The 70,901-nt window shown below is 38.0% G+C and overlaps 6 protein-coding genes, 2 long non-coding RNA genes and 1 other non-coding gene across 12 annotated transcripts; 4 read left to right on the forward strand and 5 right to left on the reverse strand.

Annotated features, from left to right (window-relative positions):
• The first annotated feature begins 3,655 nt into the window (after positions 1-3,655).
• On the forward strand, positions 3,656-3,763 carry LOC131309059 (small nucleolar RNA snoR100). Its single transcript, XR_009194733.1, has one exon. It is a non-coding gene; the product is annotated as a small nucleolar RNA snoR100 (small nucleolar RNA).
• Positions 3,764-9,088: 5,325 nt separating this feature from the next.
• On the reverse strand, positions 9,089-15,700 carry LOC131307441 (uncharacterized). 3 transcript variants are annotated; one of them, XR_009194132.1, is made up of 5 exons: positions 15,428-15,700; positions 13,746-13,875; positions 11,487-11,859; positions 10,518-10,588; positions 9,095-9,941 (listed from the first exon to the last, which is right to left on the reverse strand). It is a non-coding gene; the product is annotated as an uncharacterized LOC131307441 (long non-coding RNA). The 3 variants fall into 3 exon arrangements; XR_009194133.1 differs by having other exon boundaries at positions 9,089-10,588; positions 11,487-11,850; XR_009194131.1 differs by having other exon boundaries at positions 9,089-10,588.
• A 4,357-nt stretch (positions 15,701-20,057) lies between these two features.
• LOC131307442 (uncharacterized) lies at positions 20,058-24,298 on the reverse strand. The gene is made up of 3 exons (XM_058333938.1): positions 24,139-24,298; positions 21,820-21,896; positions 20,058-20,849 (listed from the first exon to the last, which is right to left on the reverse strand). The coding sequence occupies exons 2-3, from the start codon at positions 21,889-21,891 to the stop codon at positions 20,277-20,279; spliced, it is 645 nt and encodes a 214-aa protein (XP_058189921.1). The 5' UTR covers positions 21,892-21,896; positions 24,139-24,298; the 3' UTR covers positions 20,058-20,276.
• A 12,027-nt stretch (positions 24,299-36,325) lies between these two features.
• On the forward strand, positions 36,326-39,143 carry LOC131307443 (beta-amyrin 6-beta-monooxygenase-like). Its single transcript, XM_058333939.1, has 3 exons — positions 36,326-37,310; positions 38,375-38,562; positions 38,729-39,143. Exons 1-3 carry the CDS (start codon positions 36,362-36,364, stop codon positions 39,026-39,028), a joined length of 1,437 nt encoding a protein of 478 aa, XP_058189922.1. The 5' UTR covers positions 36,326-36,361; the 3' UTR covers positions 39,029-39,143.
• A 1,929-nt stretch (positions 39,144-41,072) lies between these two features.
• Positions 41,073-41,715, forward strand: LOC131307445 (dirigent protein 11). Its single transcript, XM_058333941.1, has one exon. The coding sequence runs from the start codon at positions 41,165-41,167 to the stop codon at positions 41,684-41,686; it is 522 nt and encodes a 173-aa protein (XP_058189924.1). The 5' UTR covers positions 41,073-41,164; the 3' UTR covers positions 41,687-41,715.
• Positions 41,716-42,242: 527 nt separating this feature from the next.
• LOC131307444 (dihydrolipoyllysine-residue acetyltransferase component 5 of pyruvate dehydrogenase complex, chloroplastic) lies at positions 42,243-47,362 on the reverse strand. The gene is made up of 6 exons (XM_058333940.1): positions 46,384-47,362; positions 45,235-45,426; positions 45,046-45,133; positions 43,028-43,098; positions 42,844-42,927; positions 42,243-42,710 (listed from the first exon to the last, which is right to left on the reverse strand). The coding sequence occupies exons 1-6, from the start codon at positions 47,212-47,214 to the stop codon at positions 42,606-42,608; spliced, it is 1,371 nt and encodes a 456-aa protein (XP_058189923.1). The 5' UTR covers positions 47,215-47,362; the 3' UTR covers positions 42,243-42,605.
• A 3,468-nt stretch (positions 47,363-50,830) lies between these two features.
• Positions 50,831-59,446, forward strand: LOC131307447 (uncharacterized). Of its 2 annotated transcripts, none has more exons than XR_009194134.1 (3): positions 50,831-50,953; positions 54,354-54,435; positions 59,186-59,446. It is a non-coding gene; the product is annotated as an uncharacterized LOC131307447 (long non-coding RNA). The 2 variants fall into 2 exon arrangements; XR_009194135.1 differs by lacking the exon at positions 50,831-50,953 and adding an exon at positions 52,178-52,587.
• Positions 53,239-58,274, reverse strand: LOC131307446 (sucrose transport protein SUC8-like). The gene is made up of 5 exons (XM_058333942.1): positions 57,096-58,274; positions 56,509-56,767; positions 55,316-55,379; positions 55,183-55,226; positions 53,239-54,493 (listed from the first exon to the last, which is right to left on the reverse strand). Exons 1-5 carry the CDS (start codon positions 58,121-58,123, stop codon positions 54,365-54,367), a joined length of 1,524 nt encoding a protein of 507 aa, XP_058189925.1. The 5' UTR covers positions 58,124-58,274; the 3' UTR covers positions 53,239-54,364.
• Positions 59,447-62,744: 3,298 nt separating the features above from the next.
• LOC131307449 (putative sucrose transport protein SUC6) lies at positions 62,745-65,222 on the reverse strand. The gene is made up of 4 exons (XM_058333943.1): positions 63,768-65,222; positions 63,597-63,660; positions 63,473-63,516; positions 62,745-63,139 (listed from the first exon to the last, which is right to left on the reverse strand). Exons 1-4 carry the CDS (start codon positions 64,980-64,982, stop codon positions 63,005-63,007), a joined length of 1,458 nt encoding a protein of 485 aa, XP_058189926.1. The 5' UTR covers positions 64,983-65,222; the 3' UTR covers positions 62,745-63,004.
• Positions 65,223-70,901: the final 5,679 nt, after the last annotated feature.

Below are 70,901 nucleotides of genomic sequence, written 5' to 3' on the forward strand. Positions count from 1 at the left end.
ATTTTGGGTCATGATTAATTACTTTAAAGAATGGCTTTCTAATAACTCGATGCCCAACCCAATGTATTATTGCAGCGTCCACTTATGAAGGGCCCAATTAAAACCAGGGCTTAGGAATTGATAGCACACAGGTGGGAGTTTAATATCATACCAAAGGTTAGGCAAGGCCCCCATAGTTTTCATGTGACTTAAAGGGGCTAATGTGTATCAAGCGCGACAGCGCTTAGAACCCGTTTTGGGCTTTAAAAAAAGTGATATGAACCGTTCAATTTATTTGTCTCATCAACTTTATTGTGTACATAAAAATACATTGATCGGATATTTGTTGTCAAATAATACAAACATGTTAATTTGTCTTCAAATTTGTCATAAATAAACTATTCGAATCGCTTTTTTGGACTCAAGACAGAGCCCATATAGGGGGACAATAGGCCGAATCCGATGACTTCCAGTTTGCTAACTCTAAAGCTTTCCTTAAAAACTTAACGTTTTGGTTTCTAGCTATATATACATATGTATCAAACAGAGAGAGATCCAATAGTACCTGTGGGAGCCAGGTATGGTCAGCCTTCAAATACTTCTTCCAAAGAGTAAAAATGTGGTTCCCTATAACTCGAGCTTTACACCGACACATTTAGGAGGAGGATTTTCGGGGTTGCGATCCGTTTGAGGATTAGGAGCAGTATCGGGTGGTGATTCAGGCATGGGATCCGACCCTACGCAAACTGATCTACGAACACCAGCTTGTAAAAGTAACTCCCGAATTTTCATGGTTTTTAGGTCTCTGTTAGTACAGTGCTCTACAACATCCAAAGCTGTAGAACCGTTCTGGTTCTTGACATTGGCTTTGTCTTTAACACTCTTTATTCCCAACAAGTACACTATGGTCTGCACATCTAAAGCACCATTAATATAGGAAATAATTCCACAATATTAAGAACAAAATTTAAAAGTAATGTATTAAAGCTTGAGAAAATTCTTACTAGCTTTTCATTCCCAATTTTTTTGTAACACTTGGTATACGGGTCAATGTCGATTGGTAAAAAAGTCAAACACAAGCATTTATAGCACTTGGGGAGAAGTCAAATCCTAGACCAAAAGCTTCTTCAGATTTTTTATTGTCATGTGATTACCACTACGTCAAGTCTGCGAGTTCAGCTTCTCTCTTTCCTTCTTTTTTTTTTTTTCAATAAGAAATGTTGCTATAGGGTAATTAAAGGGATGAAAATGCAGCTACACGCTATAGGGTAATTAAAAAACATTTAACTTGATACTTAAAATACTTGATGGTCATGACGAGATTTAAAATACCAAGTGGACCCAAGAAGAACACACAGACGGACAAATTGAACAGTTAAGTCATTCAACAGTGCTACGTGTACATACTTTTGTGCACATATCATGCACATACATTTTTGTGGGGCCCATATCGAGGTCCCACAAAATGATTCGAACCGCTCATCTTTTTTAAAATATTTTTTGGAGGATTTCTGTAAAAAATCAGCTCCAACGGATATCGGTAAGAGCTTTCTCAGAAATCGTAGAGCAAAACAGAATGATTCGCCCTACAATTTTTGGGAAAGTCCTTACCGATATCCGTTGGAGTTGATTTTTTACGGAAACCCTCCAAAAAATATTTTTTAAAAAATGAACGGTTTGGATCATTTTGTAGAACCCTGATATAGGTCCCACAAAAATGTATGTGCATGATATATGCACAAAAATCTGTGTGGGAATCATTACTGTAAGTCATTCTAGTTAGTCATATCAGATGAAAACACAATAACTTACATTTATTTGTTTGAGGGCTGCAGCAAGATTGCCATCATCATCTCCGGCGATTAGGAGAGACTCCATCTGGTTGTTCTGCAAATATTCCACCAACGTCTTTAAAGCCTCTAGCCTGTTATACTTGACACACAAGTGCAGAACAGTCTCCCCGCTATCTTGTTTTTCATGAATTGACTCTGGTTTGACCCGAAGCAGTTCTTGTATGACCTCGACTCACCTTTTTATTGCTGCCAAGTGAAGAGAGATTCTACCTTTTGGTGTGTATATATATTTAGAAGATTCTCCGTAAACTTAATTTTATACTTTTTCTAATTAATGTTCAATTACGAGAGTTCTTTTTTGGGCAAGAGGTAATATGGTAGTTGATCAATAAGTTAAATTACCTTGCACCTCCAGAACCTTGAGTACCAGTCCTGGTCTTAATGATAGCAACTCGATGACCTATTTGTTGTTACTAATAGTTTGTTGTCTACTATTAAAACCCAAACACCTCCATAACTTTGAATATGAGACGAGTGATATGTGTCATACAATTATTTTAGAATCTGGCTTCTTTGCAGTCCAAGTTTGGACCGCAGACGTGCGGTTCAAGTAATCACAACCGTCGGATAGTGTTTTTAATGGTCAAGATTTGTTTTCAATCTTTTACCGGTAAAAATCTTTTATTACAAGTAAAAGATTCAATAAATCTGAACCATTGATTGTCAATATGAACGGTTCAGATTGAACCGCATATCCTTCTCTGCAGTCAACTGCAGATAAGCCAAATCCTTAATTTATGTACTTTTGTCTTGTTTTTGTGGACAGTTCTTTTTCCACTAGGGGACTCGAACGCTTGGAGAGATTTTTTAGTGCTAAGCGGGTATATCTCGCGTGGTACCTGTTCGGCGCATCTGAGCCATTCAATAGACTTTTGGACGGCTCGGATTGAAACCCTCTCTCTCCTATCACCCCAACACTTTTTCTCTCATTTTCTCTCTCCAAATTTGAGCAGTTCGAAAACAAAATGGACGGCTCGGATGCGCGAGCGGACACCACGTGATACCCGCTCGGCACTGAAAAATTTTCCCGAACACTAGAGGAGATCAGTTGACATAAACATCAGGTTAACTAGATTTTGGAGTTGCTATTGTCCGCTAGAATCTTCAAGTGGGAAGGAAAGAAGACTTAGTTTTGTTCGAAACAATAGATCTATGAACAACTATATATAAAAACAAAAAGATACTACCATCCTGATCACGAGCAATGCAGACATCGGTGTTCACCCGTAACAGCTCTCGTACGATCTCAACGTGGCCCTCAGCAGAAGCTAAGTGAAGGGGCAAACACTGTAGCGAGTCTAACTCAGTGGCAAGTTTTGGTTTCCGACTCAGAAGGGCTTTCGTGAAGTCCAAATAACCGCACGATACTGCTACGTGCAAGGGGGTGTCATTGAAGAAGCACTCGCTCGCTCGAGAGTGAGTTGATCATTCTCAATCAATGCTTCTAATGCTTGGACACTCCCACTCAGAGACAGGCTTCATAGAGCCTTCTCCCCGCCTCTTCTCTCTCGTTCATATCGAGCTTTTCTTTTAGTAAGCAAGGAGAATTTTACTAAATCCCTCAAAGAATGATGCAAAAGGAGTGAGGGAAAAAACAGCATATATGGAAACCGAAACGGAATACAAGACCTTCTTATAGGCAAAGCCTACCCAAAGCAATCAGAGCAATCATTGATAGAACAAAAATTCTAAGGCCTGTTGTCCACCGCTAAGGCTTCTTAGTTGTCGAAAATAATTGGATTCCAGGAAAAGCAAAATGAGGTGAAGTAAAGGAAACTGAAATTTATTTTTTTGTATGTGTGCATACCGATGTTCTGAACTATCAATGAAGGAAGTATAGTAATGTGCACATAAATTGATTTGGGTCTCTAGACCTGCCCTCTTTGATGTCATTTGGCTTTGATTTGGAGGCATGATTTTATAACAAAACGTCATTGTAGCTCCTTAATTCTTGGAGGTTTATGGGGGCCACTGTTTTAGTGGTATTCTGAGAGCAGCCAATTTGTGCATATATTGCCAAAGGTTAGGTCTGTCTCCAATCATCCCCCGCCAATATCTCTAATGATTGGGGACTAGATGGATTATGTTATGTTGTTGCTGTTGTTGTATGTGTTCTCTTGACAAGAACTCTTGCAGGAAAATAAAAATTCCTTCATTTTGGCAAGACCGGTTTTGCAAAAAAGTATTTTCTAGTGGAAAAATTGAAACTATGATTCTTACAACTTTCCTGATAGGCAAACACACAAAAAGTTACATAAAACTTAATTTTTCCGTACTTTCCGATCCTTTTCGTGCAACTAAACAAAACCTAAAGGGAGAGATTACTTTTGGTTCATTATTGGGATATATCAGTCCAAAAATATACTGTATGATGTTACAAAAGCGTTCGTACCAGACGATCAGTCTTTTTTTTTTTACTAGTAACTTGCAAAAAAAGAAGGTTCAGTCCAGTTTTATTACTGTCCAGTCCGGTTCAGTTAGAGCATGTCGAGTATATTATCTACGCAAAAAATTAGCATGATCAAATATCAATAGGTACATGAACGAAATATATTTGTATCTACAAGGAAAAAAAAGAAAGAAAGGCAATTATGAGTTTCAATTTATTTTTTGTCATTGCATTTTTCTTGTACAAATCTGTTTGTGTGGAGGACATACTAGACGAGCTCTACAAAATTACGGTTCCGATTATTGTTGTGGGTCCGAGAGAAACCCACAACGGCCCAAAACTAGACTGGATATTAAAAAATTGGACCGGACCTTCTTCCCAAAAAAATAGACTTTCGGGGTACGAGACGAAGTTATCGGTACGAAAAATGTACAGCGGCTTTCGACCCCACTTTTTGGTCCAAAAACTTTATCTCGTGCTCCGAAAGTCTTTTTTTTTTTTGGGAAGAAAGTCTAGTCCAGTTTTTTAATATCCAGTCCAATATTGAACCATTGTGGACTTCTCTCAGGCTTACAATAATTATCGAAACCGTTTATTTTGTAAAACTCGTCGAGTTTGTTATCCACGCAAATAGATTTGTACAAGAAAAATGCGATGACAAAAAATAAATTGAAACTCATAATTGGCCATTTTTTCTTGTACAAATATATTTCGTTCATCTACCTATCGATATTTGATCATGCTAATTTTTTGCATGGATAATATACTCAACGAGTTTTACATAACGAACAATTTTGATCGTTGTTGTTGACCCGAAAGGGGCCTACAACGGTCCAAAACTGAATAGGACTGGACATTAATAAAACTGAATTGGACCTTCTTCTTCTTTTTGCAAGTTAAAAAAGAAGACTGGTCGTCTCATCGTCTGGTACGAACGCTTTTGTGTGACAGTATTTTCAAACTATTGTATATTTTCAGTACATGTGAACAGTGACTAAAATGTACGGATGGAGAAAATTTTCGGTGCCGGATGGATATCAAGTGTTGCCCGCTCGGTGCATCTGGACCATCCATTTTGATTTTGGACGGCTCTAATTTAGAGAGAAGAAAAAGGAGAGAGAGCGGTGGAATGAGAGAAGAGAGAATGTTTCAATCTGAACCGTCCGACACACTTTTGAATGACTAGGACGGGCTGCTCAAACACCTCGTGTGCACGACCATGTTGGTACCCAAAAATTTCTCGTACATATGAGCCCATCGTCCGATCAAAAAAATAAAAAAAGATGAGCCCATCGCAATTGCATACGGCATTCCCACCCCACGCTGTCGTCATTCCTATGACGACCCCGGAACCCCTAGGTCATCAATAATGGGGAAACGGCATTTTTCAGTAGAAAAGGGGCAAACAATTGCGACTTCATGGGACACTTATCTCGAATTACCCTCCGCATGGCAAGGGAAAGAGTAATTGCACATACACGGCATCAAGAATTTCATGGACACAAATACCCCTTTAAGCCCTAAGATTTCCCTTCCAAGTACAATCTCTCTCTAGCTCTCCGCCCAATATTGACATGTGTACGGGGTTTTTTTCAACGGTTTTGCTATTGCCAGCCCACTAGATTGACAATAAAAACACTAGAAGACAAGAAAAATACGTATTTTTGTGTACTTTTTATACTCTTTAACATACATTCACACACTCACTATCGTCAGCCTATTGGGCTGATTTTAGAATTTTTCTTTTTTTCAATTGGATGACGCAAAAGTGAGTTTAATTTGAAAAAGTAGAAAATTTATCAATCAACACGATCAGAATGTGGAAGCAAAAAGTGAACAAAGATGTTACATATTGTGTTTGGATGCGAAGCCCATCAAAGGTGACGAATTGGACATCGGCTTCGTGGAATTCGCTGGAGCTTGGGCTAAAGTTTGCCGTTACACCATCGGATATACTATCACTTCATCGGGAGACATGATGTGGTCGCGGTCGAGAGAGAAGGAAAGGGTGGATTCAGTCTATAGCGGGGTTTTATTCAGTTCCACTTCTTCGATCATTCGATGATAATTGATAAGGATTCCATGTCTTTATAGTTACTCCATCTTTTATCATTACTTGGTGATTCCCAAAAACTAGGTCATGAGTTAGGAATTACTTGCCCCCTTTTCCTCTGAACATCTATTTCCCCTTTCGAAATCAACATCAGCTTGTGTGGCTTTCTCCCAGAAAGAAAAAGTTTGTGTGCCTTTTCATTCGAGGAATGTTACGTACGCAAAATTATGTGCATCGAACAACTTTAGACGCATTTATATTCGGAGTTTTTTTTGTTGACAAACAAAATCATCCCAAATATATTATAGATAGTAAATAAACAATACAATCAACCGATTACAAACCAGACAAACAGTCTCAAACAGTAACCAAATCACAACATAATCCAACAAAAAAAAAAAATTAACAAAGACCCAACAAAACCAAACAAGGCCAAACGAAATACCTCCCCAAATTCCCAAAGAACACAAAAGTGTCCTCAACGCCGATCACACGAGCAACGATACTTGGAAAACAAGGATAAGGAACAAGAGTAATAGATAAATCAATGTAAAACTCGACGTTGTGGGATACGGTAAGTGTGAAGGTCATCACAGTTGTCTTCAATAACTATTTTTCATAGACCTCAGATCGGTGTCGCCAAAAAGCCATAATTGTATTCAGAGTTGTGTATGTAATTTTTTTTTTTTTTTTTGTCAATCGATAGGATGGGCTAGGGAAAGGGAAAGGGATGTTGCAATTCGCAACGACAAGACTCAAACCCAAACATTTGATAATAGTATGTACATGTCCATGCCTAAAGGCACAACGCAGAGTGATGATAAAATTCTCCGGAGCACTTTATCGCTTAGGTTCAAATTCTCTGTTTGTGAGGTTGAATGCAATTCCCATTTCTTTGATGGCGAGACAGAGATCCAAGCTGATATCCATCTACAGGAATAGTTGTGGTTGCTAAATACGGAGTACACCACTAGCCCACTCCCCCTCATGTTATGATATTAGTGGAGGTTTCAAGAAAACATATCTGACACGTTGAACTTGGCTTTTGGCAAATAACGACGGGCATTAGTCATGCACACCCATTAAGAAAAATACGTTCAAGAAAGGAAAGAAACATAATGAAACAGGCAGTAATAGACAAAACCCCAGCTGCGGCATCAAACATCCAAGTAGTAACCTCCATTTTTGGGTCATTACCTACCACCTAACTTAAGAATCCAAAGAAAGCTAGAAATATCTTATTCCATAAATTGCCTTATTATCAAATATCAAAAGACAACACGATACATATCCCCACAAAAAAAAAAAGTATCAAAAAGCTGGTCAATCCAGCATCATCATGGTCATTCAACAAAACAACAGCAACACCATCTGTTGGTTCGAACAGTCTTCCAACTTCGTAATTAAAACCTTTCGCACTGCATCTAAGGAAAACTCAACTAGAACAACTACATCATAACAGATAATGAAAAGCTCATGGTACCCAGAGCATAACAAGTTATATAGCTAGATGAAATCACCCACCCGATACAAATACTCCTAAATCGCAGGGGGAAAGCATATTGGTGTGGCCAAAAATCACATCTTCATGAAGAACAAGAACAACAAACAGATCAACAAAAACACAAAAAGAGCAAGGGGAGAAGAGGCAAAAACAAGAGCTCGTAGCATTAGCAAGCAAAGAGTTGTCCCCACGGCACACATCCATCCCCAACTACTCTACTCCAGAAATTTCCCTGTTTTGCACCTATAGCAGCAAGAGAGGATGCATTTTTAAAATCCCAGCAGGCTGCCTTTTGCAAACCAAACTACACATTATGTGGCGACAAAGATAATAGAGCAATGCACAAAAGGTACCCTAAAAGAAATACTGTTTGGCCTTTACACACTGCCCACAGAAGCGAAATGCCACAACTCATAAAAATACTAACAATAAATTTGTGACCTCCACAACTCATAAAAATCCCAGGCGGTATTCTGTAGACTCCACGATCCTATATTTGCACCTCAACGTAATCCTAAAACACTAGGAAGCCTATTCATCTCGTACTACTTGTAAATCATGTGGTAAAGTAGCTACATATACATGAGTTTCAGGTAAAGTGAAGGCAAGTCCAGTGCCTAACAAATTTGTACTTGTAAATCGCAAACACTAGTTTAACAAACAATGCATGAACATGCAGCTCAACTAAAACACAAAGAACAAAAAAACATGTGGGCCAGCAGATCAAAAATAGGCACAAGAAGAGAAGAGGAGACTGTGGATTTACAGGCGGATCAACTATAGAGGAAGGCAATCTAGGAGGGAAACCATATGGTGAAAGCAATAATGGTGATGCTTGACCGATTTGGTTGTGATATGGGTGTTTTTATGAAAGGCAATCTTGTGTTCAAATTAAGACGTACTTTCAGCTTTATTATGTCTATAGTGGCTTTTTTTTAATGCATTTTGGATGCAAACTTAATTTTAAGTAAAACGCGGATCCAAACCAAAACCAAACCATTATTTGATGTTGATTCCTAGGGTTTCACAGATTAGTTTAGTTTCGAAAATTTTGAAACCATAGATAGTGGTTCAAACCCAAATTTACCTTCAAACCGGATCAATTCGGTCCGTGAACACCACTTTAATTGGGCCAACTCCCAACTTCGTTTTGCTGAGCAAAAAAAAATTCTCTCAACTTCATTCTTAATATATTTTATTTTCAAGAATAACGTGTAATGGTCAATATTTTCTAGTTTTCTAAAGATAAACTAGTAAACAAGACATTTAAAATGCAATGTAGAGATAAATAAAGTACATAGACCCTTAGTGAGCGATCTTGGGGAGATGAATCGATCAAGTAAAATACAAGTACCTGAGAAACTTCGTCACATTACAAAGGCCGGTTTGTCTCAAGTGTCTCAGCAAATTAAAATTTGGAACTTAGGAGGGATACAAGTTGCCTAAACAATTCATGAAGCTGACCTGTTTATTATACAGAGATATGAAACTGCTTGCGAACAACGGCCGTGAAAATAAAACACAACTCGCACGACCCAAATATCACAAATTCCACAAGAAGTTTATGCTATCTATTCAAAAATTGAGTTCGTAAGTAGGATTAACACCACATTGTAAGAAGTATCAGTTGTATAGAGAAGCAATAGCTCACATTCATGAAAAAGTTCATATCAATTTAACACCACGGAAAGAGAATCACAATATATACCAAGATGAGCTGCACACTAAGAAGGGCACAAATAAATCATAGTCATAGTCTCATAGATAGCACCACTGGGGTTTCATTTCTCAACTAAAACCAAGAGCCTGAGTACTTAACCAAAACTGAGTAGTCCACGATATCTACTTCAACCAAAACCACAAGTCTAGTTAACTAAAAACGAGTCACGAGGCCCTTTAAACAAGTGTATACCCACCATAAAGCATTTGAACAGAAGCTAAAGTCAGATACCACAAGTCATTGACAAGGCAAATCTTAAAGTTAGACTACCACAAGTCATTGACAAGGCAAATCTTGGACAACACACGTTCAATATCACATTCCAGATTCCAGCAAGCCTACAACTTATGATGAACTTAACAGAAAGCAGAACCAAAACTCAAACAATCATCAGAGTCAAGTTTCTCTAACCCACAATGCATTCAAGGTTCTTCAAACAAATCCTAGAGCACACCAAGAAAACAAGCAAAATTAAAGGTTGATCAACAGTGGTTGCAACCTGCATGAAGGGAACACAGAGACAGACAAGGACCAACTGACCATTTTCTGAAAAGAAACCAATGAGATATCTTTTTCAGAAAGTCAAAACTTTACTACACGAAATTAAAGGGAAAAAATAGCATCAAATAAAGATATTTTCTGAACAAATCAGGAGACGCTAAACAAGAACTGTGGAGTATATCCCAAAAAACAACCAAACCATGAAAAAGGGAGAACCAACCGAAACCTTTCAAATTGGTTGGTATGATTTGGTGGTTTACTTTGCTTAGTTATTTTCCCATCCCTTCTGAAACACGATGTAACTAGACTATCTATTCGAGCAATGTAGACCTAGAATTCTAGCAAGTTCAATATTTCAAACTCTTATTATTTAAAATTAGCAATAACACATGTACAGATTGTAAATCAGCTAAACATTGCCACATCATACACCAATACATCCAAACTACCAGCAATACCACATCCAGTATAAAATGACTCTATATGCCATAACAAAAACTAGAATCCACTAAGCTTACCATTCAAAGATCTTTCTTGAAATACATCATCACAGCAAGGCATACTACCAAATTATTGTCCGCAATATTACCTGTTAAAGCATCATCTTCTCTTGAATATGCAATAGTGCAAAAAATACCAGTGTTCTAAAAATCGCATTTAATCGCCGATTAATGGGCGATTAATAGGTTTTATGGCCTCTCCGATCAGATTAATGCTTGGGCGTTTGAATTAGGCGGTCTAGAGATTAATCGGGATTTGGCGGCGATTAATCGCCCATTAATCGGCGATTAATCGGTTAATCGGCGATTAATTGCCCATTAATTGGTGATTAATTGGTTAATCGGCGATTAAACGGTGATTAATCGGTTAATCGATTAAACGGCGATTTTGAGTGTGAGTCCGATGGAGACGAAGTTATGGATGGATATGGAGAAGAAGAGGAGTAATTGACTAATAATTTCGTACCTGGTTTCATTTGGTTTGAACGTTGCACTTTGTAATTGACTGGTAATTTCGTACTTGGTTTCATTTGGTTTGAACTATGAACATTGAACTTCACATTATGGATTGACTAGTTATTTCGTAGAACCTAGTTTCTATGTCTCTATATTTGAATTGTAGAGAACTGTTAACATTTAGAAGTGTTAACATTGAGTATCCAATAGCCAAAGAGAACTAGGAAATTTTTTGGGAGAGAAGATATATCACAGCAACTAGGAAATCTGTGATTATTAATGGTAGGGAGGTTGCAGAATATTTAAAAAAAAAAAAAACCCGACTAATTGCTAAAAGGCGATTAATGGCCAATTAATAGGTCTCGAAGCTTGAAGGTGGTCGGCCGCCCGCCTAGCGCCGAGCGCTTTTTAGAACATTGGAAAATACGAATGCAAATAAAGTAAAAAAAAACTCATAACTTCAAAGTTTTTTTTTTTTTTTGAAAATGTCATAACTTCAAAGTTTAACCAATAAACAAGAACGCAATTTACCTTAAGAAAAAGAACGCAATTAACCCAAAATCAGCTTCTCTTTCTCTAATCTTCGTGGCTACAAGGTAGAACGACTTGAGATGAATTTGAAAAAAGCCTCCGAAAGCAATCTCATCGTGCTGAGAAGTCGACACCATCGTCCAATCACTACCTAAAAGAAATTGTTACTAACTAGAAAAATACACATACGCAATCCAAAGAAACTCAAATGATTGAGAAACTTGCCTTTTCGGAATAATGTTCCAAATTATTTTCGTGATACTTGAAAATCCTGAATCCTTTTTTCTTGTCTTATTATCTTGATAACCAGTCCTCATCGCTCCAAATCCAGCTTCACGTAACTTAGACTGTGAGTCCCTTATATCTACATGAGCTTCAGTAAGAGAACAGAGATACATATACATCACTATTCGTTTAAAAAAAATCCCACAGCTTGAAATTAGTTTTATATTTTCTTCTACATTGTAGAAAACAACATTTTCATATGTAAAGCAGGCCATATCCCTACAAAAAAAATACAAGAACAATAAATCTAATAGAAATAACAAACAAAAATATTATAAAAGAAATGGACAAAAAAATTATTTTAGCTTAAAGCTTTTTAGAATAGCTCTAAGTTAAATCACAAAATCGATGAGTAAGAAACATATTGTTGGCTGAGCTCATAGTTTCAGTTTTCTCAAACAGGATTCCTAAATAGAACAATGTCGTTCTTCAATCCCTCTTCCAACTCGAAGTTTGTTAAATTGTCTTGGCATAGGGTCAGCATTATTACCTTAACTACATCACCGTTACTTAATATATGAATACCTTCTTCAAGATGGCCATGGTATTGATTTCTAGTAAACATCATCATCTTCAAACAATACTCAACTTGCCTACTAAAAAACATCAAATATTAATTAGTTCAAAATGGACAAATAAAGGGGATCCTAACAAAAAAAAAAATACACATGTGAGAACTTTAAGGCCTTCATCCGACAAACCTACTATTGTAGTCTCATTTAAACTCATCTCCAATTGCTTAAAACTCTGCTTGTTTAACCATTCTTGGAAAGCATGTTGTTGCACTCATTTAGTTACACTACCAAGCTGCCCATATCAGGTTTTATGTTAATGGAATGAGTTCTTAAAACAGTAGGATGATCATAAGATCGTTATGCGTAAGAATAGCCACGGCTTCCTTGTTGTTTGTCTCTTCCTTCTCGGTGACTTGAAAATTCCCCATGCCATGACCTTCATTGTCGGGAAAATTTGAGAAGTTAGTGAATGCTTTGTTGTTTTCCATCCGGATGGAAGATTTTGTGTAGAAGGAAGCAACAAAACATTGACCAACTTCTCCAATTTCAATTTTCCTGATAATGAAGGTCATGACATGGGAAATTTTCCAGTCATCAAGAAGGACAAGACAAACAAGGAGGAAGTCGCGGCTATGTTTATGCATAACAATCTTATGATCATCCTACCATTTTAAGAACCCATTCCATTAAAACAAAAAAAAACTAGATATGAGCGGCTTGTTAGTATAACTGAACGAGTAACACCACATACTTTCCAAGAATGGTTAAAGAAGTCAGTTTTTAAGCAATAGGAGATGAGCTTAAATGATGAGACTAGTATAGTATATTTGTCAAATGAAGTCTGTCTAGTTCTCAAGTATGTATTATTTTTGTTAAGATTTCCCCCCTTATTTGACTATTTTGTACTAATCAATATTTGGTGTTTGTTTGTAAGCAAGTGAGGGATTGTTTGAAGACAATGATGTTCACTAGAAATCAATACCATGACCATCTTAAAGAAGGCATTCGAATATCAAGTAACGGCGATGTAGTGAAGGTGATGACGCTGACCCCTACTCCAAGGCAATTTAACAAACTTTGAGTTTGAAAAGGGATTGAAGAACGATATTGGTCTAATTTGTTAAAAAAATTGTTACTGTGAGACCATTTAATAATTCACGGCCAACAATTTTGCTTCTTTTCTATCGACTTTGTAATATAGCTCAAAGTCTATCCGGAAAAGCTCTAAGGTAAAATGTTTTTTTTTTTTTGTCCTTTTCTTTTCCAATACTTTTGCCTGTTTTTTTTTTTTTTTTGGTTATTTCTATTAGATTTATTATTCTAGTATTTTTTGCAGGGATATGGCGTACTTTATATATGGAAATGCTACATTCTACAATAATGAAGAGAAGATAAAAGCCGATTTTCATACTGTGGGATTTTTTTTAAACAAATATTGATGGATATGAATCTCTATTACTTTTTACGGGAGCTCATGTAGATACAAGGGACTGGTAGAATATTCTTCCATAGTTAGGGCAGTCAAACAAACTCTCGTACGAGCTCCTACTGGTCATTCATCCAACTGTAAACTAGAGCCACTTTTGATTCTGCAATATTGATTTAAGTTGTGAAGCAAAATATAGATAAAAGATGTGGATAGAAGGTGGAGAGAAAGAGATAAAAAGAATATCAATGACACAGAATTCAAATAAGCAGAGAATTCATTCACTTGACATAGATTTAATGTTTAATGGTACTTCATCACAAAACCATGTTCAAAATAGGACAAATATCTAGTGTTCAAATGACACAAATTGGAGTGGTATACATGTCACTCCCCTATCCGACATGTAGAACTGTTTAAAATTCCTCATTTTACATCCCCCTTCTGTTTCATAATCCCATCTATCAGGGCTTTCCCCATCTGCCAACATATGGCTTTTAAACTATTTTGGATGGCCTTAACCCTCTTACCTCATCACCCCTTGCTGGGCATTCAGTCGAACACCTAGTGGGCGCTATCTTCTAAAGTTTTCCCACTCTCTAAAAGCCCAACTATCCAGACAGTAAGAAATCAAACCCCTTTATGGTTTTATAGAACCCCACACAAAGTTAACGAAATAAAAAGAACAAGAAAGCCCTAATTTAGAAAGCAATCAAAAAGCCCTAATATACATGCGTATATATATACAGAGAGAGAGAGAGAGAGAGTGAGTCTGAGTGTCCATTAAACCAAATCACACAATAATTAAACCGAAACAAAAAGCCCTAATATGAGGAAAGGGTATGTGTGTATTCGTATCAAGAAAGGCTTTGGAACCCGAAATTGACTTCAATAGCATTCAAAATTATACATAGACAAAGTGGAGACTATCTGTTTCTCCTCAACTACCGCCTTACTGTTAGAGCATCTCCTACCCACTCTCCATAACTCCAAATTTTTCTCCATCCCTCCATTTTGGAGGAAAACATCACTCCTACCCACCTTTCATATTTTCCTCCATTTTGGAGGATTGAGTTTCATCCTCCATATATAGAGTACAGAAAAAAGTTTTAGAGATTCCTCCAAAACTATTTTTTGAATATAAAATGCAAAAAGTACTAAATTTTGAGTGAGTAGGAATAATGATGGGAGGAATAGTGAGGAAGTATTTCACATAAAATGTGAATGTAGAGATATAGAGGGTTGTGATTGGAGTTTATATGGATAATAAAATCCTCTATGTTCACCATTTGATTAAACAATATTAATTTAATCCTCTAAAATGGAGAAATAGAGAATGTTTGATTGGAGATGCTCTTATAACGAGCGATTTTCGAGACAAACTTGACGTTCAATGAGAATTAAATACAAACAGATCGTCCAAAAAAAATCTAGTACTAAGTAAGTTACACACATACAGGGAGTGAAAAGAGTGTGAGAGAGAAAGACCTCGGGTCCTCGAGGGTTGGGTTAGTTCGGTGACGGAAACCACACACTTGTGTGTGGGTGTAAATGGGTGTGATTCTAGACTTATTGTTTCCAACAAATCTTTTGTCTGTGTGAGAGAGAGAGGGATATGGGGACCTGGCCGGAGCAGTTAAGCTTAGCCGGAGCTTTGCTGTTTGTAAGCTTTGTTCAATCGTTATGATTTTGGCCGGAGCTCTGTTGTTCAATACCTGGAGTTGCCAAGTTGCAGAGAAAAGGGTCTGATCTGGTCGGACAGAAGAACTCGGTGTGTTTGTTCGAACAGAAATCTCTCTCTTCGCCCTTAACGAGCGTTCTTCCTTGATATCTAAAAAACAACAGATTAGAAGATGTGTTTCGCCATTGAGGATACTCTTGAGTTTTTACTCAAATTTGGGGAGGGGGGAAGGGGTAAGGGCCAGAGATGCTAGGGGGGAGAGAGAGAGAGGGGAAGAACGTGATTCATTTAACGACCACTCTTATCTACAAAACAATACCTGCAAGAAATTGGATTGGTAGAGATGCTCTCTCTAGTCTTTAGGACCTGTTTCTTATTTCTTGACCTAGTTTCCACCAAGCCAGATGTACCCGATTCAGTGATGACACTTACGGTACTATCCCATTTTGTTGGCTTAGGGCCTGACGCTTAGTTTGCTTCTAACTTAGCACTGATCTATTGTTATTGTCTGATTTGCTTTCTTATGCTGACACCTTCGTATGCCGATCGTAAAGTCTAATTTTCTTGCACTAGCATTCCGATGCAACAACGAAGGAAAAGGATTTCTATTACTCAAGAGATGGCATGAGCTTGTTCGGGAGCTAATGTCGGTGAATCAGGGATGGAAGTTTCAATCGTCAAGCAGGAGAAGGTTTGTTTGCTAAATAGCAAATTCTGCTGTTCACCATTACCCTTCCCGGTGGCGAACAGAGCTGGTGGTAGCCCTCGTCCCTTAAGTATTTATTTCATGCTTTACGAGACAGGTTATTCTCTCACGCATCAAGTTTAATTCAAAAAATAAGTATTTGTTTGACAAATATGTATTTATTTTGATCAGTGGAACACATGTGAGAAGCCAGTCCATTTACAATCCAATATTGCTATAGGGACTGACTCACGAATTTTTCTATGGCACGCAAAAGTGGTTTTAGTGTATGGTACACCAAAGTGGTTTTAGTGTACTATGTCTGATTTGAGCCATTGAAATAAGCTTCATGGCAAAATTAGACCATTGGATTTGTAAGGATGAAAACCTGGTACAAAAAAGCAAAGAAGTTTCACAAAAAACCAAGCGTTGTTTTGCTGTGTTTTACTTACCATTCACGATGAACATACCAACCAGTTTGTTTGAGAGTTTTTGACACAACACGTGGCATAACACCCCTTTGGATGGTGAGAAAGAACATACTGAAGGACAAAAAGGAAGCTAGTAAAAAGCTGACACCCTTTTGGATGGTGAGAAAGAACAAGAAAAGAAAAGGTAATCTTTTCTCTCCAAATCTCACTATTTTTTGTAAGATGGGGAGAAAAAAGAGCATCAAAACTTTTTTTTTTTTTGTTGTAATTTCTTCTTCATTTCTCTTCAAAATGTTCAATCCAAATGAGTAATTCCTTAAGAAACCACAACCATTTCCTTTCTTTTCTCATGAAATCACTCCATCCGAATGAGGTGATCCCACGAAACCCACAAAATCTGAAAACCCCAGTTTCTTCTTACAAAACCGAGAGAGAGAGAGAGAGAACAAACCGGTGGAGTGATCCCAGCGATGAGTGGTGCGTCGAGCAAAGGAGAGATGCCGGAAGAGGGGAGAACAACGTAGCTCTCTGGAGAAACAAGAAAAAGCCACCGAAGATGGATTGTGCCGGCAACTCTGCACACCAGTGGAGGCGAGGGAAAAACAGAGGTAGAGATGGGGGAGAGAGGGGGGTAACGAGAACAGAGGAGAAGGTCTGCTTCTTTTGGAGGAGCAGATAGCGTGGACTGTTGAGGATTGAAACATAAGGAACCGACTAAGAGCATCTACATCAGATTCGGCAAAACCCACATTGTAGCCATTGAAGCTAAGCAAAACAAAAAATGGAAGCTTCTCTCTCTCTTCGATGGAGATGAATCTCTGATGCTGTGGACGTTGCACAACCACCGACTTCTCTTCTCTTCTCTCTACCATCCGCCATCAGAAGAAAAACACTGGGGAGGAAACCAGGTACAATGAGGATTTATGGGAAATAAAAGGTGGATTGAAGGGGTGGTTTGTGGTCCGAAAGGATCTGGGCTGTTGAAAATAAATGGTGGATTGTAGTAGATGATGAGTCGGCGGTGTTGAAGTGTGTGTGAGTGTTGATTTTTGCACAAGGCTCGTCTTGCAGTCATACGGACAAATGGAAGTTTAACTCTTTAAGAAGCACTTCATGCAGCTTCATGGAGGTTGGTTGATTTATGTAGTCCCTTTTTAAACACAGAAGAAGAAAACGTTCATTTGGATGAAAATCTAGCATATTCCTCTAGTGTGTAGGAAATTTATGGTTTCCATTGGTGGCAATCCAATCACCTCAATTTAAGATGAAAAACAATTCCCCATTGGTATTAAATGGTTATCCATTAAGCGGGAAAAATCCTATGTTAACAAAAAAAACTCAGAAAGATTAGACTTCATCTCTTGCAAGAACGGACTAACAGGGTTAGCTACCCAGCTAACCTTCATAATTAAATCGTCGGATGAAATTTTTAATGGTCCGAATTTATTTGATATATATACTTACCGGTAAGAGTATTCAACTACTCTGAACCATAAAATGTTAGTATGAACGGTCCAGATTGGACTGCACACGTTTTTTTGCAGTCAATAGCAGAGAAGCCGGATCCTTGATTTTTTTTTTAAAAACCGTGTGTGAGTATTGATTCAAATACGGAGTAATATTTTATAAGAGTAGAGATGATAAATAGAGAGGATTGGTATAGGGTTGAGAGAGATTTGAGATGTATGTGTGTACTTTTTACATTTTTAATACACATTCATACCCTTATTACTAGCGTTGTATACGTTCGATGCACGAGACAAACAAATTACATTGGTATTTTTTTTCCGTTCCCGTGTATCGAACGGGTACACCTCTAGTTGATAGAATTTATAAGAAAAAAAGAATGTAATTTTTTTTGTCTCGTACATCGAACGGTTACAACACTAGTTGATAGAAACATATAATTAAAGAAAAAGACATATAGAATAAGAAATGAAGATATATAAAGCAAATTGAAAAAGTATTGTTTTTTATTTTTTTGTAAAATGAAAACTGTAACTCTCCTAAAATCTCTCCCTCTCTCGCAAACACATGGTTCTCTCTCTCTCTCTCTCTCTCCCCACATCCTCCCTCCCTCTCCCTCTCATTCTCTCTCCCGATTTTAAAAATTAAAAGAAAATAAAAAATCTAAAAAATTAGCATTAGGGGTTTGGAGGATTGTGGGACTCAAACACATTCCTATAATATATTGGTAGATTGTCAATTCATGGGGTTGATTTTAGCATTTTCTAAGTAAAAAATATATACCGTTCATAGCTACTTTTGCTAGCCAATCAGAATATTTAAATTTTCTTTTTTTTCTAAATCAACGGTTCAAGATCAATATTCTCTTTCAATTATTGGGATTATTGGATGAGAATATTGTGGATCCATCTGAAATATTGCGTATCCCGTCAGACAGGATATTGCGTATCCCGCCGCCGGGCAGGATACACCAATACCGCTTTTGTGTACCACAGAGATCCGCATTTAAAATTTTGATCCAAGACTTCAACCAGCTTCTGTATCATGCCGGTAACCACCACGCCTTTCTCCTCCATTATATCCTCTTTTCTTAATTTTAACAAAAAAAATGGTGCTGTTCTCTTTAGATTTTTAGGCATTTTGTCCTTGTTAAAAAAATCTTGTGTTTACTAGTTTTGTGCCATTTTTATAGATTATTGATTCATTTCGATTAAAAAGGGAATAAAAATTATATTTATTACTTTTATCCACATATTTTTTGAAATATCAAAAAGTCATACTCCGTACTAACTTTTTTTTTCTTTTTCAATTTGTCTTGACGATATGAACCAATAATCCACCAACGTTTGAATGAAATATACCCCACAGGCTGTTGATTCCCCGGTTGACTAACATACAAATACCCTGCTAACCCCCACTAATGTATACCAGATGACAAAAAAAAAATTCATTGTCCGTTGATTCCCCCGTGAAGATCCCTTGATTGCTGCCACCTACAAACCCTATATTCCAGGGATCCTAACCTCAAGAACCATGTTTGCAAAGAATTTGGTTCTACTGCAGTCTTGTATGATCCAAACCCTGTTGGAATGGAACCGTCTGACCACTACTTGAAATAACGAATATTCAGCTATAGTTTAGAGAACCAACATCAATATGAGCATTTGTAAAAGGGGTTGAAATGCCCATTCCCTTGCAACTTTGTTTTAGTAAAACAAACACTGTGTAAAGATTACTGACATGAACGTTTGGGCAAAGCATTCTTCAAGCCATCGCTGCAAATTTGTGATCCATATATTCATGAATTTTTTTCCCAAAACAAAACAGAGGAGTATGATTTTGATCTGAGTGGTTGCTTGCAGCATTTTCCATACTACATGGCTGCTGCAATTGCAGCTGTTAACTGTCATTACAGTTCAAATTGTTCAATAAACCTCACTTGGCCACCAAAAAGGCCAAAAAAATAAAACCTGTTAATACATTCAAGAACAGGCCTTCTTCTAAGAAAAATAAATGAGTGTCGAGTATAGCCCACATCAAAAACAAGCCTTCTTCTAAGAAAAATAAATGAGAGTCGAGTATAGCCCACATCAAAATTATATTCAAGATAAATGAGAGTTGAGTATAGCCCATATCAAAATTACATAAAAAGGTTTTAAGATATATATTGGCTTATTTGGGGCTTGCGGCTAGTTTCAATGACAACAAATTTAAAATCAACTCTTACACTCCCCTTGAATGTGGGAGAAAAAACAGTAGTGATCTCTCTACACAATGTATGATTACAAAGTTTAATGCAGTTAAAATCGAACCCAACAGCGAGTGCATTGCGCCATACAATCCCCCTTGCAATCAACATTATAACCCAACACTTTCGGATTCCGAAGAAGAAGGTTTCGAAGGGATTTACCTTTTATTCCCCACTCTGTTTCCAAAACCTTCACGTTTGTCCTCAACTCGTGTTCAAGACTACAACCCAGAACCTCAGGGAACTTCTTGAGCAACTTGGAAAGATCATCATCTGATAGGCTTAAACTCCTCAAGTAGTCCAATATTTCATTCACAAGTTCATATGTTGGCACTTCTTTCTTCCTTTCTTCTCCCCAGTAAGGCGAGTGGATCTGGCCAAACGCTTTTCCCAGTATTTTGCTGTCCTCCTCAGCACTAAAATTAAATGCCGAAAGGGCTTGTCTGCATGCATCCCATGTCTTCCTTTCTTCATCGCTTAGGATCAAATTCTCTGTTTGTGTGGTTGAAAGTAATTCCCATTTCTTAGATGGCAAAATGGAGGTCCAAGCTCCTCTTACCACATGAAGTGGAATACCATTTGATAAGTTCACATTCACTACTGGTGCAACTGTTGCAATTTCAGGCTGAAATAAGAACAATAAAAAAAGAGAGAGCCTAAAATAAGAAAAGTGAAGTCTTAATGTGCAGAACTTGTGGAAAGGTGAAGCAATAAACTGAGGGTAACTTTTTTTTTTTTTTGGGCAAGTAACTGAGGGTAACTTGTTCGCAAAATAGTTATTTCTACTCTAGGGTTTGCAAAGATGATGTCAGTAAAGTGAGAAGAAAAATAACGTTACCATTTGTTTCCCAATTTTGTCCAACATCGGCATTCGTAGCCTAAAAAACTTTAGGCCGGATTTTCTAGAATCTCCTTTTTCCAAAAGGCATCCTACTACAAGTTAGAATCCACTATCCAGGTCCTGGATGATGGATCCCCTTCAACTAGAGAGGAAGCTCAAGATTGAAAAAGTGGAATGACTAATCTTTGTAATTTATTTGCAGGGATTAATAAAAAAAATTTGCCGATAAAAAAAAAAAAACAGTTTTTGGCTTTGGGAATTTTCACCAAAGTGAGTTGGATATCAAAATCTACCAATGCCTATCAACAGTCATTCTACCCTGATGCTTCTCTAACTGAACGCTAATGAATTCATTACCCTTCATAGAAATTAATAGAATGCCCAAAATTCTAGATTATTCAACCCGTTTGATAGAGTGGCTGAGATTGGAATGCCACAGCAGTAAAGTCAGACCATAAGGTCTAATGCACTGAAAACACTTTCCAGTTGATAGAAAGCTAGTCATGAGTTCATTTCATCAAACACAGGATTATTTTTATGAAGATTTGTTCAACACATTGAGTATCATGTATAAGTACCATACATGCAATGCACCTGTACCTTTTAGCTTTACCATACATGCAACACAGCTCTTCCTCTATTTCATACAGAGTACATTTTCTTGTTTAGTCAACTATTGTAAAGGAAAAGCCATCGTTTAGTGTGGGCTAGATTTTATAACTCCCTAAAACTGTAGTAAAAAGATGACACTTACAGAAGAAAAGCAGAAGCGTGTTCCAGAGTCGACAACCAGCAAAGGAGAACGTAATGATTTTCCCAGCAACATGAATACTGTATATAAATGAAAGAAGACTAGTGAAAAAAGGCACCTCAACTCCTCAAAGCAGCCAAATAGTATGAGTAATAGGAGATAAGGATTTTGATTGAGTTTCTTTAAGTTTTTATGAAGTGCTCCATACAATCAATTTCAGGACTAGCTCATGTTTAACTTTATTTCCAATCAAAGAATGCCAAAACTCCAAAGCAAGACTACCAAGAAGGAAGATACCCACAACAAAGATTTAATCTTTCCACCTCTATTATGAATGTAATAAGTTGCCATGTTCATTAGGAAAAATCATGGGAAGACCAAACTGTAAAGAATGAAAGAAGTAAAAAGATTTTTATTTGAAATTTGAACACCTACCCGGCACGTGAATGTAACCAGTTTAAGAAATCTCTATTTCTCTATCAGCACCAGAAACTTAGATGGTAAAGTTATCTTTTTTTGTTTTCTGTTTGTTTTTCTTCTTTTGTGTGTGCCCATGCGCGCGCCCACATTAGCCCTAAGATGATAGTCTCTAACAAGAAAAGTAAATGCTTCCCCGCCTCTAATATCTGTAAACTGTGTCAGGAATAGAACATTCCAGAAGTGCTACCAACAAAAGTAATCAGGCAATACTACATTTGTCAGCTCCAACATTTTTCCAATTAGTAGAGGTCTCAACACTCTAGCTAATATCGATGTAATTTCAGCAATAAGTGGGCCATTATCATTTAGTAAAAGCTACAAATCAACTATGATCTCGTCTCATTAACTTCAAAAGTCATTAATTTGGCTTATTATGGCTCTTCTTTTCTATATAATTGACAATTTTGTGTGAAACTGCTTACAAATATGTTGTTGCTTTTTCCTCAAGAGTCAGTAGGACTTTTGGAACAACCAAAGTTGAACATCAACAGCATAATTAAGTCATAAAAACTATTTTAAAAAACCATAAGAATGGTCTAAACCAAATAAATAAAGAACCGGTCTCAGTTGAATTTCTAGGCTAACCTATTACTACATTCCTCATCATGATCTAGAACAACCTAATTGTTCAAAGATAATGCTTTCGTTGTACGTGAAAAGTGAAAACGAAAATAGTACCTACAACTTAAGTGTATCGTCTACGCAAATAGTACCTAAAACTAAAGTATATCATCTACCTAAAATGCACATGTCCTTCAGGATTGTGCTGTAGCTTGTCGTGTTTGGGAGGCTAACTTTGTCCCCCCTTCTGTTACTACTTCCTTTGCGTTATCCCATCCTTCTTGGTTGAAAGTTAATTGTGAATCCAAAGCTTCCCACCAGTCGGGCTTACCTTGGCGCATTATTTTTCGTTTTGCTTGGTTGAATATCTAGCTCCTTCGAAACAAAACAATTATTCAACCAACCCTGGATCACACCAGAGATGCCATTCACCATCCACTAAAATGATTACTGCTCTTTCTCATGTGGAACCCTGCTCTAGAAGCGTGGTTCAGCGCCCCCCCGGCCCAAATTCTTTCAAGCTAAACACTGATGGTGCCTTTAAGAAAAGTACAGGTTCGGCCACAGGTGGTGGCCTTATCCGTGATACAAACGGAAATTGGCTAACTGGGTTCCGCAGGAAAATGAGAACCAGGCAAAGTTTGGAGGCCGAATTGTGGGCTTTTCGGGATGGGTTGGAACTGGCCCATAACATGCACTTGAGGCCTTTAGAAGTGGAAATGGATGCTTTGGCAACTATCCAGCCGATAATGGGACCAAATCAACCTCACCATTTGCTCGGTAACATTGTTCATGATTGCAGGTGCTGGATGGAAAGACTTCGGGTGGAGAAGATTGAACATTTACCGTGAAGGCAATAGATGTGCCGATTTATTAGCTAATATGTCTTCTAACGATGATTTAGACTTGCGTACTTGTGCCGATTTATTAGCTAATATGTCTTCTAACGATGATTTAGACTTCCGTACTTTCGAGTTTCGCACCCGTGCGATGAAGCTAATAGGGTTTCATACCCTAGGATGTTGTAATGACTCTTAAGTTTTTCCTTATCTATTTAAAGTAACTGGTTTACCCCACACACACACACAAAAAGGAATTTCTTCTAAATTCATAAAACCCACCAGACAAAAGTACAGATACCATAATAAAACACCCAGTAGTTAAAACAAACTTGAACAGAAGCGTAGATAGCAGAGAATCAAATAGAACTACGTAGATTTAACAATTGCAAGTATCGAAATTATATGTATACGTGCTGAAAATTCGGAAGATAGACAGAACCTGGGAGAATACAACGATCAGAGTCGAGAAGTTTCGGTTTTACTAAGAGAGAACTGAGGAATTTCAACCGATTTTGCCAACAGAGATTCTTCTCACTTCCGATTGGAAACGACTGGACCGTATTCTCGAATTTTCGGGCTCAGACGATCCTCTCCAATCATATTTGTCCGTGAACATCTTCCGGATGTTTTTAATCTCGTAAATTAAGGAATCGAACGGCTTAGATGCTGCCAGCACGCCGTGGCAAATCAATTAAAATTCGGGGGATTCTGTTAGCCCCCGAAAACACTACAGTCACCAACCCCTGATCAGGAGGGTCGGTGACCGGCCAGGACTCTGTGTGGGATCCACTCCGGGTCCCGTATAAATGATCCGAGCCGCTCAATAATTTTTAAAAAAAAAACCGAGTGGGCCACGTGTGAAATAAGCTCAATCCGATGTGTGTATGTGCTCAATCCGAGCTGTTCCAAAATCAGATGATCCGAGCCGTTCAAAAATGAAAGTTTGGAACGAGCACGTACACACATCGGATTGAGCTTATTTCTCACGTAGCCCACTTGATTTTTTTTTTTTAAATTATTGAGCTGCTCGAATCATTCGTGCGAAGCCCAGAGTGAACCCCACACGCGGTCGGTGGCCGGTCACCGACCCCAAGGTCGGTGACTATAGCACTGCTGATTAGCCCCCAAGCCCCCAACGCGTTCTTTTGGCATCAAAACGACCACAAATTTTTTGTTCCCCCACCCACCCCCCCCAAATCGATACGGAAATGGGGAGTTGACTTTCGAATTGAACAAAAGAATTGGAAAGTTGAGTTCCGAACATTCTTCGAAAGATTAAGTTTCAAATTAAAAGGGTGAAATCAGAGGTTAATTTTCGGATTTATGCGGTATTATTAGGAAGTTAAATTTCCAAATGTTTACCGAATTGAATATCCAACAACGTCCAGAAAAAAATAAATAAACAAATTGAACTTCACCTACATACACACGTATTTACAGAGATAGAGTAGGAGAGATCAATCTTAATGCCATTTGCAAGTTTTCTCCGGTTTGGAGAAGGGTAAATTTCACTTACCACCCCTGAGGTTTCTGACAATGACAGACACCTCCCCTCACGTTTCTGAAATTGTACTTACCTCCCCTGTCAGAGTTGTCAGGTAACTTTTCCTAACCGAAGTTGGGCTTTTACTTTTTTACCCCTTCTCAAATTTTCTTATACTTTTGTCTATTTGACTAAATAAATAACTCAAAAAAATAAACCTAATCACCTCAACATTTGATTAGTCACCTCTGCTCTATATGGGATCTCAAAAATTAAAATTTTGAAACTTTTTATTTTCATTTATTCTTGTCTAATTCTTTACCAATTTCTTTAATCATTCGAGGGACAATTATAAAATTGAACCAAAGATAGTAAAAGTTCCTTAACAACTAAAAAATCAAAAAAGAAAAGAAAAGAAGTTATAGAGTTAAAAAACTTGTTTAGTAGTTTTTTTTTGTCTTTGTAGCAAAAATTAATTTGAGATGCCAAATATTCTTTTTGCTTTTTCGTTGGCTCAAAAAAATTAACATACTTACGCAGAGCTTTTAAGGTGGGTTTAAAAAAGTTATGTTGGGTTATTTTTGGAGACTTATTTATATTTATACAAGTTGAGAATACAAGGAAGTTTTTTTCCTTAAAACACAAAGAAATAAATGTTCGTTCATACCAAACTAAGCTTAATTTCACTTAAATGCCAAAGATTTATACATGTTTATGTGTAGCCTGAAACTAAAAAATCAAATAAGTAGTTGAATAATAATTAACAACCACCCCGTATCTTAAAACCACCCATTCACTTATTACAAATCTATGAATCCTATTTTTCTTGGTTTTTTTCTCGTCATTAGTGAACCTTTTTAAACTTTGAGTAGAATAATTAACAACCACCACGTATCTTAGAACCACCCATTCTAATTTTTAGGTTCGTCTCAATGAGTAGAATAAAAAAATTAAAACACCATGGACCATATTTTTCAAACTTTAGAAAAAAACCCAAAATAATTAAAACAAGTTGATTTATCTTGTTTATTTTATTTATTTGGTATTAAATTAAAATTTTTAAATTGGTCCATATTTTTCTACTTCATAGATTCCTCTTATGTAGAGAAACTAAAAGAAGTAATAATTTTTTTCCCAAAATTAAAATTAAAAAAATTAGAAAAGACAAAAAAAAAAAACTCACTTTTGGCTAGCCCAAAATGTTGAACATGTATTTTCTATTGTTGATATTCATTGAACATATATCATCAACATATGGTGTTTTGGTATATGTTTATTGCATTTTTTGGAATGAAAAAGAGGGTATAAAAGGCTAAAGACAAGAGATGAGGGCAAAATGGGAAATGAATCTTCACTTTTGGCTGACCTCACCATTTTCCGTCGCCTTTAGTGACAGTTGACTAACGGCTGGGGGAATCTGCAGCCGACAAGTAAAGCAGAAGGGAGGTAAGTGCAATTTTTGAAACGTGAGGGGAGGTGTCTGTTATTGTCAGAAACCTCAGGGGAGGTAAGTGAAATTTACCCTTTGGAGAATCGATAATTAATTATTCCATATACCAGGTACCCACATAGTTTTGGAAAAAATCTCAATTTCTGGTTCCGCCGTTGCCTTCATGACATCATCTAGTTGGCTAAGGTGAGATCATCCACTAAAAAGGTGAGATCATCACAATAGTTGAATAATTCTGAAGTCAACAGTTGAACAAGTAAGTTGTGGACTAGAAATAGGATAACTGATTAGGTCTAAGCTTGAATAATTTAATAAGTTGATAATTGATTGCATACTTGGAGGTCAGTGTAATTTACCTATAAAATAATATATACTATTCCTACCCTACAAGGTCCGCGGTTCCTACACCCGTGAAAGTGTAATTATTTTCCAGTCAAGTACTAATTAGGAAGTCAAAAAATACATGTGGCACACACGTATAATTATAAACTTTGGGATTACAATGAGAATTTGAAAAAGTCGAATGGTATATGCGTTTTGAGAAGAGTTTTCCGGGTGAAATTATAATTATAATTTAAAATGTCCCTTCAGTGATTTTAAATTATAATCAGAATTTAAAATGTCCCTTCCTGCTTAATTGCACCGAAATGATGAGAAATGATGGAAAAATCAAATTTTCTTTAGCTTCTGTATGTTTAGTTACCAGAAAAGTAGTAGGATTCACAGTTTCAATTTTTTCATTGGGAAACGCTTTCCTGCAAAATAGATCTTGCTAAAATAAAGAAATTCTTGTTTTCTCGCAAAATTTCTGTTAGGAGAACACACACATGAAAATAATTTTTTTTTACCCTTTACTTCACCCAGGGGCTAGCGTCAAATTCTTGATCTCTCAATTTCTAATTTTCTACCCAGATGTGCTGTTCAAAATTTTTTTTTCCTAACCAAGGGCTAGCGGCAAATTCTTGACCTGTCAACAGAGTTCTTTTCTTTTTTATCATGTCAACCGGGATTATCGTCATGCAAAAAAATATTTAATTAGCCTTATTTAAGAAATAATTTAACTCCAACTTCAAAGGAAAACTTACAACTTCAGTCAAAATTTCTAGAGATAACAGACGTTCATTACATAAGCAAATGGTACAATGACCTGTATATTTTTGGCATCACTTTATATTATATGTTGTGTCAACACATTGACTGAATCAGATAAATATATATATATATATATATATATATATATATATATATATATATATATATATATATATATATATATATATATATATACACACACACACACACACGCACACACTAATTAAAAAACACATTGGTTGAATGTATGGTCCAGTCTCGATAGGTTTCCCTCTAGTTTCTCCCATCCCCTTCAACCCTTCTTATGGGCAGGGACAGAGCCAGGAATTTCACCACGCAGGGGCGACTGTGCATGCGAGAAAAAAATATAAATACACATGCAATAATCACGTAAATATATTAAAATTCAAAATAACATAAATACATAAATCGGTTTAATTAATGGGATCGATCTTGATGTATGTGTCTTGTTTTTCTTTATTATTCATATTCTTTTTTTTCATTCATCACAATTGGATGAATTCGGTACATGGACTTTCATATTACTTGATTTTACTAGTCAAAAAACAAAGAATTAAGAGAAGTCTAGAATAACAATTGGGGAAAGGTATACCTACAACTTAAATTTCACCAAAATTACTTAGGGTTTCCAAAATCTCTTCTCCTCTGTTTATATTTTCTTGAAATTGCCTTTGAAGTCTTAACAATTGAGGATGTTTGTGCCAAGAGAGAGAGAGAGAGAGAGAGAGAGAGGGGATTTGGTATGCCATTGAGATTTTAGGACAAAAAAAAATAAAATGGTAAAACACTAAACCGATCTAACGAAAGGTGGAAGTTTATTTCTTGAATATTCACAATATTAACCCTATAGTTTTATTTTTTGTTATATTTTAGCCCTTAGCCTTTAGTAATTAATGTTGGTATCTCGTAGTTCAAAGGTTACAATTATATATATATTTTCAAAATTCTACACAGGGGCGAGCTTATATACTTTCATAGGATTTTTTTTTTTTACATATAATAGTAGTATTTCTTTTTCTTCTTGCAAGGGCGACCACCCCTACTGGCCCCTCCCTGGCTCCATCCCTGCCTATGGGTGTAGATCCTTTGAGTTTTGGGGTCAAAAAGAAGTGATGACCGATAGCCCAGAGAAGGGAAGCTAGTGATTTTACTTACTGTCTTTTTAAAAAAAAAATGTTTTTCGCTCTTGTAGAGTTGTCTTCTCCTCGTGGGTGGACGTTTCGGGTCTTTTTCTGTTCTCCTCCCTTTGTGGAGTTGTCTCCTCCCCGTTGTTGGAGGTTTCATGTGTGCACATTGTGTTGCTAATTATATATGGTTTTGGAGGTGTAGGTGTGTCCCTTGATAAGCTTACCCATCCGAATGGCTGTCCATTTCTCTCTATAAGGATGAGAGCTTCTTTCGGTATATCTGTTATCTTTTTCTATCAATGAAATTTCTATAATTTTTGATAAAAAAAGGGACCATACATTAAAAAACACTTTGGATACTTTGACAACACAGGGGATGGTATCCCAACGTTGATGAAGGCCATAATTTCTAGCAAAGGAGGAAGATTTGGAGTGCGTTGGGCGACCTGTTTTGAAAATTTTAATTTAGACCTGACGTCAATTTTTTTGGATTAATCATTTGTAAAGAACCGGCCTCGGGTTTAAAAGGGTTATGTCGGTAGGGCTACTAAAACGAAACAAGCTACTCGAATTTGAGCTCGTGTTCGTTCTTTAAAAGTTTGTTCAAGATTGATTTGTTACATAAACAAGTCAAGCTCGAACATTTTTTTGAAGCTCGTTAAGATTTCAAGCCAAACTTGAACAAGCTACTACTCGACTCGTTCAAGTAATGATGTATAATAAAATTTAAGCTACTCGAGATCGGCTTATGTTTGACTTAATTAAAACTTGTTTGCAATCATCTCGTCTCATAAACAAACTAAGCTTAACATATTTTTAAAACTCATTAAATTATCAAACCAAGTTTGATCAACTGTACTTGTTTGACTCTTTTGACTTTTACCTCGAGTATCACCCCTAATCAACGATCAATTTTCTCACGGATCATGACTTAAGGAAGGCCAGTCAATGGTGTACCGTTATGTTTTTTATGAATGAGAGTTTTCGCACCATGTTGACAACAAAAAAAAGCCTGTCAATTGACCAAATTCAATTCAAATCCGCTATGATCTGAATCGGATTTGATTAAGTCAAATCAATTTAAATCAACAAATTAGATATTCGATCTGATTTGTTTAACCTATTCAAAAATTAAGCATACAAGCTGAAAATCCATCACTTCAAATCTTGGGATTACGCGTACTTATATATAGAACACTAAAAAATTGAAGTGAAGTTATCAGAAGTTATTCAGAACAGATTCTTAAACGGGTCGGATAGGATGTATTCGAATCCGATTCATTAATTTTTGGATTATCAAATTTGGGTCGGTTTTGGTAATCGATTTCGGATTATATTGAATCATATTTGGATTGGATTTGGATTCAATCATCCGTTGACATGGCCTAATCATGAGTGATTGATTCCTCGTTTGATTGTCGTGCAACAAATGATTTTTTATGGTTCAGAGTGTTCGGTTTAGTTTACGCATATTTCAACTACTTTGTAAAACCAATTCCACTATTACTGGCAGAAAGCCAATAGTAAATGATGAGAAGAGCCTTATAAAAATTGATAGCACCTTTGATATTTCGAACCTAATATCCAAGGGATATCAAAAAAGTTTTTTAAGTCTCGGATCTTGCATGGATGCCTTGGTGCTATCATGCGAGGCATAAAATAAAGGAAAGTGAAAATTCCAAAACAGTTTTTATTTGTGCCAAAATTGTAGTGTGTAAAAGCCTTGTACCTTGAACATGATACAAGGCTTTTATGCACTAGCACAAACCAAAAACAATTTTGGTATTAGCAACACCCAAAATAAAAGCATCTCCAAGAGAATAAGTAATATCTTACATCAAAAATTGAATTGGCTTACTTATGTGGCAAATTGAAAGTCATTAAAACATATATTATTCTAAGAGCATCTCTATATTTCTATACAAAATTTAATTTTGGTGACACATGCGACAAGTTGAAAAGCCACCTGCCATAAGTACACTACAAGAGACTCTTTGTATATTTGAGGACCTACTCTGTCAAGGAGTTATTAATTCACTAATCAATAATATAGTTTAGTGACCTGACTCTTCATATATAGTTTGATGTTCATGTTGCTACCTTAATTCTTTGGAGATACTCTAAGGAAAGGGAAATGCTACAAAACACACTTCAATTTGTATTTGTACAGTATACATCCCCTGAATCGCTTTGAATACATGACCATTTGTATAGATATTTCATCACATTTCCTCTTAAATTCGTGGCGTTTGTATAATGATTCATAATATTCATAATTTCAACACCGTAATTCACAACATAGATAATGTTATGAATTCAGAATAAATGGTAGAAATTAATTTATGTTGAAATGTTATGAATTGATATACAAAAGTTACGAATTTAAGACTGATGTCATGAACTTTTATGCAAAATGTTAGAATTTTAGGCGATTAAAATTCAAGGGGTTCATACAATATATTGTAGCCTCTACCTAGATTCAATTCTCGTCCTTAATTCATTTCAAATTTGTTACCTTTATTTCATTTTTCTTGTTCTACATGGCCTAGAATCTTTGGATTGAGTCTCTGAGATGGTTGTTGGCGACTCGACCAACGAGTCAGACACCGACTTGGAAGTTCTAGGCCTAGTTGCTCTACGAGAAGAGCAATTAAACACGGACAAAAGGAGAATGCGTCGCACTTCGTTTAAGGTCATGTCTCAGTCACATAATTTTTCAAAACGATTTGTGCTCTCATTTTCCATTCTTGCGCTGCACTCCCAATTATTCCTCTTGCGAATTTTAGTAAGTTAGTATGTATTTCAAAGATGTTTTCACGCTCGCGCAAGCAAATTGTGTGACCAAGGGTGATGCTCCTATCTGGCGTAATCTGACTTGTAGGCCATCATAGACTTTGTAGGGACTATTTCGTATACACACCAAATGTGTTCGACGAACAAGATCAACTCAAATATATTAATACGGAAAAAGTACAACGGAACAAAATACAACTAGAAAGAAAACAAAATACAATAAAAGAAAAAAGAAAAAGCCGCGTGGAATCAGACGCCAGAGCTGATCCCAACAATCACTGAATCACACTCGTGAAAGTGGGTGGAGTGGCCAGGCAAGACCCGCAACAAACATGGGGTAGACCAACTCGAGGAAGACCCACTGCAACCAACTTGAACTCATTCCTGCCGTAGAACTAAAGGACTGAAGTTGCTGCGGATGCCGCCTCCATTACCGCGGAAAACCCGCCGACCAAGCCGGACGGATTCATCACAATAGTTGAAATAAGAAGTCTACGTACGTTATTTGCAAGAAATTGAGCAGAAATAGGGATAATTGAATAATTAATTCTATAGTTAAGAGTTGAACAAGTCTACATGTGTGGAATAGAAACAGGAGATAACTGATTAAGTCTAAGCTTTAATATATGTTTATTCATTCCGTTTCACATGAGGAGATCCTCATTTTAGTTAAAATGCGTTTCTTCCTATTTGTTTCATTTTCCGATCGAATTTCAATGATCCAAGCTTCTCAATGTGATCAGAACGTGATTTTAATGGAACACACGAGAAATCAGCAAAACAAATGACTGGGAAGGGCTTCATCCGACAGCTTTTTATTGAACAGTTCAATAAAAAACTGCTCAAATCAAGCTCTTTCCGGTCATTTTTTTTTGCCGATTTCTTAACGGTACCTTTAGAATCACACTCTGAACACATTGAGCAGCTTGAATTATCAAAATTCGATCGAAAAAAAGTTCACGTTTTAAGAGGTTCTCATTTGAAACTTTCCCTATGTTTATTTAAAGTTGATTGCATTCACGAAGGCCACTGTAATTTACCCATAATTCTTAAATTATGTACTATTCTACCAAAGAGTCCGCTGTCCCAACAACCGTTAATTGTGCAGTCAAAATACGAGAGAGAGAGAGAGAGAGAGAGAGAGAGAGAGAGAGAGAGAGAGAGAGAGAGAGAGAGAGAGAGAGAGAGATTATACCCAAGGTCTAGCGTCAAATTCTTGACCTGTCAACAGAGATTATTTCTTCTAGATCATGTCAACGGAAATTATCTTCATGCAGAAAAATATTTTATCCTCATTCAAGAAATAATTTTAACTCCGACTTCAACTTCTTTACCCAAAAAAAAAAAAAAAAAAGATAACGAAAAACTTTAACTTCAGCCAAAATTCTGGAGATAATTAATAGACGTTACATTAGTAATCGTACTTGTTCGGTTTGAATTTTGAGGAAGATTTTTAAAAGTAATGAATAAAAAGCGATAAATAGAGAAAATTTATTGGAGATCGTGCCCAAAAAGGGTGTTCCGGTTTCTCAAAAAAGTATTTTTTGGTAAAGAAGGTAATTTCAAGCTCAAAAATAAGGTGTTGACGCAAATAATTTTTCTATCAATATAGATCTTGTTTGATAAATTTCATTGAGATATTTTATATGGTGCAAAAAAAAAAATCATTTTCATTATATTTGAATTTAAAAATTAAAAATAAGAAATTTTAAAATAAGAATGCAAATTGGAACACACATTGGACGAACAAGGCCCAATGACCTCACTATACAATCTACCTAAGGGTCATCATTTAGCCCGATGGCCCGCAACCCGCACAAAGCCCGCTCGACCCGCCGGGCTTTTACCCGGCCCGAGCTTGTAAAACGGGCGGGCTAGCCTGGCCCTAGTTTGTAATGGGCGGGCTCGGGCCTATGAATTTTTACTCGGCCCGCCCGTAGGCCCGGCCCGTGAGCCCTCCCAGCAGCCCGCCCGTGGTACCCGCCCAAAAGCCCGCCTATTAGCCCAAAATCCCACAAAACCCTTTCTTTTTTCCCTTGGATTAGTTTTGCCCAAGGAAATTTAAGTCCGCCCGTTGGCCCGCCCGGCTTTTGGCCCGCTGGCCCGCCAATTGGGCTAGCCCGTGGGCCGGGCTTGGGCTTCAATTTATGGCAGGTAGCCCGGCCCGCCAAAAAGAAAAAGCCCAATCGGCCCGGCCCATGGGCGGGCGTGGCCGGCCCGGGCCGGGCCGATGATGACCTTTAAATCTACCTAATAAAACACAAAGGTGTGAAGACTATACAAACACAAGTTAAAAGAAGGATTGAGATTCATTTGATCTAAGGGCTAATGTGTACTCTCCAACTTTCTTAAGAAAATACCCACACTCTTACATATATATTACAAAAATGCCATCAAAGGGTGGGTAAATACTAGTACTTCTATATGTTTTGATCGAGCGTTACTTTATGCGATGTCTACACATTGGTTGAATCCAATCAAAAAGAAAAAGGAAAAAAAATTTAATGGACCATAATTAAGAAAACTCTTCCGATACTTTGAAAACACGTGAGATGGTATCCAAACATTGGTGAAGGCGAGAATTTCTAGCAATGATAGAAGATTTAGAGGGAATGGGAGGGGCTGTAGTGCATCTGCCGCATTACACGATCGATTTGGCCATTCATTTCGGCACAGACGGCTAGGATTTAATCTAAACTCCTACAAATTCTAGCCGTCCATTGTTTGGATGAAAATCCAAGCTGTCTATTGCCGAGATAAACGGCCAGATTAACCGCACTATGCGTATAGTGCGGAGGTGCATTACAGCTCCCCGGGTCCGATTTAGAGTGTGTTTGGGCGAAATAATTTCCGACCGTCTTTTTTTAGATTATTATTAGAATCGCGTCAAATTGTTGGGATGAGTCCTGCCGAGTGAAATTTCAAAAGCAAACAATTACTGTATTACTAACCGCAAAGTTTACCAAAGATGGAAAAAAAAAATATTTTCCTCCTATTTTTGTTGTGAAATCATTCAATTTTAATATATATTTTATACTTTTCTAATTTCTCTTGTTAGATAAAAATGAATCAACCCAAAAAAATTTGATACAAAGCTAAAAAGAAGTTTACCAAGTACAAAGATTACCAACTGTTTTTAAAAAGAATACTACTAATTAATAATATTGTCAAACTTATTGAACTGAAATGAGAACAGGCCTGTAAGGCCATCCACAGTGGTATAATCAAAAGCCAATTATTTTTAAAGTTAAGAATGTTGGTGTAAAATATGGCTCACAATGGTATAATCAAACTTAGTAACATCCTTAGAAATAATCAAATTTTGGATTTTGGATAACCAAAATTAGCAACCTTTTTCGATAATCAAAATTTGTGGATCCCACACCACATAAATTAACTAGTTCCAAAATTTGTATACATGCGTGTTTCAACTGTATTTTCTTTTCTCTTCTTCGCCTACTTTATATCTTCTTCACTTCACCCCCAAACTATTTCTCTTTTTTTCCTCCAAAAGTGAAGCTCATATCTCTCGATCATCTACAATTCAACCCATCATCGCCGGATTTAGGTATTTCACTCTTCTTTCCAGTTTCTATTAATCCCCCCCCCCAAAAAAAAAAAAAAATAAAAAAAAAATAAAATAAAAAAATAATAAAAAAAATAAAAAAAATCATAATAGGCGGGAAGAAAATCACCAATTTATTTCCAAAATTAAAAGAGGGAATCTATCTACTTTTGCCCCAAAAAAATGTAAATGGAGGGAAGAGAATGGAGGGAGAGAGAGAGAGAGAGAGAGAGAGAGAGAGAGAGAGAGAGAGAGAGAGAGAGAGAGAGAGAGAGAGAGAGAGAGAGAGAGAGAGAGTAGGCGGGAAGAAGGTCACCGATTTTTTTCCATAATTAAAAGAGGGAATCGATATACTTTTGCCCAAAAAAAAAATATAAATGGAGGGAAGTGAATGGTGAGAGAGAGAGAGAGAGAGAGAGAGAGAGAGAGAGAGAGAGAGAGAGAGAGAGAGAGAAATTATAGTGGGCTCCTTATTTTGGTTATGAACTAGCAGTGACCATTGTAAAGCTTAATATTCTTTTAAGTGAATAATTAAAAACTGATGTGTAAACTTTTGGTTATTCTTTTTTGATTATACCATTGTGGATGGCCTAACAACAGTCAACATCAAATGTCCGTTAAAATTCACATGTGAAATTCAGAAAAAAAATTTAAATTATTCTGAATCTACCCCCTTCTTTCCTCCTATTTTTGTTGTGAAATCATTCAATTTCAATATATATTTTTATATTTTTCTGATTGCTCTTGTTAGATAAAAATGAATCAACCCAAAAAAAATTTGATGCAAAGCTAAAAAGAGTACCAACTGTCATAAAAAGAATACTAATTAATAATCTTGTCAAACTTATTGAACTGAAATGAAAACAGGCCTGTACCAACAACAGTTAATATCAATATCAAATAAAAAAAAAAACAACAGCAGTCAATATCAAATGTCGTAAAATTCACATGTGAAATTCAGAAAAAGTATAAATTATTCAGAATATACCCCCTTCTTACCCCATATTTCATGCATCTTCTGTGGATTCTTGGTCTTTGCTTTCCTATATATACTCAATCACAACTTCCCTTAATTCAAACACACACCTCCATACTCCCTTCTTTCCACATAAACCAGAAAAAAGAGGCAGAATGGAAGCCTTCCTCTCATATCTACTTCCGATGGTAATCCTCTTGGCCTCACTCTTTCTCATCTCCCGCGCCAAGAATCGCTACAAGGGCAACTCTAATCTCCCACCGGGCACGACCGGGTGGCCCGTAGTGGGAGAAAGCGCAAAGTTTGCGTTGTTGGGCCCCGAGAAGTACATAAATGGGAGAATGGACGCGTGCTCCCCAGCGGTCTTCCAGACCTCCCTCTTGGGAGAGAAAATGGCGGTGTTTTGCGGACCTGCCGGGAACAAGTTCTTGTTCTCCAACGAAAACAAGCTTCTCACCTCATGGTTGCCCCTCTCCATGAGAAAGGCTTTGGTTTTCCCTTCTTTCGTCGAGAAAACCAAGGAAAACCTAGCCGCGTTGAAGCGCTCTTTCATGCACGAAATTCTCAAGCCGGAAGCCTTAAAACATTACATCCCGGTAATGGACTCCATGGCGAAATCGCACATAGAGGAGAAATGGTCTCCGAATAGAGAAGTCAAGGTTTTTCCTTTGTCAAAGAAGTATACATTTGATTTGGCATGCCACTTGTTCTTAAACATCGACGATCCTGAGCACATTAAGAGGCTATATGATCCCTTCCACTTGGTGATATCCGGTCTGCTCTCCGTGCCAATTGATTTGCCCGGTACTGCTTACAACCGCGCCATCAAAGGGGGGGAAATCATTCGGAATGAGCTTCTGTCGATAGTCAGGCAGAGGGAAAAGGAATTGTCGGAGAACAAGGATTCGATTTCTAAAAACGATCTTTTGTCTCGAATGCTTCTTGCCGTGGACGACGAAAACGACAAGTTGATGAACGAGATGGATGTTTCGAATAACATCATAGGGTTGCTCGTTGCTAGCTATGACACTACTAGTTCATCACTCACCATGGTCTTGAACTATCTTGCAGAGCTTCCCCATATCTATGAAGAGGTTTTGAGAGGTATGAATTCCAAAACTTGTTTATGGAGACTTCGTAAATAAGATTTACAGCGCTCAATTCCATGCGTCCAAAAGTATTTTGAACGGTCCAGATTAAAAATAAAATGTTACTGGTTTGAAATACTCTTATTTATTACCGGTCAAAGTTTAAAAATGTATTTAAACCATTAATTGCTGAAACAGATGGCTATGATTGCACAGAGTTCACGACTCCTCCGTGAATAAGCTTCTCTCTTTTTTTATTGGGTAATTTAAATTCCGTTAAAGCTTACAAACCAGTATGACCAATTGGGTAAACTTTTTTTTTTTTTTTTTTTCATTCTCCTAAGAAATGTCTACCAAAGTAGGGGATCTCTAAAATTTGTAAATTTTCGGAGGTATAAAGCAATCGATTATTATGGAGAATTGACCTTGAATCATTCTCGAACATCGATTGGTCAGCGTGGAATCAGCTAACCAATCATTGTTTGACATGTGAGTCGATGTTTTCACAATAATGACTGACATTTCAATAATTATATAACCACACACACTCACACAAATACGTTACGGACACACTCACATCTTTTGGTGAGTCTCACACACACTGGAGGTGTAGTGTGTGTGAGACCCAATGTGAATGTGAGTAAGTTTGTGTAAGTGTTTGTGGTTGTAGAATGATTGCCGTGATTTTAACATCCTATGTAACAGTACTGTCTTAACTAATGTTCATTTTCTTCACCATTAAAGAACTTTTATGCACCAATTAAAGAACTAATCCAAAATAAATAAGTACGGAAGAACTCCAAATTATGTGCGCGAAAGAGTTTTGAGTTTTTTTTATCCAAAAAATAACAAATTTTCAGGAAAGACTAGAATTATGGATCGAATGTGATTATGCGTTTAATGGTGACCCTTCCCTGTATCCTCCACTACCTGATGGAGTTGGTTTCGTTACAGAGGACCATGCACTCTCTCTCTCTCTCTCTCTCTCTCTCTCTCTCTCTCAAAACACACACTCCATTTCAATTGTGGACATGATGAAATTAATTGGTACGCATGCATGCATGTGTTGATCATCACCAGAGCAAATGGAGATTGCAAGATCAAAAAAACCAGGAGAGTTGCTGACATGGGAAGACATTGAGAAGATGAAGTATACATGGAATGTGGCACGTGAAGCAATGAGGCTATCACCACCTGCTCAAGGTGCGTTTAGAGCGGTCGCAACCGATTTCACATATGCCGGTTTCACTATTCCAAAGGGATGGAAGGTAAGAATTCAATCTCCCAAGCTTTTGATTTGTGTCCAAATATGGAGTTCGATTTCAAACGAGGCTGATAAACGAACTAAGTTACTAGAGTTTCGAAACCTGCAAATGCTCCGAGATAAACAGATCACAACCGATAGAATAATGACTCAAAACAAACTTCTTGCAGACATTTTGGACAGTATACTCAACACACAAGAATCCCAAATACTTTCCGGAGCCAGAAAAATTCGATCCATCAAGATTCGAAGGAAGCGGGCCTGCGCCATATACGTACGTACCCTTTGGGGGAGGGCCGCGAATGTGCCCCGGGAGAGAATACGCACGGCTGGAGATTCTTGTTTTCGTGCATAATGTGGTGACAAAATTCAAGATGCAGAAAGCAATTCCTAATGAGAAGATCGTATACCAGTCCTCCCCGTTTCCAACCAAAGGTGTCCCGGTTTGCCTTCAGCCCCATGAAACTTAATCCTCCTATTTGTTGATTAGCTCTTGTATTGTTCTTATTAATACAAAATAAAGTTTGACTTACTTCAGTAATCTTTCTTAAATTAATAACTTCATTGATATTTGAAGCCCAATTTTGTGGAATATTGTAATATGAAGTTTGGTTCTACCGGTGATGGATTAGGATGGTTTGTCATGTTATGGGATTTTTTTCTGGTTTTTTTTTTCTTTTTACTTTTTCGATTGGATATCAATCGAAACTTATGGTGATGTGTTTTTTGTTTGGGAAAGGTTTGTCTAGTTTAGGTTATAGCCAATGGGTTGAGTCACCACCGTCGTGGTTGCTTGGTTTCCTATCTAGGGACGAGCCTTCTATTTGATATATTTTGCTTGAGAATAATAATATCATTTTGAAAAGAAAAGAAAAACTAAAATAAATTAAATCAAGCTTCAAGTCTCATTCAATTAGTATCGGCTACATGAATCTATTTTCTCTATTGAGCTTTATGGAAGGCATCGTATTCCTTAATATTCAAGAGACTCATCTTCTCGAACTACAGCTTCTAAAGTCAACTTTGATCTGGTCATTTGCTTGCTACCCTTAATATTCAAGAGACTTACATCTTCTCGAACTACAGCTTCTAAAGTCAACTTTGATCGCGGATCAAAAAAAAAAAAAAGTCAACTTTGATCTGGTCATTTGCTTGCTACCCTTAATATTCAAGAGACTTACATCTTCTCGAACTACAGCTTCTAAAGTCAACTTTGATCTGGTCATTTGCTTGCTACCATCTACCAGAGGCAGGATCCTCAGTGCCCGAAAATCCCGTGCCTCTGTGTTAAGAGATTTTTTGGGCCGTTGGATTTAAGACAAAAAAAAAATCACACAATCCAACGACTGAAAAATCCCTCGGCATAGAGATATTAGTGAGATACAGGAGTTTTTAGAACAGATGAGATCAGACCCCATCTACCATAATCATGACAGTCCTCCTAAGTACCGCATCAATCGATCTACGATAAACATGTCAAAAACAACCTTAATTTATTACTCCCTCCGTCCCTTATTTAGAGTGTAGTATTCCATTTTGGGCTGTCCCTTAATAAGTGTCTATTTTGTAAAGTTAGTAGGTAAAAATTGATGCATTGTCTATTTTGTCCCTAAAAGTATATTCTATTTTAAAAAGTTAGTGAGTAAAAGTGTAATGATGATGGGTAAATAGGAAAAGTGGAGAAAAAAGTTGATGTGAAAAGTATAATGATGATGTCTTTTTAATAAGTTGAAGTTACGAAACAGAACACTTAAAATTGAACGGACGGAGTATCTTTCATCTTACTATCTTTATCGTAATCCGATGGTGAGTCCACCACAAACCCGCATGCCGATTGGCCCACAGCGAATGCAGCATTTTTTTTTTTTAAACTGTCGTTAAAAAAATGCACGTGATGCTTTTGCTTTTGGGGATATTTAATGCGGGAGCTGGTTTAGAAGTGTATTTCTAGCAGATTTGGCTATATAACTAATCATCCCAAATGGGAAGTTTACTGGTTTAGAGTGATCAAAAGTTCTGAGTAGCTGCAACTCTCGTAATGGACTCTAAAGCATGGTCAAAGATTCTCTCACCCGGGTTGTAAGAATACTCTTTGACCGCGCCCCTGCATAACGCTAATTTCGGACTCTAAAGCACACATGAATCGTTCCAAGTCCGCCTAACGGGGCAACGCGTCCCTGCATAACTCTAATTTCGGACTCTAAAGCACACATGAATCGTTCCAAGTCCGCCTAATGGGGCAATGAGAGATTTCTGATAGGTGAATTGGAGAAATGCCTCATCCTTCTTGAAATATATAGCCATTTAGCCTAACCTAGAAACTTACAAGTTGTTAACCAACCCACACTCTTTTTGTCTCTCTTCTTTTTTAGTAATTCTCTACCACAGCAACAATTCCACTAACCTAACCTTTATGTATCATTCAGTGACACCCCTATCATATCCTACCCATTTTGACAAAAGTCAAGAGTCTGGCCTACAGATAGAGGTTTAGGTCAGGAAACCATAGGTGGATTTGGTAGCCAAAGCTTCTACAAAAACCTCCCATATTTGAGGTAACCCTATGAGGAGCAAGTCTCCAACGAAGCACTCACTGTATCCAAAATATGCTTCCAAACATCATATTCTGCACTGCAGTCTCTATAGCCATACTAACAGTTGCCCTCTTAACCTTATTCTCCCCAGTACCCCATGCAGAGAACCCCAATGATCCTTGGTTGGCTCTCTCTCTGTATATCCAACAATCACAAGTACCCAGCTCCGGTACAAAGCGGGTGGCACAATCGAGCGATGGAGCTTTGCTTTTCCACCGGAAACTCACGCAGGGGCCGGAAAACACTTCTCCGGTTATTGGAAAAGCTCAGGGCTTCATAATCCCTGTCCAGCACTTTGCGCATTCGGCATTCAATCTTATTTATCTCAGTTTTCATACACGAGAGTATTCGGGGAGCCTTAGTGTTGAAGCCAAGAATTTTGCGCACAAGGAGAGAGGAAAACTTGATGTTGTTGGAGGCACTGGTTCCTTTGCGTTTGCTCGCGGGTTTGCTGTTTTCACACAAATAGATCACGAATTCTTTCACTTAAAGCTACACCTTAAATTCCCCAATCGATCCCATATGATACCGTGATAACTTACACGTTAACGGTTCTATCATCAAGAATTACTTTCTTCAAACCTTCATGGCCAAACATGAGCCACTATACTAGTTCAAGAACTAGCCACTCCACAAAATTGTAGGCTGCATTCCTATTATTTTTCTAAACCATATAAATGGGAGTCTTATGTACTGTAATATGACTTCTAATATTCGAGCAATTTTTTTTCGTGAACAGAGGATAAATCCTAAAAGTGCTGAACAATACATCAGTTAGATGGTTGGAAATCAACGGCTGACACAGCTTTGAGGTCTAGGTTCATTTCTGTGTCAATTCAACTCATATTTCTATGAGATGAAGAGGTGGGTAAATTGAGATGCAGATTTTTTTTTTTTGAACAGCAAAAATGAGATGCAGAAGTTTAGTCCCATGATTGTTAACCCCAACTTGTATCTATACTGCATGATAGTCGGCATTTTGTGAAGTTCAAACCTTCATTGTCTGGGGTTATGTAATCTTCATTATGCAGCTCAAATTTTTGCTGGTAATGTCACAAACATCAAACCTTACCATTCAATTATCATAGTATTTGTTAAGTGGATTCCACTTGAAAGGAACTTCGTTATTGAAAATCTCCACGAACTGATCAATCCTCTAACAAATGAGTGACACTAAATCTGCGAGGAATCATGACTGATCTGGGTTTATGACAATTATTAACTACCTTCTAAATTCAAACTCAACGAAACATTTATGAAATGGGAAACATACAAATACAGCTGCTCTTCAAAAATCTGCTCCTGTTGTCCCTCAGAACCTTGATTTGAGCAGATAGTGATTTAAGTCTTAAATTTTCCACGATCTAACTCGCCAAAGCCCATGATGCTAATCAAAGAGACTAGAAGCAGAGGAACACACCACAAGGAAGTGATCTCAGACCGTACGAAGAAACTATAGTGTAAGATCTTTTGGATCCTCGATTATCTTAGATAGGGTTTGCAAGAATGCAGCCAGATCAGCACCATATATAACGCGATGGTCTGCCGTAACATTTACCTGCGGAAATTGCATTTCCCGGTGTTAGATTCAGTAGGTAATCATTCCCAAGCTTTTTCCAAATGGAAAATAATGGTAACTGAACAGACATTTTGGAAAACACAAAGAGGATTTAATCAAAAGAAATATCTACCTGCATCTGCGTCTTCATGCCAATCCGACCATCTTTGGTGGCAACAACAGCGGGGCTAGATCCTCCAACAGCCATGATTGCACCCTGTCATATAATATGGCAAAAATGTTTAAATTCCAGTAAATGCTTCAGGAAAACAACATAGCAGAGACCATAATATCCTAATTTCAATTCTTTTACTTACAGTTCCTGGCGGCAAGATGGCATCAAAGCGATCCACACCAAACATTCCAAGGTTAGAGAGAGTGAAAGTACCTGCAACACCAAAACGACCTTAATGAAACATATGCGGCAGTTAATTTCCATTCAGGTTTATTGGGGCGATCACTATTAGTTCTTGTAGAGGATATCATGGCATAATGTTAAAGTCATTCAAATGCAGCTACAAATTACAGAGTTAACTGCAGCGACAAGAAATCTGTGCTTAAATTACCAAAAAGACGCTATACACCCGAGCAACAGATAACAAGTACATTTATTATAACTTTACGGGGCATAGCACTACAAAATAATTTCCAATGAGCTAATATGTGGCCCATGATAGAGCAAAAGGGGAAGAAAAGCATTCTGAAGTCATCCTTCGTACTTAGCATTCGAGGCTTCTGGAAATGAGCATCACTATAAGAAAATACTCACATTCAAGAAGATAAATCATAGACCATCCTATCAATTGCTTACAATTAAGTACTCAACAAATTTCCATACTCATTCAGTTGACTGTCTTCACCAGCAGTGGCATGATGGCAGGTGGCAGCTAATGCTGCTTCAAGTGCAAATGTGTATCCAAATTATTTCTTTGGGGGGAAAGGAGAGTAATGGATAAGATACGCAATCCTGAACTGTTACAAATATATTCAAGGCATATGAAAAAGCAGAAAAAAAAAAGAAAAAAAAAAAGAAAAAGAAAAAAGCAACAAGGGAGGTAGCATCAGCTACAAGCAGCAAAAATCAATCTTAGCCAAGAAAGCAAATCAATTTTTTCTCTGATGTACAAGAAAGCCAATCAAATAGAATGTACTTAAAAGAAAACTACTCCAAATCCCTAATAACGAAGCTCCAGGTATACCAGACGGATTCAGTGATAATTAACTTTCTTTGCAGAACACCCACAAAACTCTACCACCAGCTTTCCTCTAGTGAGAAAAGTTGCACAAAAAAAAAGAGCTCCAAATAGCAGCCGCGTGACTTCAGCATATATGCCAATACTTACTGATTAATATATAAGACTAGCAGCAGGGTGGAACATCGTCAAGCTGTGAGCCAGCAGAAAATTAAAAATGAAAATAGGGCTGCAGGATATATATTAGAATCGACTGGAAGCCCATAACAGTTTAACTCCCCTTGAAATACGCTGAGTATTGATATACTGATATGAACACCAGCCAAGTTGCTATGCGTAATGTCATAATAATGTTCGAACCAAATGCTTCTGCTCAAATGCTATTTGAATGGGTCTCATATGTCATAGCGGCATTCCTTTACGTTATGCACACGATGATGGTATTTTAACCAAATACAGTGACTAGAGAAATTCATGACTTGGATTTAAAATAATCTCATAATAATGTTCGAACCAAATGCTTCTGCTCAAATGCTATTTGAATGGGTCTCATATGTCATAGCAGCATACCTTTACGGTATGCACATGATGGTGGTATTTTAACCAAATACAGTGACTAGAGAAATTCATGACTTGGATTTAAAATAATCTCATAATAATGTTCGAACCAAATGCTTCTGCTCAAATGCTATTTGAATGGGTCTCATATGTCATAGCAACATACCTTGTTATGCACACGATGATGGCATTTCGAGGAGCTTCTCTGATTAAAGAATCCATCTTATAGACAACAATATCCAAATAATGAAAAAGTAATATGTTGATTGACGAACCTTTGAGAAATTACTGTATCTATACCATATGTAGGTGGACTCGTATATTTAAATGGAGAGTGTGACAGAGAACTCATGGTATACTTGTAGTTCACTTTTGGTAAGTGTAGCTTACTTTAGTTTGAACCATCAGCTCCCAAATCAACACAAATTAAAAAACCGCCAATGAATATCAACCATCAGAGAAACAAATACCAAGTGAATTATGAAAATAGCAAGACCACAGGACATAATGCTTAAGCAATCACTAACTATTCCACACGGAAATAAGTTTACCTAGGAAGCATTAACGTGAATCAATCCTGATACCTGAATTGTATTCATTAGGTTGCAGCTGCTTGGCCCGGGCCTTATCAACCAACTCCTTCCATTTTCTTGACAATGAATATATGTCAACCTAAAACAAGATTTGGACAAGCCCTTTCTAAGTATAATGGCATACATACAGATACTGCAGTGGCAACTAAGATAATAGCAACAAGCTAAAATTAGCGTCACCTTGTCAGCATCCTGAAGCACTGGCGTAATCAGCCCACCATCAATGGCCACTGCAATGGCAATGTTGATACTGCTATTGTATGTAAAGCTCTTACCATCTCTACAACTAGAGTTCACAACAGGGTGTTTAACCAATGCAAGAGCAGTCGCCTTTGCTAGCAATGCTGTCATTGTCACTCCCTTCGATTTAATCTAAATAACACCAATGCAAATTCCTTACTCAAGTGACTCAATAAAAACACATGATACTATCAAAAACACATGTTTTCTTTAATAGAGCAGAACGACGAAAATGGAGCTGAACCCAACTAATTAGAACATACTGGTTGAATAACGAAAAAGTATTCACCTAGATGACCTCACAAATGCTAGAAAGCTAGAGTTAGATTTTGGTCCTTAGATTATTTGCCTTGTTAGAATTTGATATCCATTTCCTTGTGACTCAAACTCATTTCCCCAAGCCAAATCAAATGTAAACGTGTTAAAGCAAAAAATCAAAACCATGCCATGTTGCCAATGAGTCGGAAAGGCTATCCACGCTTATATACCAGGTTCTAAACCAGGTTCAGAGTCAATAATACCGATGTATGACTAACTTTACAACCCAACAATCCAGAACATAGATTCACAACAAATCCAATTGTGTGGTTAAAGGCACAAACAACTTTACTGAAGCATCTATCTCAAAACCAATTGGCAATAAATGGAATAAAGCTATTTAGAGGTAAAAATAAACCACAATGTCAACGAAACCCTATCAAAAGGGACGATTTTTTTCTTTTTACAGGAGACTCAAGTACAAAACTTGGTATAAACTATTGTGGGTCAGCCTGTCAGTCCATATCGCTATAATTTGACCCCGACTAGTGGACGGTGATTGGCCTCCGTGATTAATCGAGCTGCTTAAGCAGGCCCGAACACACTGAGGGGGCGTGTCCACTAATCTAAATTGATTAAATGGACTAAAGCCCGTGTTTTCTAGGCAGGTCATTCTCCTCACACACATCAAACAAAGAATCAAATAAAAAACCATTTAGCATAAACAACTTGAGTATTGCCATTAATGATTAATGTGTAGTCCAATAATATTGCGGAAAAGACACCCGATTTATCAACAAAATGCCTAATTTGGGGAGAAAATGTTAGTACCTTCTTGTAAAGAGCATCGAGTGCATCAGTACTGATGGTATACCCAACTCTAAAAGTCGGCACCGAAAGACTCTCCACCATGTTCCTACTCACCGCACTCTGCATTGTCGTAAAGGGCACCACCGAACCCAACTCAATCCCAGTACCTACCGCCGCCGCCTTCTTCCCCGGGCTCACGCCACCGATTGCCGCCGCGGCCTCGACATCCTTAGCAACAACCCTCCCCATGGGCCCACTCCCCACCACCCCACTCAACTCCACGCCCATCTCCTTAGCCAGCTTCTTCGCGTACGGTGACGCCACCACCCTCCTCCCCCCTTCCGACGCCGGGTGCACCGCAGACGCCACCGGCACCGCCGGAGCGGTCGAAAGAGTCGCCTGCGGCGGCGGGGAATTTGAAACCGGAGCGAGAGCAGGAGCGGGGGCAGGAGCGGGAGGAGGAGGTGAAGGAGAATTGGTGGATGTCGCTTTGGAACGGGCTGCGTCGATTTCGGCCTCGGTCTCGGCGAGGAGGGCGATGGCGGAGCCGACGGCGGCGACGGCGCCCTCCTCGACCATGATGGCGGCGAGGTAGCCGTCGTAGAAGGTCTCGACGTCCATGTCGGCCTTGTCGGACTCGACGACGACCACGGACTCGCCCTTGCTGAGCTTGTCGCCCTCGGACTTGATCCAGGAGACGATCTTGCCCTCGGTCATGGTTGAGCTGAGGGCGGGCATGAATATCTCTCGGATCTTGGCTTGGATTACTAGAGTTCTCCTTCTCGGGAGGGGATGGCGGCGGAGGGAGGGGGTGGAGGGGAAGAATGTGGTGGTGTTGAGGAGGCGAGCCATTGTTGGGGTTCTCTAGAGAGAGAATTTGGAGGGAAGTTGGGGGGATTTAGGAGAGAGAGTCAAAGGGAGTGAGGAGATCAATGGGGGTGTTTTCTCGATTGCATCGAAAGCAGCCGGAGGTCACAACCGACTCACAACCACCTTACCGGTGTCAAATTTGATTTGATTTGATTTTGGCATATTTATAGCACGAGAAAAACTTGTTTACAGAACAACTAGTAAATAAAATTTACGGCTGCTCAATCATGCTCAAAAGTGTTCAAGATTGTTTGAATTTTAAAAAAATTATTCTTGCGAATTGTTTTTTTAAAGTGTGTTATCGTTTGGATAAATAAGTTATAGTGGCTTATTTTTTGTTCTTATTTAAATTTTTTTCGTCTTACTTGGCTTATCATCAATTTTTTGGGGATTATTGCATCCCAATGACAAGAGGAATCTAAAAAGTAAAAAATTTTAACCGAAATCCAATTTTTTTGAATAAAGACGAAAAAATTGGCTTATTGATTTATTTTCGTCTTTATTCAAAAAAAATTGGATTTCAGTCAAAATTTTTTACTTTTTAGATTCTTCTTGTCGTGAGGATGCAATAATTTTTAAAAAAAAATGACAATAAGCCAAGTGATACGAAAAAAATTTAAATAAGGACAAAAAATAAGCTACTTTGGCTTATTTGTCCGACCACCTGTAGAGCAGTTTTCAAACCCATCTAATCCACTTTTAAGTTTCATAACCCATTAAGTCTACTAGTAATCCTAATGACAAAAATATCCCACCGAAGAAAATACCTTGATATGACGAGTCTTGATGAGCCTCTTGATGAGTGAATTTGGAGGTGGAAGATTTACCAGGGGAGGGGAGGAGAGAGAGAGGAGAGGCTCAGATCTGTTTTGTGATCTAGGGTTTCTCTCTCTATATGTTATATAGGAGGGTTTTTTGATTTTGAAAAATATTTCTTTTTAAGTAAATTGGAGTTATTAGGTTATATAACTATATTAGTGGACTAGAGGAGTTATGAAATTTAAAAGTGGACTTAGTTGATTACAAATATGCTATAGTGGACCTCCCACCAATTTTTTATTTAGTATAGTTCTCTGGGCTAAATTCGATATTTTGTATTTACTCCTTGAGTCCTTAAACTTTCTAAATCTATATTCACTTAATTTCACTTAATTTATGAGTATTTTGAAGGCTTATTTATCTTTTTGGTCCCCCACCTGTAAAGCCGTCCCTCTTGTCTGTTGAGATGGAGGGTATAACTGGTATTTCACTCCTAAACATTACAACAAAATTAAAAAAAACGAAAACGAAAACATTACTCCTATTTTCCTCCCAAGTGCTCTCCTCCACTGCTTTGCCCATTGTCATTCTCTTACCATCACCTCCAAATCCATCACCTACCACCGGGGGTGCACCCTATCTCCACCCCCTCTATTACTCCTTACGACGGCGCCAATCGAGAAGCACTTCACACTGACCAGCTCCCAAAATAGTCCAAAATCAACCCCTAGCATCAACCCCTTAAAACCCTCAAGTTAGCCCTCCACAGTGGTGACCAAAATGGTCACCTTCGTAAAAAACGACGACCCCAAGGGAACCCCCACCCAAACCGAATAGCAGACAGCAAAACACCCGCCGCGGTGGAATCGAGAATGAACAAGAAACACAAGAAATGGAAGGGTTTTAACAGTAGCAACACAAACCTCCTCAGCTCGACAACCACCCACTGCGCCGGAGCCACCAGTCCAACTGCAGCCACTAGCAGATCGAAAGATCGCCACAGTCACGAGCCACATCACCTATAAAATCACCACCACTCTACAAGGGACCACTTCGCCGTTAGGCCCGAGACCGGGTACACCCAGTAGTGTATCCGGCGGGAGCTTGCCGGAATGGAGTGGAATCAATAGAGATGGAGCCGAGGAGGGAGCGGAATCAACAAGGAGGACGGTGTTTGTTTTTGTCCAGAATGGAGCTCGCCGGACTGATGCATTTGTTTTTGTTTGATATTTTTAATTCCTTTTTTTTTTTTTCTAGATTGTTGTAGTGTTTAGGGGTGAAATACCAGTGATGCCCTCCATTTTAACGGACAAGAGGGACGGCGTTAGGGGTGGGGATCAAATTGACACATATTTTAAACATTGGGGACAAATATTTACATTGAAGACGAAATTGGCCACTCGCTAATACTTTGGGGACCAAAAAGGTAAATAAGCCGTATTTTGGCTAAACAATTGAGTCAAGTTATTGTTGTCCTTATACATTTTATTTGGACATTTATCAGTTATGTGTTTATAAATTTATAGATTATTGATTCGTATTACGAGAGGAATCCAAAAAATAAAGAATTGCGAACCAAACTTAAAGTTTTTTGAGTAAGGACAAAAATAACCCAAATGTTTGCCTGTTTTGAATTATCTTTGCCTTTAGTGATTTTTTTTTTAAAAAAATTGGATCATAGTTTTTTACTTTTTAGATTTCTCTTATCAACACAATCCAAAAATAATGCACACAAAATCGATGCAAATCAAATGCAAAAAAAATTGAATAATAACCAAAAAAATGATATGGCTCAATTATTTAGCTAAAACACTCCTTAACTTTGGATTCCAGTCTAATTACTGAATGAAAAGGACTGTTATCTTCCTAGAGTTGGCATTCAAGCTCATTCTCATCATTCGATAGAGTGATTTGTGCAAGACAGAATGGAGAATAAAAGTATTAAATCATATTTTGTTCTGCTATTTTTCTTTGAGACAAATCTATTTTGTTTATGCAATAATTGATGTTTGATAAAATTACGTTTTACATATTTATTTTACTTGACAAGCTCTATAAAATAAACGATTCTAATATATTATTGTTACTAACACAGGTCCAAACTGGATTGGGTGATAGATTATGCAATTGGTAAAGCTTGTGCACAAATCACAGAAAAAATAAATTTATCAAATAATAATTGGAACGTAGAGAAAAAATGAAAGAAAAAGAAAATAATAAGGACTAATTAAAGGAAGGTGCGTAAATTTATAGCCTATTTTAAAACTTGAAACTTAGAGGAAAAACTGAAAGAAAAAGAACATAAGATAAGAAAATGATTTTCACACCCCCTTGGTCCCCTATCCATTGACATTCACTTTTTGTCTTTTACTCATGTAAAATTACTAAACTGCTCTTACCTTTTGAGTTTTTCTATATGAAAGGTAAGTTGATAATTTCAAATGAATAAAGACAAAAAAAATAAAGTGCCAATAAATAAAAGGAGGGTGTTAAATTCATTTCCCAAAAACTAATCGAGAAGGAGATTTTGAGGAAAGTGTTGGAGAAATTTTTTTTTACTACAAAATTGCTATGTAAAAAGAAATATTACCGAAAATGACTCGGAGTACACTACTTATAACCGGTCGACCGATGTATTTATGACCGGTCATAAATAGTATATTCGGGGATCATTTCCGAGTAAAATTTCTTTCTATCTAGCATGTCTCTTTTTACCATGATTTTACTTCCTCAAAACGGAATTCAATTTTCCCTCCCGATCCATGACTCGACTTCAAGTAGAGTGTGCTACAGACGCGCAATATTCTCCCACGATTCAGCGACACTGAAAAGTTCGCAGGAGAGAGAGAGAGAGAGAGCTGAATGGAAGAGCTTAAATCGGTTGTGGGCGACCACATGGGTAGACAAATGGCGGTTCCCGACGACTCACTCGCCGCTCTCCGGACTGCCACCACTTTGGACGGTGCACACGCAGCACACCTCTCCTCTCTCTCTCCTCTCTCTCCCCCCCGCCTCTCTACATCTATATGTACTGTTGTGCATGCAGAAAGTGACTTCTGCCCCAATGGATTAAACGGAAGGTTATGTTTGCGAAAAGAATACATGACACCTTCTTGCCCTTTATATTTATGCAGTGTAGAAATATCTAGTTTTGGCATTAAGTTCAATTGTTTTCAAGATTGGAATTTGAGGCAGTTGGACCCAGGAGTTTGTAGACTCTGCATACAGTGTTTTAGTTCAAGGACTAGAATGAATAGAGAATCTTGAGTATGATATGAGTAAGATCGTCCACGGTGGTATGCCAATTGTTTTTAAAGTTAACAATGATGGTGCAAAAGATTACTCACAATGGTATAATCAAACTTAGCAACATTTTTAGAAATAATCAAATTTTGGGCTTTGGATAACCAAAACTAACAATCTTTTTCAATAATTAAAATTTGTGAATCCTACGCCACATAAGTTAACTAGTTCCAAAATTTATATACATACGTGTTTCAACTAGTATTTTCTTCTTCCCTTCTTCGCCCACTCTTTCTTTTCTGGTTAAGAAAATAAAATTGAAGAATAAAAATTTTATGTAGCCAAGCTTTTTCGCTACTCTATATCTTTTTCACTTCGCCAACAAATTATTTCTCTTTCTTTTCCTCCAAAAGTGAAACTCATATCTTTCGATCATCTACAATTCAATCCATCGTCGCCGGATTAAGGTGTTTCACTCTTCTTTCCTGTTTCTACTACCCACCCCCGAAAAAAGAAGAAGGAAAAAATCATAATAAGAGGGAAGGAAGTCACCGATTTTTTTTTCAAAATTAAGAGAAGGAATCGATATATTTTAACTCATAAAAAACGTAAATTGAGGAAAGTGAATAACGGAAAACAGAGGGGAAGAATGAAATTGTAGTGGACCTCATATTTTGATTATGGACTGGAAGTGACCACAGTGAAGCTTAACATTGTTAAGTTTAGCAACCTCTTAAGTGAATAATTAAAAGCTGATGTGTCAACTTTTGATTATTCTTTTTTGATTATACCGCTGTGGATGGCCTAAGGGAATGCCACTATTTCCTTTAGGAAGGGGATCTTTAGGGGTCATCAGGCACAGAGATACTTAGATTTTATTTATGTATTTATTTATTTATTGTGTGTGGTAAATTAGATGCGGAGAGTTTCTCCTTTCGTTTCGGACTGAGGTATGTCCAGTGTGGAGTCGTTTCGGTTTCTTTGTGACATTTGTTCCCATGTCCCATTTATTGTCTTTTCCATTTCTTGTTGTGATCTTTGTTCGATATATAAGTCCCCCGTACTTGCTTGTGTTCCGGCCACCACCGCCTCGAAATCGTGAGCGACTCCGACTATCAAACAACTGAGTGATACACATAAGATACAACCCCACATATTCATTGACATTTTTCAGATACTCTTCTTGTTGGTTTGAAATAGTCTTCGTAAAGTCTGTGCTGGAATTGAATCATTGCGGAAGAAAGAAATCAAGCTTGATTACCGAATTCATTCTGATTCGTTCTTTTTCATGTTATGAGTGATGCTGGTGGACGACCGACTGGGACTTCATTTCAGGGAAAAGTTTAATCGATGGTATGCTAATATAAAAAAAATAACTTTGACGAACAATTCATTTCTTTATCTTCCAATTATAACTGAGGTAAAACTTGGAGAAACCAAATGAAGTCCTACTATGCCAAAAGCATTCCTAAGAGTTGTACCTGTTTGGAAAGTTGAGTTCTTGTGTAGTGTTGCAAATTGTCCCACATCGATTAATTATCACCTTGAAAACTAGTATATGAGCCTCAACGGCCTCTCTTTTCATTGCCAATTGGTTTTGAGATGGATGCTTTAACATGCTATCAGAGCTAGATTTTTGGAGGCTTTTCCCTTTTGTTTGTGCCATAGTTGCACTTTGTTTTGTTGTGATCCATGTGTTCTGGATCCTTTGTTGACCTCTCCACGTGCGAGTCGGGGGTCGTACGTGGGGGGGAGTGTTGGAAATTGTCCCACATCGGTTAATTATCACCTTGAAAATTAGTATATGAGCCTGGACAGCCTCTCTTTTCATTGCTAATTGGATTTGAGGTGGATGCTTTAACAACACTCAACATTTTGTTGGTTGGCAGCTATTTATGTTTGTGGTAACTGGTAAGTTTGTTTAAGGATAGAAAAAACTATTACAAGGAAAACTGATTGATCAGTTTGTTGCTGGATACTAATGATCTCGATAAGAAAAAACTTATGCAGCCTAATAGTTAAGAGACCATCCAAAACAATCACAAGCATAGGAGACAGGGATTTGTAATGGCAAATACCCTCCTATCTGAGAAGTTACAATACGAAGTACTATGCATACTGTACTACAGTACAAGGTCAAGAATCAAGTACAACTACAAAATATAAAGACACGAGATGTTTCATAATTGATGCACCATGAGCATTTCCGTAGTCCCAATCTCTCTAAGTAGCTTGTTCCACTCGGAACTATTTTGTTCTGTGGCTCCACTCGCTTGGCAAGACCAACCCTCAAAATCAAAAAACAATCTTCTGGGTGTTTCTGGCTGATAAACAACCATGATCTCGTCTCCAAGCTTCAATTTGATGAATCTTCCTTGTGCTATGCCTGGTGTGATTATGTAGAGCTAGATGCTTGTGGAATGTACAGTGTAATCTAGGACTTGCAACCTTTAGAGATCACTAGGAACAGTCGATACCAATGCTCACAAAGCAACTTGTCCTGCCCACATGCTCACAAAGCTCCTTCTAGATACCTTCTAGTGTTGAATGGTTGTTACTTTTCTACCTAAAAGTTCCAGGAGGGTAAAGACTTAAATTGCATAAAGATGAAGATGGTCCGGATGGAAGTTCCTAGATGGGTTGAATGATCTGTTTTATGGTTGTTGAAAGTCTTGTTTCTGTTGGTTTTGTTTTGTTAAGCTGGTTGAAATTGTTCCTTAAGGTACATAGGCAATAGGCCGAAGCATATTTATTTATTTTTTCTCCAGGTTGTTCCCCGGAACGTATTTATACATATTAGGATAGAAAAGTTCCTAGATGGCAAGGACTCTCCTATTCAGTCTGTTAAAAATCTGTTCCTTTGGATTTTGTCTTGTTGAAATGGGAAATGGTTGAACGCATTGCTTCAGCTACATAAGTAATTTCTCGAAATATAAGAAGAGTGCCAATTCTCTTCTGAAATCAATTCGAGAACAGGGGTCATGTTGTTCAATCAAATGAGTTAGCATCACCATTGTATCAATTAGAACTTTCTCCATTTTCAAGATGTTAATTATGTATAGGTTTGTACACAGTGAAGAAGCTATATATACAGCTTTCAAAATTTCAGGCATTCACAGTTTTTGTTGAATTAAGTTGGGAGCCAGGCGAATGATAATATGCCACTTGCCGCCGCTGCAATGCCACCCATTACAAAGGCTGGTAAGTTTCTTCCTCCGAATAGCGCATCCAGTGGTCCACTAACCATAGCCACCACCATCTGTTTTCATAGCCAATTAACCGTATTAGTTGAGGGCCTTCAGGCTATTGTTATTGGTGTGATTATTTTGAAGGTAGCTGCAATGCCTACTTAAGGACCTTAATTTGTAGCTGCAAAACACTAAGAACTTTAGATCTGACCAAAAACTTGTACTATTAGGTGGAAAGCTCCCTTATGCATATTAAGCAACCACCCATTTCATACTCGACAATGTAAATTGGACAAAACAGTGTCATAAGATTCTATTAGTACTCTGATATTGTGTCGTGTTGTGTTAGTGTCTGTGCTTCTTATGTTGACCGCATCTCCCAATCACAACTGCTCGTGCATGGCATACTAATTAGAAGGGTAATTTGTACAAACCTGTGGTTGTACGTACTTTTCTTTTGCATAATGTTGTAATTGAACTGGATTCAGGTCATTCATTTAACCATACAATATCTACAATTGTATAGTATCTCTTTAATTTCAAACCTTTCATTTCCTTCTCATTTTGGATATACTTTCTGCACTTCTTTTATGTAGCTTTTCATAGAATCTTCCACTGTTGCAGTGTCATTTTTGGTATTACAGTACTTTCATTTCGATTCTTCACTTTAAAGGTCTCAACCCACAATTTAGGCACACACAGATTATATTAACTACTCCAACGTTGCTGTTATTTGTGTAACAGAACTTCGGAATCTTACCTGTGGTATCACGATTGAAAGATTTAGAACTCCCAAAGAAAGCCCTACAAATTTCAATCATCCAAGGTGTATTAGAAGGAGAACCTAGTTAGTAGCAGACAAATATTTGGTTCAGAGTTCACATAAGCTTTACCTTGACCTGAACCAACTGTGTTGGATATTATGGAAGTTAGAGCAAATGGAAGGCTATAAGTCACCTGCACAAATGAATGTGATAGCATTTCAGCACTCGTCGATGAGGCAATGAATTCATCTCTAATTTTAGTAATTCAAAGTTTCATGTAGTTTTCCAGAGGTAACAAGTTAGAACATTTTACATATATTTGTCACCTCCTCGTATCAATGTACACCTTTTCATGCGGTACCTCTTATAAAATCTACACATCACCCAGTTTTTTTATCCCTTATCTTTTATTTGACTATTAGCTATTGATTTCCTGCTTGAATCCAATTACAGAATAAATACGTCAAGGTGGCCTGGTGGCCAAGGTCCGTGACTTAGGGTTTGCTGATTCTAAGGTCTCAGGTTTGAAACCTCCCGGACGCTATTAAGTATTAACTCCTTTGAGGCTCGTCCATGTTGAGCAATTGCTCTGGCTTTAATTGGGCTCCTCGCAAGTGGGCGGTGGATTGGGCCTCCAAGATTAGTTGAGGAGTGCGCAAGCTTGTCCGGACACTTGAGTTATCGAAATATTAATTATAGATATTGATCATTTGCCTTTATCTATAACTACTCATATATGTACATAAACAAGTAAAGACTTATATATATATATGATTGCATCGATCGCTCATATTGGAACCAGAGAAAAATTTATACTCTGGATAATATTCAGATTTTGGTGCGTCCACAATGAATGCAGCAGAGTGCAAATATCACTTACTAGAAAGGGCAGCTGTACCAAGGGTAGAGGCCTTGAGGGGTTCACTGGGTTCAATAAAATGCGCTAATTTTTTTTTTTTTTTTTTACCTGTCGTCTGGTTTTTATTTTGTAATGTTTGCACCAGGTCAATCGAACGGAGCTAAAATATTTGAAAACTAACTTAAATTAGTAAAGTAGATACCATAGTCCTAAGATTACAGAATAAACCTAGCCCTAATTTTCAACTAAATAATAGTTATATAGGGTTTGTATCATAGGAACTCTCTGCGTGTTTGTTACAGCTGAACTGAAATTGTGTAACTGTCCCTGCTCACAAGGATCGAGTCAACGAATCCTTGTAAGATTGTTTTTGTCACAATTTAGGTCCGGTGTCTCTACGTGTAGTTTACTATTTATATATTTGAATTTGTAATGTTATGCCAAAGAAACTTGAGTAACTCACTGCTTGTGGGATACCCAACAAGAAGAAAAGCAAGTAAGAAGCCATCTTCACTTTCAAGGGCGGTTGCTTAAGCTCCCCACCACTACTAGTCGCGGCAGCAGTACTTCTGGCAGTCTCAGCCATCTGGGTAATCACCACCGTCAATCCCATACAAACTGCCAACAAAAGGTTGCCAATCCCCCACACCTGCTTGACGCCACCCAATATCCGCACCAGCGGCTCAATTGCCAACGATGTGATTCCCAGTGTCAGCACATACCTGATAAAATTGTTGAACTGAAAGGTTAGCGACGAAAACCAATTCTGTTAAGGGGCGGGGGGGGGACGGTGGGGTTCTAGTGCATCAGGTGGTTAGTTTTACTTTTGTACTACTACTAGGAGTTGAGGTATTTGTGTTTTTGCTATATTTGGTTGCATCTTGTGCTGTTGACAGTTTTTCCTGTGCTTTTGGTAGTTATGTCCATAACTAGAATGTTTTTTTTTTTTTTTTTAATTTAAATTTTGGATTGTTCCAAAATTTCCTCTGTAACATTTTATGGTGAAATGTTGCTTTCTTTTTGCCGATTAACAAAAGAATTAGCGCGTACCACAGTAGCCCGAGCGACCCTGCGCAAACGCCCTGATTGTATAACTCTCTCTCCTCCACATTCCCCTCGACGTTACCTCCATACACCTCCTTCCCCATCCAATCCGTGTCGTATAACAGGAACGGAAACCACCCCATCCAATTCAAACTCGTCAGGAAAAGCAAAATCCACATTGGTTTCGACAAGCTGAGCAACGCAAAACTCAGCTGCTTGAAGAAACCTGTTGACACCTCCTCTCCATGCTCCATGATAATTGCAACCTTTCCTTCCCTTGTAGGAGCCGCAATGGGTTCCTCCGAGACCGACGTGACGGCGACTGTGGTTACGAATGTCAAGATCAGGATAGATACGAGAAAGCATACCTTGAGGTTGGCACAATAGATATCGCACGCCTCGGTTTTTGTGAAGGGTAGGATACGGTAGAACTCGGAGAGAGAACCTGCCGCGTAACCGAGGATGTTTCCAATGGCCATGAAGAAGGCGAAGAGAGCGTTTGCGAACCGCGTCATCGCCTCGTCACCACCAGAGAGGTCGGCCAGAAGTGCCCTACAAGGACCTTGCAACGTATTGTTCCCTATGTCGAGCAACCAGAACCCTAAAACAAAAATCGTGACGGCAGCTGGTTTGGTTTCTTCGTCGAGGGTGTCACCGAGGAGATAATGACCGACGTCTGCAGCGAAGCCTATGAGAATGACGGCAACGGTGATAAGGGAGGCACCGGCAACTATAAAGGGGCGGCGGCGGCCATAGCGAGAGGTGCACCGGTCGCTATAGTAACCGACTGTGGGTTGGACGAGGAGGCCGGAAACAGGCCCGCAGAGCCATATGAAGGCGGCCCATTTGTGGGGGACGCCAAGGAGTTGTACATAGGGTGTTAGTAGGGAAAGCTGGAGTGCCCATCCGTATTGTACTCCGGCTGCGATGGAGGCAATAATGAGTATTTTTCTTACGGGGCTTTGTTTTTGGTATCCATCATAATCGTATTCATATGGCTCGGATTCAAAGTAGTACTCAGATTGATACACCATGATTGAGGATTACTATTCTCTCTACTCCTTTTTATTCTGTTTTTTGGTTCAATGCTGGGTACAAAGATATTGGGTAACAAGAACACAGTTTTTGGACATGGGAAGAGAGGGAGAGATTTTAATTCTTCCTGGTAGAGGAAAAGAGCTTATTGGGTAACAAGAAGACAGTTGTAAGAGAGAGAGAGAGAGAGAGAGAGAGAGAGAGAGAGAGAGAGAGAGAGAGAGAGAGAGAGAGAGAGAGAGAGAGAGATTGGTGGAGGGCCATAAAGTGTTATTCGGCTAACATGTCTTGTGAGGAGAAATAAAAGGCTAGGTTGTGGCTGAGACCTGAAATTGATTTTCGGCCAGAATAGCAGGTAAAAAAATTTCAGAATGATTTGGTTATGATGGGTTCATGAAATAAAATAAAATGGAAGCTATATTTTGGAATGTTTTGTTACATATTTGAAGAATTTAGCTTACTCCAACCCAAACCCAACTCATCAAAAGAGATGCATGTTATAGGCTGCACGGTTATCCCACAGATAAACCAAGGAGTTCTTCAAACAACTGAAGACTTTCAAGTTGCTCTTCTTCTAGAGCTCCTCAATCCAACGACAGGGCAATGGTGTCAAGTTGCTCTTCTTCTAGAGCTCCTCAATCCAACGATAGGGCAATGGTGGCCGCTCCGTTGATTACTCAGGACTACTCAGGACGACTAATACAACAATGTTTTGGCCATGCTTTCGTCAGGTAGCATCAATTTTGAATGCCAACTTAGCCAGTATCACCGTTTCCACCCCATTATTTTCCGCTTGAATCATTGACACAGGCGCTAGTAACCACGTGTTGTCACTTTTCTCATCTTATAGCCCTTGCACCAATCTGTCCTTCGTTAAATTACTTGATGGTTCCAATGCACAGATTACTCACAGTGGAACTCAGTGGAACTGCAAAGCTTTTCTCCAACCTTACAACTTGATCATGTGTTTCATCTTTCCATCTTTTAAATCCAATTAGTTATCCGTCTGTCATTACAAAGCTCCATCAGTACTCAGTTACTTTTCTTGATGATAGTTTCAGGACCTATTCACGAAGAACACGATTGAAATGGTAGAGTACATGGCAATCTCTACTATCTTCAAGCACCTTCTATACTCCCTGTTACTGTCACTCCCACCATTGACATTTAGCATTGGCGGCTTGGACACCCTTCTCGTCATAGAGTATTATAAATAGCTAAGATTTTTTCATCTGTTTCTTATTCAAATAACTATGAGCGGGACATTTACCCACGAGCAAAGCAACTGAGACTAAGTTTTCCCAACAGTTCCATTTCATCTAGTAAACTGTAAACCTTTTCAATTAATCCATGCATGTTGACATTTCGGGTAGTTTTTCCCAACCTTTTGAGTGGTGCTTGATTTTTCCTTACTATTGTGGATGATTTCTCACGTTGCACTTGGATATATCTTGTGTTACAAGTCTGACACAAAATACCACTTGAAATCCTTTTTTGCTACGGTGAAAACTCAACATCACTATCAAATCAAACATATATTTTTTGGTGACGGTGATGACTTTTTTTTTTTCCCGAAAATTCAACAGATCAGATTAGACCATGGGGTAGAATTATTATCCAATGAAATGCAACAACTTTTTTTTCCTTCCAAAAATGGTGTAGTTCATCAACGCAGTTGTGTGTCTACCCCACAACAAAATGGTGTTGTAAAATGCAAACACCGACACCAATCTCCTTTTGGGGGAAGTGTATTCTCATAGTTGGGTATCCATATGCACAAACGGGTCACCGGATCTATGCATGATATCCAAACCAAAACCATTTATATGTCAAGGGATGTTGCATTTCATGAAACCATTTCCCCTTTTTGAGATATTCTTCAAATGCAACCCCGTCACTAGCTATCCCTTCAACTATTGAGGATCATCCACACTTTGACAATGCATCTATTCAACAAAATCCCCCATTGTTCCGCCACAACAAAGTTAGTAACAAACAAGACGACCTTCAACGCAGCCAACGACTTGAGGAACCATTAACTGAACCTACCAATACTCCATGTTATATGGGTGATTCCATGGGTCCACCACTTACCCTTCATTCCAACGACGGAAGCCATCTTACCTTCACGATTGCAATTTTTCTCAGCTGTTGCTAATGCTACACTACCATTGTTAAACGGATAAGTAGTCTTTACCCTCTTGATATCACATATAGTAACTTCTCAGTTGCACATCGAGCCTTTCTTTCAGCCATTAATTTCCTCCGTAGAAGAGCCCAAGTCATTTTCTCAAGCAGTAAAACTCCACACTGGCGTAAGGCAATGGTTGCAGAAATAGCAGCTTTGGAAAAGAATCACACATGGACTCTTTTTCATTTACCCTCCAACAAAAGCCTATTGGGTGCAAGTGGCTTTACAAAATCAAAATCGATATGATGGTAACATTGATCGTTATAGAGCTTTGCTATATATGCTGCAAAGGAATTCACACAAGTTCAAGGGGTCGACAATCACAATCACTTTGCACTTGTAGCCAAACTTATCACAGTTCGGGCTCTTTTATCTATTACTGACATGCTGTTGTTAAAAATTGGTTCATTCAACAACTTGATGTCAACAATGTATTTCTCCATGGTGATTTGGATGAAAAAGTATATATACATGACTCTTCCACCAGGGTTTGCTCGATCGGGGGAGACTTGAGTGTGCAAGTCATGCAAAAAAAAAAATTCCTTATATGGATTGAAGTCGGCATCTCGCCAACGATTTGCCAAGTTCTTGTTCGTCAAGATGGTTTTCCTCAATCACATGATGATTATTCTTTGTATACCTGCGTTAGAGGACAATCTTCGGCATTTGTTCTAGTATATGTTGATTATATAATTGGAACTGGAAATGGTCCTTCAGCCATTCAACATCACAAACAGTTTCTTGAGAGGCATTTATTCATGAATGACTTTGGTCATCTCAAATACGAGTACTTAATTGGGTTGAAGTTGCACGATCTGGACTAGTTGCAAAATTTTGAACTCATGTTGTCCTGCATGGCTGATTTAAGTGTTGAAGTGCTCAATCCGACTTCAAACCAGGGCTCAAACATTGCCCGATTCTTTATGGATCTTGCACTCGCAGTGCTTTGGTTGTCTACTTAAATTGTAGAGAATTTCATAACCATTATATAAAAAATTTGCTCATATGTTCGTAACATCAAGGTTCTCTTTCCGATTTCCTTCTCTATAGACGCAAATCGGGGATGGTGTGGTTCGTCCATGCTTTAGACACCGTAAAATTGAACCAAGAATGAATCAATTAAACCCATTTCCCCCAAGATGAATGCATCTCAAATTCACATTAAACAGTATCCGATTAACGTGATTTTTTGGCGTGGTCAAAGTTCTTGATGAGCTCTAAAATGTGAACGATTTTGATTATTTACGTGGACTCGCAAAGTGGCCCAAAATGGCTGAAGCTAGACCGTCTAGTCCAATCCAAATGTTGGACTAGAGGATCCTGAACCCCTATCAAATTATTTTAAGTTGTTCTTTTGTCCCCCCAAATTTTAAGTTACATTAACCACTTATGATTAGAATGGAAAACAAGCGTTCTACGCACGGCAGAAAGAAAGAAAATTCTATTATGTTTAAAGTTATTATAGCTTTGGGTAAAGTCTTGTTACCTTATTTATACTCATTATTTATGATTTAGAATTAAATGTAAAAATTTTAATGAGAGAATGTTTGAGCATGAAAATAAAGCTTGAGAGCTTTCTTCTAATATTTTATATTTAGAGAGCTGATTTTGGAGCTCCCTTTTTGATATAGGCACTCCAAAATTTAATGAAGTTACAACACCACCCTTTTCAAGATACAAAAATTACTAGAGGCACTCCACCCCCAAATTATCTCCTCATTTATTGAGGCACTTCAAATGGAAATACTCCACAAAACCAAATGGAAATCAAGACACAAGATCTTCATGCATGGCTAGAATTCTCCAAATAAACATTGCTAGAATAGCAAAGCAAACCCAAAACCCAGGGAGCAACAAACAGCTAAGGTTTGGTGGGTGGCTACCGTCTTCATATTTTTTTCTTCCGTTAACGAGGAGGCAGAGGAGAAGAGTAAAGTAAATCTTGGAGCACCTGAAGTAATTCTGGGAGCGCCTAAAGAGTAAAGTAACTTGCAAAAGGGTAGTTTTGAAAAACACTGTAGCTTGGAGTGCCTGAAGTAATTCTTGGAGCGCGAATATCAATTCCCTATATTTAACTTTTGATATTATCAAAAGTTTGGGGAAGAAAGAGATATGAAAATGAATCATAAAATTGAACCAAGAATGAACAAATTAAACCCATTTTCTCCAAGATAAAAGCATCTCAAATTCATACTAAATGGTATCTGATTAAGGTGATTGCGTGGTCGAAGTTCTCGACGAGTTCTAAAATGTGAACAATTTTAATCATTTATGCGGCTAAAGCTTGACCGTCCAGTCCAAATGTTGGTGTTTGGACAAGAGGATTCTGATCCCCTATCAAATTGTTTTAAGTTGCTTTTTTTCCCCACTGTTTTATGTTACTATATATAACGCCACTTCTTATTAGAATGGCAAATACAATGCAAAAATTCTGGAAGAACAATCATTTCATTGCCAAGATATATAGTACACCATGAATATATATAAGCAAAATTTTACATTGTCAATCTTTATTTATTACAGTACAACTCAAAAAATGACTCATCCCACTTGAAGTCCCCAAAGCAACAACATGAAATTCGGAAATCGTGTTAGGCATTCGTCGTTTGATTCTTTGTGCCCGATGAGGCATATGTACACAAATTCACATTAGCAACTTCTGGGGAGCTTCAAATTATTATGCATTGTTTCAAGCTGACGATGGGAGAATTATGAAAGCACAGACCGCACTTATTGCAGATGCAATGGCTCCAAAAAGGAACCCAGGAATATTACCACCTCCAAAAGCTGCATCCAACGGCCCAACGATCACCGAGACGATCATCTGTTTCAACACATCGTACAGCCAAATTAGCAATGATCGTGCCGATTTCGGCAATAGAAAGAAGGGTAAACCATACAGTGTCACGCTTATGTTTTTGTAGTATTTTGCTATGCTACATTGCATTCCAAATTTTAAAAAATGGCAGCTGTCTTGATCAATTTGTTAAAACCATCTTAATGCCAGAGTACTTAAAGCGACTGTGACCCTTAACTTTTTTGAATCATTTTCTGGTACTGCGATTTATCGAGTATCACAAGGCCAAAAAAAACCCGTTAGGGATCGGCCGCTATTTAAAGCCTTGATTGCGTTCATTTGGGTAGTCCACAATCTTACCTGGGGGATACAAATTGAAATATTCAGGAGCCCCAAAGAAAGCCCTGCACAGTTCAAACAGCCAGTCAGTTAATCTTGTTCTCAAAGAGTTAAATTTGTAGCTCAAAACTGGAGCGAGCATTACCTTGGCCGGCTCCGGCAGTGCTAGAATATATTGAAGCCAGAGCAAATGGAATGCTAAAAGTCACCTGCACACACATTTAGGGGATCAAAAATTATTCTGATTGTCCAAAACATAATTCATATTGTGGTGCTCTGCCAAAACTGAGAATTTAGAGGAGAGAAAAAAACTAACCGCCTGGGGGATACCAAACGCGGCAAAAAGTCCCACCGCGGTTGCCTTGATGTCGGAAGGTGGCGGCAAAGAGGCTGCACCGCGGGCCTTCTCCGCCATCTTGGTGACCACGTACGTCAATCCCAAGCAGATAGCCAAAACCAAGTTTCCAAGCCCCCAAACCCGCTTCACGTGGCCGAGGCATTTCGCCATCGGCTCGATGGCCAGCGACATAATCCCGAGGATCACGGCATACAGCATCAGCCCCAACGATCCGACGCTAACTCCTTGATCGTACAGCTTCACTTGGACATCGCTTCCGCTGGGATCGCCACCGTAGATCTCACGGCCCATCCAGTCGGTATCGTACAAGAGGAAAGGGAACCATCCGATCCAGTTCAACGCGGTTACCAGGAAAAGAAGCCACATTGGCTTAGGAAGGACTTTCACCGCCGAGCAAAGTTGCCCGAAAAATGGTACAGATTCCCCTCCTTTCTCGAGCTCTTCCTTTGTTATCGGGGTCTCTTTCACTATCGTGCAAGCGATTGTAGTAAGGATTAGAAGGAAGAGGATGGAGAAAATGAAGCATGTTTTAAGGTTGGCGCAGTATATGTCGCATGCCTCGGTTTGCGTGAAGGGAAATATTTTGTGTAGCTTAGGGTAAGATCCAGCCGCGTATCCCAACACGTTTCCGACGGCCATGAAGAAGGAGAAGAAGCCGTTCGCGGCGCTGATTTTGGAGTGGTTGTTGGCCGATAAGTCGGCCAGGAAGGCCCTGCATGGTCCTTGCAACGTGTTGTTGGCAACATCCAGAATCCAAAACCCAAGCACGAACATCACGACTGCTCGTGGTTTGGTTTTCTTGTCAGGCGAGTCGCCGAATTTCCTTCCCATGTCGGCAGCCCAGCCGATGAGGAAGACGGCCACGGCAACGAGGAGGGCGCCGGAGACTATGAAGGGACGGCGGCGACCGAATTTCGAGGTGCAACGGTCGCTGAAGTAGCCGACGATTGGCTGGACCAGCAGGCCTGAGAGGGGCCCACAGAGCCAGATGAAGCTGGACCAGGTGTGTGGGACGCCCAGGGTCTGCACGTAGGGTGTCAATAGGGACAACTGCAGGGCCCATCCGAATTGGACTCCGGCGGCGATGGAGGCGACCAGGATAAGTTTCCCGATCGGGGCCGGGGGGCCGTTTGAGTCGCCGGAGGCGGAGGTGGTGATTATTGCGTGCTCCATGCTTTTCACATTCACTAATTTTTTTTAATATTTTTTTTTCCTATTTTTGTGGTGTCTAACCCTCTTTTGGAAACTCTTACCCGTTGTCTCTAATCGCTGGTGGCCTGAATAGGCCGTACCGGAAGGTGGTTGATGGGGAAATGAAATTAGTTCCGGCCAGGACTAGAAGTACAAGGGAGAGGAGGGGGAGAGAGAGACCACACGGGGGTAACTAGGGATGGGATGAGATGAGAGTAAAAGGCAATGTGCTGGATGTATTTATAATGTGTGGGGAAGAGAGAGAGATGAGAGAGAAAATAGCTTATTGGATAACAAGAGAGTTTCAGAGCGAGAGAGAGAGAGAGAGATTGGCGGAGGGCCATAAAGTGTTATTCGGTTTACATGTCTTGTAGGAGAAAAAAAAGGCTAGGTTGTGGCTGATACCTGAAATCGATTTTCGGCCAGAATTGTTGGTAAAAAAATTTCAGAATGATTATGTTATGATGGGTTCATGAAATAAAAGAGGAAATGGAAGTTATATTTTGGAATGTATATTAGAAGAATTTAGCTTATACGTGTTGTGCACCATCTTGACCGTCCGTTCGGCCATTTGACAATCTAGATCTCATTTCGACAATAAACGATCGAGAGCCGTTATTGCCAAGATGAGATTTGAACTTTCGGATGATCGAACGATGGCCCGAATTGTGCAAAATACGCATGGCACTGCACAAATCCCCCAAGTTGCCCGATTTGCATCGGTAGAGAAGGAAGTCAGAAAGATAACCTTAATTGATGTTACGAACATATGAGAAAATTTGTATATAATGGTTTTGAAATTCTCAATTCAAAGTGTGCATATAATACACACCTAAAAGGTGCGGTGTATTGTAATATTTCCCGATTTTTGTACATTCTAAATCATTCCACATTTTATAGATTTACAAAGTTACCCTTGATGATGTAGTAGAAAATTAAATTTGATGATATTCGTCATTAGTTAAAATGTACAACTAATTTGGGATATCTTAAAAAGAAAAGATGGACTAAAATTTTGGGACGAAGGAAGTCTTATTGTTGAATCTTTAGAGCAAGTACACCAGTGTTTAGGTAAATTACCTTGTGAATAGTTCACAAATCTTGTTTAGCGCCCAATTTTTTCTTTCACAACTACACTAATACTATCTATTTTACCTAACATTAATTAAAATATACATTTTCAATCTTTTCCTTTATTCTTTTATTTTTATCATTTTTTACCAACCATTTCCACCAACCACCCAACGATCTTCTTCTTATTTTTCTCTGCAGCCCAACGGTCAAGTGGTACAACAAGGTCAAGTGAACCAAAAGCAATTATTTCAACGAACGGTAAAATTTTGGGAAAATTTTATAAATGGTCCCTCTAATTTGCACGAATTCTCATTTTCGTCCCTCTAATATTAATTGTATCAATTTTAACCCTATAATTTTCATTCCATCTCAATTTCGTCCCTCTCCCTGACGCCGTCAATTAAACAAACAGAATTGAAGGGCAAAATTGTCATTTTCTCTCATAGAGGGACTAAATTGAGATTTTATGTAAACCAAAGGGACTATTTTTAAAATTATACATTTTACTTTCGTTTTTTGTAAATAAAATAAAATAAAACCATAAGTAATGTATTTGACAACTAAATTATTTTTTATTGGGTAATTGAACTATATTGAAAAAATTTACTCCCTCCGTCCCATAATATTTGTCCGGTCCGCGAAACGAGAACTACAAAATAATGCATTTCTTTCGAGAAAAAATTTAAAATTTTTTCATAAGTTAAAAGAACTCGTGGAGATCTAGTAAATTGTTGAATTTTTTTTCAATTTTTCTCACAAAAATAGTATTATTTTTACGTCTCCGTTTTGCGGACTGAACAAATATTATGGGACGGAGGGAGTATATTTCACTACACATTACAAAAATATTAAAAAATGCACAAATCAACCCCTTAGCTAATGTCTTTGGATCATCTTCTAATCTCTTTATTTTTTCACCCGATAAAAAAAATGTTCAAAATTCATGTTTATTTGTTATTTGAGTGATCTTATGAGTAAGTCCCAAAATAAATACACTTGTACCCATATTTTAATTTATTTGATCTCTTAATATTCAATAGTGTTTCATTGCCTAATTAAACACAATTACAAGATTTTTAAATACTACTGAACAACTTTTTCTTTTTAATCATGTGACAAAGAAAATAACGAGAGTGAAAATTCAATTGAAAAAAAAAATACAATACCAAGACATTTAACATAGGGGTTGCTTTTCGAATTTTCTCATATTTTTTGTGATATATACAAGAAAAACTTTAAAAAAATTCAACATATTTTGATTATTCTATATGAAATGAGATGAGAAATATATTACATATGATGTATTTTAATTTATTTGCAAAAACAAAAGTAAAAAATAAAATTGTAGAAATAGTCCCTCTAGTTTGCATGAAATCTCAATTTAGTCCCTCTATGAGGAGAAATGACAATTTTGTCCTCCAATTCCGTTTGTTTCATTAACGCCGTAAGCGAGAGGGACGAAATTGAGACAGAATGCAAATTATAGGGCTAAAAGTAACACAATTAATACTAGAGGGATGAAAATGAGAATTCATGCAAACTAGAGGGACCATTTATAAAATTTACCCTAAAATTTTTACTTTTCGAATATAAAATCAGCTTTTGCCACTTCAAGCCATTCAACCTCAGATCTCTTTTTATATTGTAGGAGGAAAAAAACTGCTTCTTTGTTGCATTCATTCCTTTCACCCCCTTCATTTTTTATAATGGCTCCCAATCGGTTACTTAATCAGATTATGAACGATTCAGATTTTTCTGACTCAGATGATAAGTTGGAGATATTTCAAGCAGTTGCTACGTATGAAAGTGAGAGGGACTCAAGCTCAAGCCGCAATCGTCGCACGGTTATTAATCGCAACACTTTTGGAGCTCAAAACTGACTTTTTGATTATTACTTTGCTGAATCTCCTGTATTTCTTCCGCATTATTTTCAAAGGAGGTTTCCAATGAGCCATTTTCTTTTTCTTTGTATACATAATGCCGTAAAAGCACATGAGCCTTACTTTATCCAGAAAAGAAATGCAGCAGGAAAGCTTGGTTTATCATCTCTTCAAAAAATGACTGCTGCATTCAGGATGCTAGCTTACAGTGCACCAGCCGATTCCGTGAGGATTGGAGCAACCACTGTCTTAAAAAGCCTAAGAAGATTTCTTAGAGCAGTAATTGAAGTGTTCTCCGAGGAGTATTTGAGGTCATCTAATGCCGCTGACGTAGCTAGATTGCAAACGGTTGGTGAACTATGGGGATTTCCGGGGATGTTCGGGAGCCTTGATTGCATGCATTGGGAATAGAAGAATTGCCCAACCGCTTGGCAAAGTATGTGTACTGGTTACGCCCATAAACCAACAATTATTTTAGAGGTTGGTGCATCATATGACCTTTGGATATGACATGCAAATTTTGGATTGCCTGGGTCTCATAAAGATCTTAACGTGTTAGATAGGTCTTCATTATTCGATGGGGTTTCTTCAGGACGTGCTCCTCCAGTCAATTACACCATCAACGAAAATGAATATAATATGGGATACTATTTAGTTGATGGTATATATTTACAGTGGGCATCTTTTGTAAAAATAATTCCATCTCTGCAAGGGAATAAGAAATTTTTTTTGGCTCAACAACAAGAATCCACAAGGAAAGATGTAGAACTGGCATTTGAAGTGCTTCAAGCAAGGTTTGCAATTGTGCGAGGACCGGGGTAGTTGTGGGATAAGAAAACACTAAAAGATATCATGTTAACATGCATAATATTATACAACATGATCATTGAGGATGAACGAGATTATAATGGAGCAGCCAATCTTAACTATGATCCATTGGAGCATACGAGAGAACTATTGACCCGTGGAATTCATTCGACGCAATCATCTGATAAGGGACATGGGAACTCATTCTCAACTCCAAGCAGACCTAATTGAACACCTTTGGCAAATGTACGGCCAATCGTAGTAACTTGTAGTTTGATTTGAATTCATTTGTGTAGAATGTACTTTAATTTGAATTCTCCGTTGTAACTTCATCAACTCCATTTCACTACTGAATTCACATTAGCTCTTCAGAACATGGCCTTTACTTTGAAACTAGTAGATCATGGCCATGAAATGCTCTGACCACACAACTGAATTTCAAATTCATGAATCTGCAGTTTTGATAATACTTGAAAAAAGTAGGATACGACTGGAAATGAGATTGTTTATAGCAGTATCAGAGAAAACAAATCCCATCTTCTAAAGCTATAAACCAGAAAAAAAACATTCATCCTTGATTGATTCAAGCATACTGAGAAAAGGGAACATCTTCATGAACATTTACAATTCGACTATTGCAACATCTCTGATGTATATTGAGTACACCAAAAACTTTATGCTTTCTATTTGAAAAAACAATAAGTTACCTGATATATTTGATTAGCTGTAAGACTCAATGGGTAGAGGCAAACCATAGGAATTGAGCACACAAAATACGCCAAAATGTGGTTTCTTTTACAATTACTACAATACATACATAAAATCCCACTCACCAAACTACAAAACGGACAAGCCCATTTAGATAATTCCAAAGATAGAACTCCTGCCATAGTTTTCAAACATCAAAACAAAAAAATTGAGATATATACCTTTGAGGACTTCAAAAAGTGAAAACTAGCTATCCATTTGTAGCTTCAAAACAAGTTTTTACTTCCCCAATAAACAGATTACTTTACCCTTCTTTTTTCAAGGATTTCCATCTTCCGATACGTATAGAATTCTTGTTGCTCTTCCAACAAGCCATTAAGATCCATCATCATTACTCTCTCATCCTCTTTGAATTTATCCATTTCAAGCCTTTCTTTCTTAGTGCGAATTTTCTCTTTCTCGATCTTGATCATATGTTTTTCCAAGCATCTCCGATTTCTTCTCAACTAACTTGGTTTGGCATTCTTTTATCTCATCCAATGCCCCAGCAAATTGAGTTGAACTTGTGATGTCTTTGTTCTTTCGTTTCATCGATTTCATCAGTTGCTCCTGAAATGACCGCTCCTTCTCGCCTTTTCTTCCCGTTGGTCGCTCCATCGTCCACAAAATTATCCATTGCAACATTGTTGTCCCATAGATTTATCGTATTTGGAGTAGAAGGACTAGATGCTATTTCTATTCTTGGTCATTTCAATTGATTTTTCTTTTCACTGTCTAACAAACATTTAGGTTGGTTCTTCAATAAACCCAACAATGATCGAATTGGAAGGAACTGCTGACCTTCCCCTCGTACATCTCTTTTGCTTTAGACATCTAAAATATACAGTGAGAACTGCTAGGTACGCTACAAAGAAAATGATAACCGAAATTAAACAAAAACTTATAACTAATACCTTGTTTTCCTCGGTTAAGCCACTTTGATTCAGTAAATCAACCTTCGCATAGCAGCTACAAAACTTGTTCGTGCACTGCTGAATTGTTGACCACCGATTCGATAGCGAGACAAATGTACGGTTGTAAACAGATCGTTTGTGTTCATTGAAGTAATCCTTCATTTGTAGCCAGAAAACAGTTTTTTTTTGGTCCTTACATGTATTGGATCCATGCTAGTATTAAGTCACGCTAACATAATGAGTTTGTCCTCTTCCATAGTGAAATTCCCACCACATGGTGGTTTCTTTGGAATTGATCCCATTTCAGCGGTGAATTGAGTTTCCTGGGTGAACACTTGAGCATTTGGATTCCAACATTGTGATTCCATCACAAATTGTTCTTCATGCAAATCCGATTCCATAAGATTGGTGAAGTACTACGTACCCATCATGCCGCTGATCCATCCATACAATACCATTCCATAAGAATTATACGGGTT

The sequence above is a fragment of the Rhododendron vialii genome, chromosome 11a (genome assembly GCF_030253575.1).
Source record: "Rhododendron vialii isolate Sample 1 chromosome 11a, ASM3025357v1".
Taxonomy (NCBI): Eukaryota; Viridiplantae; Streptophyta; class Magnoliopsida; order Ericales; family Ericaceae; genus Rhododendron; species Rhododendron vialii.

Coding starts and splice junctions, on each gene's coding strand:
- LOC131307442 (XM_058333938.1), bottom strand. CDS start 21,891: ATGTTGCTGGGAAAATCATTACGTTCTCCTTTGCTGGTTGTCGACTCT. Junction 20,850..21,819: donor CACGCTTCTGCTTTTCTTCT/GTAAGTGTCATC, acceptor TTCTTATTTCAG/CCTGAAATTGCAACAGTTGC.
- LOC131307443 (XM_058333939.1), top strand. CDS start 36,362: ATGGAAGCCTTCCTCTCATATCTACTTCCGATGGTAATCCTCTTGGCC. Junction 37,311..38,374: donor CTATGAAGAGGTTTTGAGAG/GTATGAATTCCA, acceptor GATCATCACCAG/AGCAAATGGAGATTGCAAGA. Junction 38,563..38,728: donor CTATTCCAAAGGGATGGAAG/GTAAGAATTCAA, acceptor AACTTCTTGCAG/ACATTTTGGACAGTATACTC.
- LOC131307445 (XM_058333941.1), top strand. CDS start 41,165: ATGCTTCCAAACATCATATTCTGCACTGCAGTCTCTATAGCCATACTA.
- LOC131307444 (XM_058333940.1), bottom strand. CDS start 47,214: ATGGCTCGCCTCCTCAACACCACCACATTCTTCCCCTCCACCCCCTCC. Junction 42,928..43,027: donor CCATCTTGCCGCCAGGAACT/GTAAGTAAAAGA, acceptor ATTATATGACAG/GGTGCAATCATGGCTGTTGG. Junction 42,711..42,843: donor GCATGAAGACGCAGATGCAG/GTAGATATTTCT, acceptor CAATTTCCGCAG/GTAAATGTTACGGCAGACCA.
- LOC131307446 (XM_058333942.1), bottom strand. CDS start 58,123: ATGGTGTATCAATCTGAGTACTACTTTGAATCCGAGCCATATGAATAC. Junction 55,227..55,315: donor CACAGTTGGTTCAGGTCAAG/GTAAAGCTTATG, acceptor TGAAATTTGTAG/GGCTTTCTTTGGGAGTTCTA. Junction 54,494..55,182: donor TTTCAATCGTGATACCACAG/GTAAGATTCCGA, acceptor CTATGAAAACAG/ATGGTGGTGGCTATGGTTAG.
- LOC131307449 (XM_058333943.1), bottom strand. CDS start 64,982: ATGGAGCACGCAATAATCACCACCTCCGCCTCCGGCGACTCAAACGGC. Junction 63,517..63,596: donor CACTGCCGGAGCCGGCCAAG/GTAATGCTCGCT, acceptor TGAACTGTGCAG/GGCTTTCTTTGGGGCTCCTG. Junction 63,140..63,472: donor TTTCAATTTGTATCCCCCAG/GTAAGATTGTGG, acceptor GTGTTGAAACAG/ATGATCGTCTCGGTGATCGT.